General features: G+C 41.7%; 1 protein-coding gene across 1 annotated transcript; it reads right to left on the bottom strand.

Annotated features, from left to right (window-relative positions):
• Positions 1 to 17,374: 17,374 nt before the first annotated feature.
• On the bottom strand, positions 17,375 to 65,739 carry RNF144B (ring finger protein 144B). Its single transcript, XM_069853725.1, has 8 exons — positions 65,412 to 65,739; positions 48,035 to 48,223; positions 36,240 to 36,344; positions 28,304 to 28,364; positions 21,773 to 21,974; positions 20,589 to 20,733; positions 18,827 to 18,916; positions 17,375 to 18,627 (listed from the first exon to the last, which is right to left on the bottom strand). The coding sequence occupies exons 2-8, from the start codon at positions 48,197 to 48,199 to the stop codon at positions 18,487 to 18,489; spliced, it is 909 nt and encodes a 302-aa protein (XP_069709826.1). The 5' UTR covers positions 48,200 to 48,223; positions 65,412 to 65,739; the 3' UTR covers positions 17,375 to 18,486.
• Positions 65,740 to 72,089: the final 6,350 nt, after the last annotated feature.

The following is a 72,089-nucleotide window of genomic DNA, read 5'->3' as shown; positions in this document are numbered from 1 at the left end:
TGCTGCAGTGGCTGCTTCTCCAGTTACAGCACACTCCTGCGGATTTGTTTCTAAAATGATACTTGGCTGAAACCACTGGGTTAGTCCTGTGTTTTAATCCACAGGGAGGGCAGATGCCTGGCAGAGGGACAAGAACATCAGTGATCCATCTAACCCTACATTTTGTCATCGGCTTGAGTCATGTCTGCAGAAAGGGGATAGCAGCAAAAGAAGTTTCAGAGAGCCCCTAAGTACACAAGGGAGAGTTAGGTTATTTCCAAGCTCGTAAAGGCTCTGTTCCTTCAAGCAATAGTGAAAGTTCCCACATAGAGAAGTGTTTGAAGTATTTCAGAGACATTCTTAAACTTCAGTGAAAAAACAGTGAACTTGCTCCCATGGAGATCACACATCACAGCTGAAGTGCACAGCAGTCCCCGGTAAAACTCTTATCTCAGTAAATTGGAGGTTGCACCACCCCAGCAACTTAAGCCATGTTTGGATGTGTCAGATGTAATGGCATTTTGAGAATAATCTATTACCACCAGTTGAATTTGCTCCTATTTCCAGAGGATCACCCACTGCAGCAGCAAGGGAGGGGAGGGCAGGTTGCACTCAGCCATGCTGCAAATCAACATCTAACCTTCCCATCACTGCAAAGGGGAGATCGCTGCGACTGCATTCAGGTAGGGCCGAACTGAACTGGTTTATCCAATTTCTATTCCCACCCTTTAAAGATCAGGGAATAGAGAGCCGGACAGTATGAGGCAGTTTGCACGGCACCATCCCCTCCTGTGCCTCTCTTCCCAGCACTTGGTGAGGCAGAGGCCATTGGGTACCCCATTAACTAGGCAGCAAGGCCATAAACAGTCATGCTTCAAATCCCTTTGCAACCTATGTAAGAGTCTTGTGCTCACCGTGAACAGCCTGAAGCCATGACTAAGGTCATGACTGTGGTGGGACCACACCTCTGAAAAAGGGTGTCCTGCCTCTGTCCAGTGTCTCAGCTTCACCTTTCCTTGAGGCCATGTGTGAGGGGTTTTGGAGAAGCAGGGGAGGAGAACAGGGAGGGACAAAGGCAAAGTCATCTTCCCATGATCCTCCAAGGGTCCACAACAACCATGCTGAAGCCAAGTACCTCAAAAAAAAAAAATCTTTAAATTATAGGAATAAAACCTTCATTGAGGAAAAAAATAGATAAATTCATGTAGGAAGCATATGTTTTACTTAAGAGTTGTATTAAGAGATGAATCAAGCCTCAGACAAGAATGCACCCAATGCAATAGCATAAATAGCCAGATTTATGTAAATACTCAGAAAAAAACATAGCAGTACATGTTAGAAACCTAATGTTTTAACTGATAAGAGGTAAGTTTTAGTGATGATTTCAGTGTTTCTGTTCTGTGCCCTGCAGAAAGAACTTTTAGTAAGATATTAATTTGTAGGATTCTGGGCCGTCACCACAAGAAGGATGTTGAGGCTCTGGAGCGAGTCCAGAGAAGAGCAACAAAGCTGGTAAAGGGGCTGGAGAACAGGCCTTATGAGGAACGGCTGAGGGAGCTGGGGTTGTTTAGCCTTGATAAGAGGAGGCTGAGGGGAGACCTCATTGCTCTCTATAACTACCTGAAAGGAGGTTGTGGAGAGGAGGGAGCTGGGCTCTTCTCCCAAGTGACAGGACAAGAGGGAATGGCCTCAAGCTCCACCAGGGGAGGTTTAGGCAGGACATTAGGAAAAGATTCTTCACAGAAAGGGTCATTGGGCACTGGAACAGGCTGCCCAGAGAGGTGGTGGATTCATCTTCCCTGGAGGTGTTTAAGGCACGGGTGGACGAGGTGCTGAGGGGCATGGTTTAGTGTTTGATAGGAATGGTTGGACTCGATGATCCGGTGGGTCTCTTCCAACCTGGTTATTCTATTATTCTACCTACAAGTCTTCATTGGCAGAAGATGTTCAGTGGCCAGGAACCTCCTTGTGTAGATCAGCTCAAGGAAGCTGTACCCACCTGAAGCCTCAGTGCAGGCTCTAAATATTCCCCCGATGAGGCTGTAGAAGTGAGAAAAGATTAGACACTAATGCCCAGGGCACTGTCCCACCCCTGTGCTGGATCCACAGGACGAAAGGGACAGGCCCACCCAACATGGCCTCTGGAAACATCCTGTGACAGCAGGGCAGAAGGGGCACCACATGCCACCCCTCTGGGAGTAGCCATACACGTCTTGTGCCCTGTGGAGCTTGCACCAGCACCTAGCTCAGAAACACATCCAGTTCTCCGTGGGGCAATACATGCCATAGTGTCTACCATCTGCCAGTCCCTGAGCTACCACTTTGAAAGTCCCACCTCTCAGATACTCAACATCCACCTCCAAAGTCCAGAATCACCTCCAGTGCCTTCAGGAGTAGAAGACTGACTATTTCCCAGCAGAAACTGGGCAAATTTCAAGGAAAAACAGCTAAATCACTTTGTGAAATCAGCTTGCTAAAATCCTGCATTGATTTTTTGACTTTGAATCAGACTATTATAATCTTCTTTTTATTTTCTGGCCCCTATTTTGTTTGTTCACCCATGTAATCCCTCCTCTACAAGTTGTTTCCATGCTACGATGTAGGTAGGAGTCTTAGAGCACAGCCAGCAATCAATACATCTGACTCCACAGCATTTCTGGCAGTTCCATCACTTACCAAGAGTGGAGATGATGCAGCATGATCTGTGATAACACCACAGTAGTGGTATGATGGCGTAGGACACAGTTTAGCAGTACAAGACAAATCTCTTTGACACTCATCACTTTCTTACTCCTTCCTCCTTTCCTACACTTTCTCCTCTGCACAAAATCACTAGTGAGCTGTTGCTGATGCTACACTGCTTCTGCTCCTCTCTCACACATCAAACACACCATCCTCCTGAGAGATGCAAGCAAGGTGGTGGGTTGTGTTTCACCCCAGGGCTATCTGCATTTGACCTTCAGTATTACCAGCTGATACCAGAGATACATCAAATGGCACCCATGCAGAATCCTACATATGATGCATTATTTGCTTTTTCTTTCCTCTTTTGTTCCCAGCTTGGAGTTATTCATGTTTTCCTCCACTGATTCTGTGAAGTGCGCAATGTAAGTGAAACCAAAGAACACACCATGAAAAAAGGCAAATGGTTTCTAGTTAAGCCCTGTTTTAAAATCAATGGTATTTTTCCTCTTAATACATTAGCATCCATTTTTTAAAACAAATCTTGGAGAGGCAGCTATAATATAGGCGCTGCTTGATGCACTCCCCAGGATATAAAGGAGACCCTCCTGCCTGTCCTGCCAGGCTATGGGAATGTTGCAGCCTAGCAGCAACACCACATTAATGCCAGCTTTACAGGAACCTTTGAATGTTCAAAATCCAGTAACAAGCAGTAGAGGGTACAGCTTCAGCCAAAACCATTTGGTCATTTCAAACAACAAGGGGCAGGGCACAACGTTATTTACAAAAAGCAAAGCAACCCCTCTGCAAAGCAACATCCTTCACAGTGCTTCACTGACCCTGATCTTCTCCAGCCTTGGATGACTGCCATGTATTTTAGCCTCACATATGCTGAAGTGCGATCATTTCTGGGAACTCACCTCAGGTGTTCTGAGATCACCATGTGCATATAAATTAATAGCTAGATAATGACAATTATGTAAAACAATACTCCATGTGATTGTATAATGATAACTTGTGAATAACAGCATTTGTAATAACAACTCCATTGTTAAGGCCATAAGCAGTCCTGGCTACCACTGGTGCTAATCCTTCCCATGTGACCTAATGACAGCTAGACACAAACTGACAGAAAACCCTGATCTGAAATGGACTTGCCTTCCCAGAGAAGTAGAAGATGGGAAATAAACCAAAACCAACAACAAAACCAAACTCACAGGATATCTCACTGCTACCATGCAGACCAGTTTGGGGAGGGATGGGGAGGTAAGCCATGGACATACCCCCCTAGCAGGGGATGTGCTCCAGGGTCTATGCTGGGAGTGGAGATATACACACCTGCCTACTGGGCAGCATCACAGCCTATGCTGGGGAAGCCACACAGCTTGCCAGGTGCTGCAGGTGCTAGGGACACTTGCTGCCATGCCACCCCTAAGCCTGCACAGCCTCTAGGGTCTCCTGGAGTTACTCAGGAGTGAAGAAGAACAGTCCTTCCCTATTTATTGTCTACACAGCAAAGCCACCATTAATCTTCCCTTGATTTCATCTGGAAGGCTGCATCTGGCCACATGTCAGTAGGATCAAAAATGCATTAGCACAGGACCTGAAGGAGGCAAGGTACTTTGGAAGCAAGAGGGCCACCACCAGCACCCCCTCGGGTGGTATCTGTGGTGGACAAAGCTAGTGGAGGGAGGGAAGCATGCAACCCTGGCAGCCTCCGCAATGCTGCTGTACAGAGACCTTCTCCTGCAGAGTTGCTGTCCCACACTCGCACAAACTTGGCATAGACCAGTGACTGTAGCGGGACACATGAATACATAATGCTAAGCACAATTGCAGACACAGGCCCGAGGCCATCCAAACCCAAGATGCAGCTGGGAAGAGTGACCAAAATGTTCAGAAGCTTAGAATCAGGATTTTGCTTTTAATTAACTAAACATGCGCTCAATTCTTGCTGAGTTACCCTCTGTTGTTTACATGCTTGCTCTCTTCTCTGAATTATTTGTATTGATCCCATATGCTTCAGCTTTAGCAGATGAACTGAGCCATCTTATCAAAATTAATATAAAAATAATGTAGTCCTACACATTACTCCCATTAATTCTTCTCCTACAGATGCATTTGCCTTTCCCTACTTTGAAAGTCTGTCTGTCTTTCTCTCTCTGTAGTCATGTTTGTGTCTCCTCTTCACTTCTCTAGGGTTTCCAGGGGGCTTTAGAGGGGCTCAGAGAAAGGGCCTTGTGCCACCAGGAACTGCTGGGAAGCAGCTCTGAACAGAGCCCTGGAAGGCAGGAAAGATGCCAGGGCAGCAGTAGCCAGTCCTCCTTATCTACTCCCAGATCTCCCTCCTCTTTCAGCCCACATATGGACACACACCTGGTGAAGTATCTTCAGATCCCCAGTATGTTCAGGTCCCCAGGTAGAGCCCAGGACACTGGATAAAGCTGTCACAATCATGTTCATGTCCCTTGTTTTTAAGCATCTTCTCAAGTACCTCTGCAGCCTCAGATGCCTCCCTCTCTCTCTGCTTTCAGCGGGGTCACATCTCTCCCAGACATCTCCAGCCTGACATGCCCAGGAGAACAAGATGTGGCCCACGAACAGCATGGGTGGACCAACAGTGCAGTACTGAAAGAAGGCAGGTGCCAGGAGTAAGGATCTGGCTGCCCAGTAGTTGCTCCTTGCAGATGCTGAGGCATTTCAGAGGCTGAGCGCAGCTCCACATGAAAACATCAATGCAGGAGCCTCAGTATGTGTGTCCAATGTGAATATAAGGGGCTGGGTCACCTGCTCAGCCTCCACCTCAGTGCGTAGGGAGCCAGTCCCCAGAGATTCTCTCTAAAGTGGTCTCATTTTAAACACACTGACTATTTTACTGACTCATCTAGATGCTTCAGGTCTGTGCTGAAAGAAGTTGCTCTTGCATGGAGGGGAGAGGTGAAAGGAGCAAACTCATAACCAACTCTGATTTCATATTGCCTTCAGAAACTCCTATCTGAGCTCAGTCCAGTGATGAGCAGATCCCAGCCAAGCTCCTCGGCAGCAGGACAGCCTTGCTAAGGATAAGCAGGTACCACCACTCACAGAGCTCAGGCAGAGCCATCCTCTGGAGTAGCTGTACCAGGTGCCAAATTCAAATAATCTTGAAATACCACAAATGTGAATCTGTCCTCAGCTGGTATTTTGCCAGTCCCCACTGTGCCAGAGTTCAGCACTCCCCTGCCCTTGACTGGCCTTCCCACCATGTCACCTCACAGCCACACACGCACAGCTCAGGGACTGCCTGGGAGGCAGGCAGAAGGCCACTCTTCTCTTTCTACACAGGATTAATGTGCTGAACTGTAACTTCAAACTTCATTTTTGTGGTCAGCATAACTGTTCCAGATCTGCAAACTGAACAGGTTGTTCTTGGCAGGCACAAACAAGAGCAGGCCAACCATTCCTGCCAGGGGTGCACAAGAGAAAACCTGCTCCTAAAAGCAGAGATTAGGTTTTAAAGCTGACATGGAAGCACAGGAAAACAAACAAAAAAAAAGAGAGACAATATGTAACAGTTGGAGGTGAAAAAAAAAAAGCCAGACAAAGGCGTCGTGATCACCAGAGCCTGGATGCCAGTTAGACAACCTGTACTTGGAAGCATCTTGGACTGGGGTGCCTGGAACCTCAGCTGTCCCCACCAGCCCAGCTCAGCACTGCTGCTGCACACTTGTGCCCAAAGAGCCCAACCACAGAACGGACACTTTATCTATAACAAACTTCAAAGCCTGTATGAAGAGCCTGACATTACTGAAGTTATTGACCCCCTTCAGTCCAAAAAAAACCTTCTTTATGGGCTATAATTGATCTTTGTAGACAGAATCAGTAAGACTGTCCTGTTTATCAGGTGACCTTTAATCAGGACACCTTTACCTAACTACTGAGAAACTTTCCCTCTAAAAGCTATATGCAATACAGACTGAAGCTCCAGATTAGAGAAAACACACATATTGTTATAGGAAATGTTATGCAGTTGCTGAGAGAGAGGAGAAAGTTCTTCTACAGCCACAGCAAGCCTCCATTCTGCCCAGCAGAGTCCTACTACAGCCAAGCAGCCCAGACTGCATACCAGGTAAACATGGGGCGATGTAAAGACAACACAGCTCAGAGGTAGGTGCAGTTGGTGTAAAACTCAGCCAGCTCACCACTACCAGAAGCACTTTGCTGGTTTCTGGGTCACCACAACTATATTAGACTCTGCTGCACTTCCTCACCCAGCTTAGGGGGACTTTGGTCTAGCTGTGGCCCAGAGCATCCCTATCATCACTGTAAAAACACTGCCTCCGAGAAGCTACAGATTGCTGCCCTCCTGACTGTACCAAAACTTGAGAATGACACAGGCAGGAGGCCCCAAATTCTCTCATATTTTAGTTGCTTGTATTCATAGCCTAAGCAAAATGAGAAGTTTCCTTGCCCTTCTTATTATGTTTTTAAAATAGTGCCATCCCACTGAAGTGACATTAAAACACTATGTGCTTCAGCACACTTTGGTAGCAAACACACTGCAAGCCTTCTCCAGATGGAAGGACAACATCCCTTCCAGGCAACAGCTAAGCATATAAGATAAGTCCACTGCTTCAGATCCCCTTTTCTCTTTCCTTACTCCCTCAGCCCTGCTTGTCCTTGCAGCAGAGTTAGACCTCACGTTCTGCATTTCCAAATTTCACATTCTGCATTTCCAATTACCTCCTCAAGCATCTAGAGTATTGATTCTGGGCACCTACCCAGGACAGAGCACTTCTTTCAAGGGCTAACCCACATGTCCTTATCCCATGTCCAGCCAAGCAATGGGATGCTCAGACACACTCACACAGGTAAATCCAGCAGCTCCTGAAACAGCATTGCCACTAGCTGTGGTGTCCAGGATGAGCTGCTACAGAGGCAGCCACGAGAGCCAGCAGGAATCTCCTATCTGTCCCAACAGGCAGCAGCACAGACTGTCACAGTCATATGCACTCACCTGGGCTTAAATTCAATTAATTAGCCAAGACCCAGGAAAACTCAATTACTCACTAATTGGCCAGTCCTCCCGGCTTTCTCAAAGTGTGACATTTTGACACTGGCATAGATCTCAAGAAGGCAATGCTGCCAAATTACCAACTGTGCCTGCTAACGGATTGTGCTAATAAGAGGTCAGCATCAGGAAGGATTTTTCATGACTTTGCTACATGGTACTACTAAGAAAAGAGGCCAGGGGGTGTCTTGCTTGGAGGCTTCATTCTAAACCCACTGGGGAAACTTTATGTAGCCTCAGTTTGAAAAGAGTTCCAGTAGTTTTCTGGTTTTGTATAAAAGGCATATCTTTGCGCAGATGTGGACATTGGGCTGTTGCTCACAAGCTCTTTTACCAGGCAGCTATTTCAGTATCTCCTCTAAACTTTAAAGTGCTGCCATTCCGCTTGCTAGCCCTGCTAAACCTCAGCTTAGGGAAAGGGATGACAGGACACGTTTGTGGATTTTTTTGTGTCAAATATGGCAGTACAGATTTGCAGCCTTGAGTTGGACACCTGCATAAGCATTAAGCCAGGCTCTGGGCTGAGCAGCTCAGCATGAACAGCCTTATATGAGAAGTAACCCATGGTGCCAAATGGAAAGCGTTTGCTCTGAAAAATATGATTTTGTGCATCATTTGGGAGTTCTGGTTGTTCAGGCATTTGTGGTTGTTTTGGTTTGGTTTGGCTTTTTAACTCTGGGATATTCCTAAAAATCTCTATAGAAAGACAAGGTTTTCTGTTATAATTTTCAGTGATTTCTGTTTTCCAAAAGCTATCAAGGATTTCAGACTGGAAGAGCTGGAGAGCTTGAAAGAGAAAGGAGTCACCATGCAGGCTCAAAGGCCATAGGAAATGTACTTGCAAGAGCAATCCTTCTCAAAGGCTATCAACACCTACAGAGGAGGAAATATTCCCAGGAGGCACCTGGGAGAAGCTTGACACGATACGGTGGGTAGCATCACCTGCAGGGTTGTGTCAGAGGAAAAAAATGTTGACGCTCTCACTGAGAGACCAGAGGAGGTGTTTTACAATGGTGATGTGGGTGACGTTTGTCAAACTGGAAAGATAGATCAGGCTGAGGGTAATGTTTAAGGCAACACTCACGCCCATGCAGAAGGGCGTGTAGGTGTGGGTGGCAGATTGCTGTTCTACACACAGAGGTTAAGAAGGTAAACAACATCTTTTGTAATCACAAAACATGTAAGGAATTTAAAATCCAGGGATATGGTTATAAATAATCCTGAAATAGGAGGCTGTTGAAGAACTTATTGACAAGTACAGGAAATGGGTGGGGAAATTGCATGTTGAGGCTGGGATCAATCAACTTTGAAGCCATGGACTTTTTATTTCAAAGCTGGCCAGGAGATGTTTGAGTTGGTAGGAGTAACGGCAAGTGCCAGTTCCTCACACACATTAGGAGAGTGAGCTGAATGTGTCTGTAGAAGATTATGCAACCATACAGGAGTGATGGGGCCTCTGGACTTCCCATTTTGCCAAAAAAAGCCGCTCACATTTGTCTGATCTGTAATTTTAAATATCGGAGAGAAATTCAGAAATGTCAGTTTTTTCTTGGAAAAATTTGTCGGGCTTTTTTCAAAGCCGGCAGGTGAGAAGCTGGCAGTTCACTCATCTGCCAGGTCGGGAGTTGGGCAGTTTGCCCACCACTGGCAGCTGGTGGGCGGGCAGGGCACCAGGCACAGGTGCTGCCAGCAGATGGTGTCCATCACTAGTCTGACAGCTTTGACACATTCCTAGCACAAAACTGAGTCCTCGGTAGTCAGCAAGATCTTGGAAAGAAAAATACTGTGCTGGAAATACTTGGTTTGCTGCAGTGCATCCAGCTATGTTACCATGCGGACAGATGTGTTGCCACTGCTATGTTGCATTCACAGAACAAGACCAGAGCCTTGGCCACAAAAAAAGTAAATACATAAAATCACTGTATTTAAGTGCAACAGTATCAGCGCTGAATTTAATTTGATTGAACTAGTGGGGGGGAAAGAATAGTACAGCCATAACAGAAATGCCAGGGTGTAGGTGATGATCCGTGATGTTGTTGCAAAGGCAACATTGTGGTGAAAACAGCCTTCTCCAACTCTCATTCCAAAAATGTGTCATCAGAGGCAAAACTCTTGAGACATTCCTGATAAGCTATTGAGATGAAAAGCCCCATGGATGGCATGCTGGGTTTTCAAGGATGTACCACCCAGGTGGAAAATTCTATGTTCAGGTGCTGAGTAACTGTAGTGAAGCTGGAAATATTTAATAGTAAACATCACCTTAATATGTCATGCTCAAAAACACAGCTGTGATTGTCTCTGGTAAGCACTGCAGGATGTGGGTGTGTGAGAAAACTAAGGAACTCGTGTATCTGAAATTACACAGCAGGGTGTACTCTTTCATCATGTCCTTTGGAAATGCAGAACATGAGGCCTAATTTTGCTGCAAGAACAAGTAGGGTTTAGGGAGCAAGGGAAGAAAAAAGAGGCCCTGAAGCAGCAGAGCTTTCTTCATGCAGCCTTCCATGCATCCCCCACCCACAGCCCGTGGCAGCTCTGGCTCATCCAGGTTGCTCCTCAGACGCCTCAAGTCGTGGTCTCCACCAGATTTTCTGAGGGGGTAGATTTATGGTAACCCTGCACCCCATCTACAGAGAGAAAACACCACCATTGCTATGGTGTCTGCACACCACTGAGCACGCAGGAGTCAACTCAGAGCCCATACGACTCTCTTTAAAGGTATTTTAATGTCATTTATTTTGGAGAAGTAAATCAGTCAAGATTCTGGTTTCATCTCTTCCATCCTCTTTTATCTCCAAAATTCCAATTAAACACCCCAGATGCATTCAGATTCTTAACATAAATTTTCTTTTTAAAGGCAGTTAAGAATTACAACATAATAAGATAATGTCTTTACACTATTTTTTTAATGTTGCACATATTGCATTTTATAACATTAGAAGAAAAACAACCCCAAAGTAAACCTTAAAGACTGAAAATAAATATTTTTATGAATATATGCAGAGAGAGTGCAAAAAAATTGCATCTGTAAAACATTTAAATGCTGAATCATACAACAAAAAATTTACAAAAGCACTTATTTCTTTATATGTCAGCTTTCCCTTTATAAACACAAAAATGTTTTAACAAATCTTACAAAGATCAATCCCTTTTGTCCTTCACCAGGAGAAAAGTGGTGAAGGAAGTGTATTACCTGGAGGAAAAGAAAAAGAAAAAAAACAAAAACTAGATAAAACATAAGCCTAAATAGGTACCAGGGAAACAACATCAAGATGCTCAGGAGGAATTTACCCCTGCGCACTGCAGTACAGGAAGACAGGCTGTCCAAACAAGAAGGGCTGGCCCTGTGGAGAAGAGTGTGATTCGTCTTGCCAAGACAAAGCTTGCTCTTTGCCATGCCATTTGCCCCATGCAGCAATGAAGTACCCTCTCAAACCAAGGCTTTATTTCAAACAAATGCATCTGAAAGCAGCATCAGTCCAGTCAGGAGACCTTAAACTGAGAAGAGATGGGAGCACTGCAAATGGCCTGGCTCAACTCAGTTCCTCCATCCGCAGTGCACCTGCCTCAGACTGGGCAGGACAGGAGTTCACGACCGCTGCCGGTTTGCAGCAGTGCTCATGCACCGTGGTGTAAGACTTGGATCACACTTGTATTTAAAGCGCACACCTTTTTACAGAAATAAGCAATGCTGGGGCAGTTAAAAAGTTCTCATGAGGTGACCCTTAGCGCCTGTGATGCTAACATGTGGTACGTAACAGTTACACTTTCCTTCATTCACAAATCTTGCTCATTAGGCAAAGAGAATGCTTAGACCAGCCAAATTCCAAATAAATAAACTGAACTGAGGTTTCTTTGAAACTTAAACAGGCCAGCAGCGGACACTGTGGAACAAAAGAAGCAGAAATTGGCTGTGGAATTTGATGAGTTTGGGGGGGTAGGTGTGTAGATATGGAAAGGGCCAGCTTGAGACAGGCTCCCTGGCAAAACTCTGGGACATGCTCACACACAGTGAGACAGCACGGCATCACAGCTGCCACGCAGCACCAGCCCAGCACTACATGGGCCGTACAGCTGGCAGCACTCATGAAGCCATCTGGATGAGTCCCTTGTGCACCACATCCACCGCACAGGCCCCAGCAAGCTGTAAAGCTCAGGCACCTTCCTGAAACCCAAGCAAGTCACTGCACATATGCTGCGGTACCACACATTCAACTCGACCGGGATCTCCCAGCATGTGGCCACCAGAAACTGCTGTTTCTGTTTGGACATCCAGAAGGCACAAGCAAAACTCCTTAATTTTCAGCCAAGAAGAGAAAGTTTCTTGGGCAGAAGACAGAAGAATGAGGTCATGGCCTCTAGAAAGCTAGTGGAACTTGTCAACCAGTATCATCTTGTATAGCCCAAACTGTGATGATCAATAAAATTCACTGCTAGGAAACTACCTTTCCTAGTAAAATAAATTGCTTGATTCTAAGAACTAACTTGAGGGATCATAACAGTTTATGTTATGATCCCGATTAGAGCAATGAAGCTGGTGTAGGGGCTGGTGAACAAGTCTTATGAGGAACGGCTGAGAGAGCTGGGGTTGTTTAGCCTGGAGAAGAGGAGGCTGAGGGGAGACCTTATTGCTCTCTACAACTAAGTGAAAGGAGGTCGTGGAGAGGAGGGAGCTGGCCTCTTCTCCCAGGTGACAGGGGACAGCATAAATAGCCAGATTTATGTAAATACTCAGAAAAAAACATAGCAGTACATGTTAGAAACCTAATGTTTTAACTGATAAGAGGTAAGTTTTAGTGATGATTTCAGTGTTTCTGTTCTGTGCCCTGCAGAAAGAACTTTTAGTAAGATATTAATTTGTAGGATTCTGGGCCCCTCACCACAAGAAGGATGTTGAGGCTCTGGAGCGAGTCCAGAGAAGAGCAACAAAGCTGGTAAAGGGGCTGGAGAACAGGCCTTATGAGGAATGGCTGAGGGAGCTGGGGTTGTTTAGCCTTGATAAGAGGAGGCTGAGGGGAGACCTCATTGCTCTCTATACCTACCTGAAAGGAGGTTGTGGAGAGGAGGGAGCTGGGCTCTTCTCCCAAGTGACAGGACAAGAGGGAATGGCCTCAAGTTCCACCAGGGGAGGTTCAGGCTTGACATCATGAAAAAAATTTTCACAGAAAGGGTCATTGGGCACTGGAACAGGCTGCCCAGGGAGGTGGTTGAGTCACCTTCCCTGGAGGTGTTTAAAAGATAGGTGGATGAGAAGCTGAGGGGCATGGTTTAGTGATTGACAGGAATGGTTGGACTCGATGATCCAATGGGTCTTTTCCAACCTAGAGATTCTGTGATAACAAAACCTCTGATACAACTGAAAAACAGCAGTAAACATTTACTGTGGACTGCACCAAATCATAGGTATGTGCCTTGTCAGGAACACCGTGGCCAGGAACCAGAAGAGGAAAGAGAAAGAGGAAGACAGTAGGAATGCAACTAAAATAAATTTATCAAATGATAAAAGGCAATGATAATTCTGAATTGATATTTTATCAATTGTAATTATACATTATAAAAACACATTGATTCTCAGTAACTTGAGTGCAGAGACACAAACCAAACCTTTGGGCATCCTGTTCAGCAAAACCACTCAGTTCTCACTTTATTACTTTACTGACTACAGGACAAATACAATTTAGACTGAAGTTTTCCAGAATCTTAGCAGTAACTTCACCTTCAGCAAATTGCAAAAGAATCAACTCTTGTTATTCCAGGAGAGGGAAAACTTCACATGTTTATTACTAGCCACACAAGTTAGGGTCTGATCCTACACACTCGTGTGAGAGATGTCATACCACTGTTTTATAAACAGCACATTCTGTTCAACTTCTTTACTGTATTTTTAAAATTATCTTACTATGTAAGTATATCCTAGAAAACCTCCAGGGTGGTTGAATTCCTAAAATATTAAACCATACAAGAGAAGGTTTTTTGATTTATATCATAAAAATATGTAATAGGATGTAGAGTTTTCTTTTCCCAGCACATTTCAAAATAAGTCTGCTCTACAATAGAAGCCTCTCTCCTGTGAAGCTCAAAAGATGTAGAGCTCTTTTACCTATGAGCTCTAACAAAGCAGTTCTTAGTTAGGTCTTCCAAGACAACTTCTTAAGTCTGAATGAGTTCTTCTAAACAAGCCAAACCTGGAATTTTAATCTTTGGTCATTTATCTCAGCATCAAATTTCTTATTAAAACCTGGAAGAAAATTGTTGGAAGATTTTTATCCTCATACAAAGAAATCTACTAATTTCGCTCTAAGAATCCTTGGCCTGAGACAGAGGATGAAAAATACAATCATAAAAGGAATTAGTTTGAGAAAGATGAGAGTGACTGGGAGAAGAGGATTACAGTGCAAAACAGATTTAAATTTTTAAAGCAGCAGGCACTACAGCACAACCACTCACTGTGGTACCAGAGAACAGAGCAGCCAAAAGTCGATTTCATTGTCCCATTGTGGAGACACAGTTGATTTCTGTCCACTTGTATATCGTCAGGCAAATATGAAGGTAATGTCCAGTTTTTCTTAGTTCATTCAAGTAAAAAATATGTACATTTTAAATTTATCTTTGGACTTCACGTTATGTGGCTGGACAGACAACAGTAAGTACATAGCATTTAGCATCATTAAAGTACTGTAGAAACATTGATTATCGTTACTATTCATGCTATTTTGGGTTAAATAACCCCACGCACCATTAATAAATCTTCAGTTACTGAATTACAGCATTAACCATCTCCCATAGTTCTCGAATAAATACTGCTGAGAAGTAGTTATGCTATAGCATGACAAATATTTTCTTTTTATTAACAGGTGGGTTCGGGAGCAGGTATCATCATCCTCATTGTAACACAAGGACATGGGATGCTGAGTGGGATTCTCAGCTATATTTGACACAGGTCCAGTGACTGCTGGGAAATTACAATGAGATACTTGGCCATGGAGATTTGTGGCCAATTGCAGTAAAAATCCAGATTTCTAGCTCTGGTGCCTAATTTTAGATCTGGCATTTAAACATCTAAAGTACGATTTTCAAAAGGGCTGAATGCTCCTGGTTCACATGGAATAGAGTAGTTGCCACTCTTGCTCTCCAATAGAGATGTCTGTGGACACTACCAATGTAACATGACAGCCTAAAACTCCTAAGGTCTCTCTCAGTGGTTAAAGGCCCTAGGGTAAATTGTTGATGGAGCCAGGGTGGAAGGTATCTTGTAGACCCCAGCTCCTGCCCAGTATGCTGCCCTGCCACAGAGGAAAGAAGAGAGATGGTGAGAGCTGTGAAGCCAGGTAATAACGTGCACCACGTCACAGAGATATAGCTCCAGAGGGTGGATTTACAGGTACAGAGTCATGAGTAGTCAGAGTCCTGTTTTTGTTTCTTTCTTTTTCTGCTAGTTTGTATGGGGGTTTAGGGTTTGGGTTTGGGTTTTTTTGGTCATGGTTGCAATAAAGTGACTTTAATTTTCCTTATAAAGTTTAAAAAATCCAAAGCAACCCCAAAATCCAACACTATAAAGAGGTTCCCACTAAAATAGTTCTTTGGAAGATCTGTGAACATGACCACTTGGTGAAAAATAGCTACTTTCTAGAATACATGGCAACAGGGCCCTACTGCTCCCAGGACTTCAGCACAGGTACAGCTTTACTCAGCACGGTTACCACACCCTCATGTACTGGCCTTGTCACGGTCGACTTAACCCAGGATAGATGGTGCATTGGACACTTAAAGAAAATAAACTTTGTAAAACTTCTATTTTAAGCTCCAAGTATTTCTAGAGCTTCTTTCTTGTTCCGTTTGTTGCATCTACATATCCAAAGGAAGGTTTACCTGTAGCTTATGCTCTCCTTATGCAGTTTTTCTATAAAGATGTCCAGGTAAAGCCTGGGCTACTGCTACCAAGCTCCATACAGGCTCCTTGGATGCCTGGACTGGCACTCTGGCTATTAGGTTGTGCTAACACCTTCATACTGAATTTCTACTGCTTTTGGCAGCCCCATCAGGCACCTAAAATGGGATCAGCAATAAAATGTGCACATGGAAAAAGCACATCTTTCTTCTGCTCTGTAAGAATTAGTGTCTGAAAAGAGTTACCCTGCACTTAAACTGAAGAGTTAAAAATAAACTGAATAGTGTTGTTTCCCCAGACTTTACAGCTATGCATGTGTACAATGCTTTTATCCTTCAAATTATTTAAAAAAAATCCCACCCTATGGAGAGATCTGCATTAATGTTAGACAACATTTAAAAAACAAAAAAATGGTCAAATTTGTATTACAATTCAAATGGAGACCTTGTGTCCATTAGTGTGTTCTGAGCAAGACAACTGCCTTCAGTTGCATTTCTTTAACAGAAGGAAGAACTTGGCAGTTTCACTAATACAGCAGTATTAATGAAAAAAACATGACACGCCTTCATTCCATTAGGTAGGCTTTTCACAAAAAGAGGCCAAGGGAAAGAGGGAGAGGACATGGAATGAAACTGAACTAGCAGAGAGTGCATTGGGCATAGTTAAGACCACAAAACATGAAAAAACACAAATTCTAATATGCAAAGGATATTGGTACATTGCAATGCTGGTTATGGTTAAAGAGACCATACAGCTTTATCTTTGTCCTTGAGGCTTCATTAAAGTAAGACTCTCACTTCAAGTTCATAAATAAAACGGAAATTACCAGTAGTGCCTTATACACATACATAGAAAAATAGTGCAAAGCCAAGGGCTGGATACTTTAATCTGTCACAAGTACCCACAAGCACTACCATTAGGGCTTTTAAAGAAAACACATTCAGAAAACATTCTCTATTTATTATAAATGGCATTTGCCTGCATTGCACTCTGTATTTAGAATGTACTGACTACTTTTCTGCTTCCCTTCAAAGCTGTGGATGGAAAATAAATATAGCCTTTCACCCTGGCAAGTGCTGCCTGCCCTCCAGTCATGACTGGTAGCAAAGTGAGGCAGTATTTATAAAAGCAATCAATTAAAAAGTAAAACAGACTTTAAGGCCTTTGTCCCTGCTAGTCTGCTCAACAGACTAGACTTTCTTAAAATAAGAACATCTACCACTTCTGTTACAGTAACCAGAGAGTGAAGTTAAATGAAAACATCCATGGCTGCCAAGAAGGCAAAGTTCCTGAGGCTTGGCCAAATGAAATAGCAACAATGCTCTTCGCAGCACTCTTCAGGTGCCTCGCACTCTGTGCACAGAGGAAGGCAGAGCAGTGGCAGGCGCACCCAACACAACGGTCATACTGAGCATCCTGAGCATCTCATTTAAACCTTGCAGCTCTTACCAAAAGCAGTTTGGAATTAAAATGGATTATGTAGTGCAAACTCTTACCAATCCCACAGATATAAAATGCACAGACAAGAGTCCAGAACAAAAGCTGCCACTGGCCAGGGTTGTGAGAAGCACCAGCCATTAAGGAAATAAACTCCAGGGAGCAGAGTCTGATCTCAGCTACTCCTAAGCGAGCCTGGAGTAACTCCAGCTCTTCAGTGAGGTTTCAGTGAACTTATACAGGCGTAACTGATACTAGAGCCTGAATCAGTTTGGTGGTGAGGCACCAAATTAAGATGACAGGTTCATTAAATGACAGCTTTTCAGACTTAGAGTAATAGAGTTTCTTAACCTTAAGCAGGACAGAAGAAGAAATACCCACCAATGGATGGAACTCACATTTACAAAGCATTTCTCAAGTATTCACTTCAGCAGGTCTATAAGGTTTAAAGGAGGGTTTGGCTTAGCCTAGTTTGAGTCAGATTTTAACAGGGTTCTCCCTGCCACTCCATGTAAACTGTTGAAAAAGTATACCGACTGCCTAGAAAATAAAGTGTGCCCTATGTACTCAGTATAACTATGCACATGTGGCCACTCTGTCAATGCATAACCAAGATCCCAATGCTGTGCACAAAACAGGAGCTGTATCATGGCCTTTCTTAAATCATTTGCTTCATGGTGAGTTTACTACACTGATGTTACTGACAAAAGGCATGCCCAGTGGCAGGGAAATATGCATACTCCTAATATTTCAAAGTAAATATATCATGTCTGATCTGAAAAAATAACAGCTTTCTCAAGATAGTCTAAGTCTCTCAAAAGAGAGCCCTATTTTCATTTGAAATAGTTTTGTTGGTTTTTACTTCTGTAATTGACATCAATAGTATAAATCAAATTGATCTCAATGATGAAAGAAATGCCAGGGCAGCCAGTTGACAGGAAACTGTCAAATATATTTTCTTAGCAGTTTGTTACCTTCAATGTATACAAGCTAGCCGGCAGAACAATTTCACCAAGCTTTTCCCTCTCACCCTTTTATAAAATACACAAAACTTTCTGCAAAGTCTGAGTGTCACCAAGAGCCAACAAAAAGCATGACAGTAACGACTGGGTCTGCAAAAGCAGAGTAATATTGCAGGATCAAGTCATGTGCAGCTGACAGAAGATGGTAAAGTTCTAGCAGTCTCAAAAGGTGGCTCAGGTTTAAGGGTATTAACTATTGAGTGGTGTCCTGTTTTCCTTTTATAAAGGAAAAACTTACACCATATGTACTGCACAATTACCTAGACCTTTCCCTGTTGGTGATAACAGTAGCCTGTAAAGAATAGGCACTTATCCCAAGAATTGGCCAAAAAAGAGCATTATTTGGTAGGTATGGCACCCAAATACAACCATTGTGCTTTCTCACATACATATGCTGTATAGATGGAGGCTCAAACAGACACAGAGTTTTAGGTTGTTGGCAGGCTGTGTTTTTTCTTCTTGCTTCGACAAGATTTGCAAATGCAGCAGATGATGCATGGAGATGCCAGGAGCAGCAAGGGAGAGGTCACCAATGCTATGAGACCTAGTCCAACGAGGATCCCCACAACCTGAAAGATACGGTGGGGAAAATACGGAATTAGGTAATGTGGAAAATAAAATACATGTGAACATGTACAGGCACAGCACAGACCACAAAAGAAAAAAAATTTAAAACATGGAAATAATTATCTTGGTCCTTCACTAAAGGGTAAAATCTCTTTGCTTCACACATGTGTGAGAGCTCTGCTCAGCTGACTAGGAGCACACCTGCGTTCTGTTCCACATGACTGAAGCCCGTGAGTGGCCAAGCTTGTTCCTGCAAGGGCCTCTGTCGTAATGTCTTAAGAAGATATCGTTCTGAAAAGCAAAACAAGAAGTGGTAAGAGCAGGTTACAGTACTGCAGGGAGATTTTCAAGAATGCACTGGAAATACAACTTTCCTGACACTGCTTTATATTTATCAGCTGCTGGCAGAGAAGTTCACCTGTCTTCCAAATAATTATCTACAGAAAGTAGTTTCAAAACATGTGGTGTGTTTGTGACCTGAGCTATGGCACAGCATCTTTCTTCCCCCGTTTTTAAAAAGCATAAGCATATACATTGCACCTATTGCATAAGTACCTAATCCGTAATTTGATAACAATAAAGGGGCCTGTAAAGAACAGATACTTCTTAAAGCTATCAGTCCAAGGGATCATCTTCCTGAGGTGCTTCCACCTTCTGCTCTCCTGCTTTCCCTGCATTTCAGTAATTTTCTTCCTAGGCTTAAAAGGAAAATTTTAAAAGTAGGAAATTCCTATTTCTTTTCTCTTTTCCCAATAATACTTACTAAATTATCCATTTTATCTTCAGAATGTGACTAATGCCCTGCAGTACCCTCCCCTAGCCAGCTGCGCAGAAACCTGACGCTGCTTCCTTTTTCATTTTTCAGCTTTACTCTCTGGCTCTGCAAGTATTACCTCCTTCTACACCTGGAGCTCCTGTAACCCAGCACATTTAGAAAAATTGCATTTGAATCACACAACTAGTTTAATTTTTCTTTCGCCTTTGAACTGATGAAAATTCAGTAAGGGCACATCTGCAGAGTCTGTAAGAAATTTAGAGTCTTCCAGCTCAGCAGAGTGTTAAGCAATCATTGCGTATGCACGTACTCTGAGGCAAGCCAAAAGATTCATGTTGAAAAAGCACACACACACAGAGAAACAGGACATAGCTCTAAGCAAAACCTGTTTAGCATGCTGAGAAAAGGAATCATAAAGAATGAGGAAGCTGAATTTTTCTCTGGCTGTGGAGTACAAAAAAGAAGAAAAGCCACGCAGCACCTAGCATTCTATTTCAAGTTCTGGTGAAATTCTTTTCACACTCCCACAGCTGTTACTGATGACAGCGCCCAAACTGTCATATACACAAGCACATTACTTCTTGTACTCTTAGTCTTCTTAGGAAACCTGAAGTATACACGAGTTGAGACTAGTTGGTATCACTTGAGAAATAACTAGCAACCTGCATTTCATAATCCATGTTCATAACCCAACATTTTTATCCTCAAGCCTACTAACCAACCATTCTCTTCAATAAACATGGAACTAGAGATGGACCTGTGAAGTCCATATGAGCTCTTATTGCACGTGTCCATGAAACAACCCCCTTCACCCAGTAGAATGTCATTGTTTGGACAGACTGTGACCTTTGCAGTTGGAGCAGGAGGAAGACACTTACTTCCTGGCTCTCAACCAGACTGTTTTTATCTACTGCACTGAAAGAGGGAATCAGAGGAAGGTAGTACTGGAACAGACCTCCAGAAACCAACAAGTCTGCCTCATTTCCCTCAAAGAACTACCGTGAGACTCACAGACACAGCTATAATCCTTTATGGAAAAAAGAATGTTGATATAAGTAAAAGCACTGGATGAACAAGAAGAAAGAAATAAGGCTAAAAGCAGAATTGATGAAAATTTTGTACAGGGCCTCAGACAATCCCCAACATCATAACCCTTTATAAAGGTGGGTTTTTTTCTGCAGCACTTACATCTAAGTCCTGTAGACAGTACCAGCAAAATGTGTGCTTGCAGTTCTTGCACATCATCTGAGCACAGCCCTCGTTTCGCTCAATATAGATCCGACAAACTGGGCACTGCTTAACTGGTGCCTCCGTCTCTGTTCCAATAAGTGATCTAGAAGAGTAAGAAAACATTAGAGTGAAATGTGAATGCATTTACTGTTGATATTCAGCTCCACTGCCTAATGTGTACTGTGCTTATTTCCCAGAGCATCTAATATTGTTGTCTTAATGCACTTAATGTGTAAAATTTTGTTCTATTTAGTACAATATACTGAAGTATACTTATTGCTAGGTGTACAATTATTAATACCACGTAGAACTGAAACTGTTCCCTTGGTCCTTCATGATACATAAAAGCAACATTGACTATACACATGAATGTATCACATGTAGCACTAAAAATGAGCACTTTATAAAACAGCTTGCACCAATGACTTAATGGGACTAGATTATGCAACTCATAGCACTATCCCTGAACAAAATAGTCGTAACTCCAACAAAGCCAGAGATCAAACATGGAGAAGAAAAATTACAGTGAGAGTCCTTTGGTAACTCCTATTCAATGAAATCTCAAACAAGCAGAATTCTTAGATTTTAAGCAAGCCTTTCATTCTTGCAAAAAATGATAGAAAACTCCAAACAGATTGAACATAACCTAATTCTGAAAACAAAGATAGATGGCCACAAACATTAGCTAGTTGAAACACAGAAGTGTTCTCTTTCTGTAGATTAATACCTTACATAACTTCATCTGTAGGTTGTTTACATCTATCCAACATGAGCATAAATCAGATTTCTCACACCAAATGGGGTATTTTACATCCACTCTGCATAAGAGTTAAATTTTCTCTATGCAGTTATTCTATAAGTATTAAGCAAGGGTGATTTCTTAATCACAGTATCAGCAAGGTTTGGATCCCAGAATACTAGTGTGTTAGATTCTTTGTATGGGCACAAAGCACAATTCTAGCATGCAAACAGAACTGTTAGGCATATTCAAAGCCCTGGAAGGCTTCACCTTTCATAACTGTCAGTGACATCCCAAGTTTGATAAGTACCCAAATAATATTAACATTTGTGAGGCACAGAGGTAGCACCTCATGTCAAAAAGAACCAAAAGACCAAGGGGCCTCCATGGGTTCCCTTCTTACCCCTCGGCTAGTATTGGAGTAGTTAGGTTTTCCTGGCATAGGCGCTGCGGATGCCATGCTTCCTTGCAAGAAGAACAAAATTTCAGGTGGCAAACTGAGCACTCTACCAGCACTGGTGCTCCTGACTCACTCTGTGCAACATGGCACACTGTTTGGCAGTCAGCTGCAGGGCACCATGTTCTTCGAGGGTCCAAGTGGACTTCTGAAACATTACAGAGAGAGAAAAATAACGTTTATACGGTTCCCTTCTTATTCCAGCAACACGTAGACCCAAACCTCCATGCCCATGCCCATGGGTGTTCTAGCCTACTCCTCTTCTTCAGGCAGGCCTGCAATTACACTCTGCAAAGGCAGCTGCACTGGAAGCATTACAAGACTGGCAAAACACGACACGGGACCTATTTTTTGCCTTTACAGAGAGGTACAAAAGACAAATATAACTGCTGGTTGCTGAGATGCATGTGTCTTGTGACATTAGGCCCTTCCATGTTCTTCATGTGTGCAAGTCATGCAGAATCTTTCATGTAAATAGCAGAGGAACTGTCATTAAATTAACATCAAGATACTTTCCGTGCTTTATTTCCTCCTCTCTATCTACAAAATCTAATTAATAGTCACTTTACTATATGATAATTATTTATCAGGTATGAGATTACAACAATAGTCAAGGCAAGATTCAATGTGGAGACAGTGAGTTATAGACATCACTGTATGACAGTGACAGGTGAGATAAGTGTTAAGGTCTTGCACCTGGGAATACATAACCCTGGCGTGCAGCTTAGACTGGGTTCCACCTAGCTGGAAAGCAGCACTGTGGAGAAGGACCTTGGTGGACAACAATTTCAACACGAGTGAACGGTGTACTGCAGCAGCAAAGAAGGCCAACAGGATCCTGGGGTGCATCAAGAAGAGCATCACCACCAGAGATGAAGAAGTCATTATCCCACTCTATTCAGTGCTTGTCAGGCTGCACCTGGAGTACTGCATCCAGTTTTGGTCCCTACTATATAAAAAAGATGCAGACATGCAGCTGCGTTTGTTCAGCCTTGAGAAGAAAAGGCTTAGAGGAGACCTTATTACTATGTACCAGTACATAATGGAGACTCCCTTTTTATGAGGAGTCACATGGAAAAGACAAGGGATAATGGGTATAAGTTGCTTCTGGGGAGAGTCCCACTGGATTCCAGAAGAAAATTTTTCACCATGAGAACAGTTAAACATTGGAACCATCTCCCCAGGGAAGAGGTGGATTTCTTTACACTATGTATTACCTGAAAGATTGGGCCAGATGCTCCCTGAGGTCCCTTCCAACCTGGTGTTCTGTGATTCTGTGAATCTGTGATAAATGTCGATTCCTTCTCTTGCCCCACAACTTTCATTAGAGGAATCTGGGCTTGCAACAGAAACCCAGCTAAAACATGTTTGCTGTTAGGTGTGCTAACTGTGTGTGCACTTTACACTGATTCAAGACCATGAGATGCAGCCAAACACTCCCACCCTGCAGAACCTTTCTAGAAAAGGACTGTCACACCTGCGGGAGCTATCTAAATTTCCTCCTTCCCTTGAAGGTATCTTGTACCACCACTGAAAATAAATAGAGGAACAGGTGGAAATCCCTGACCGTAAGATGTCAAAAGCCATTACAATGTTTTTCTGCACCTCCAGCAGAAAAAATATCGTCCCACCTGAAACAAAAGGCTGCACAAGAGCCCTTGACATATGTTCTCTGGCAAATTTTGCTGAAACAGTTGAAGGCACTTCTTCCTATGCAAATCCCACTGCCTGCACTTCTCTGCAGGAGGTTGCTGGTAGCCCACAGTGAATCAGGCTGGTGGATGGATATTTGGCAGATGCTCCAGTCAGCATGAAAAACAGTGATATCCACTCAGTGTCCAGAAACAAGAAACTGTACAACTAGAAATGCATTCAAATAAAACTTTCCCCCAAGTTCTCAAGCTCCTAGATACACACGAATGAACACCTGGGGAGGACATCCCGCAAACTTCATAACCTAACATGTACTAGAAACCCATTTCTTTTCCAGTGTGCCAGATCTCTCTATTCACCTTGAAAATTTCCAAGTTTCTTTAAAGACATCCCTCCCTCTTCTTTGTTCTTGACACTTACAGTGAGGAGCCACCTAAGGATGACTGTGCTCTCCATTGGCTGCAGGACACCCAGGTAAACAATGTCCTGACTACAGGTAATTTTTAAGTCTGTGTCAGAGTGCTCTGACAAATGTGAAGAATTCCTACACTGATGGAAAAGGCTGTCATCTGTAATTTATGCAGTGCCAGCAACACACCTGGATCATCTACCTCCAGCCACTTAATGAATCTAGTTGCCTAGTTGCCTTCTTTCCTCTTATTCTATTACGTGTTACTTCCTTTGCCCCCTAGAACAAACATTTTGCTTTCTACTGAATGAAAGCCATAACAAAACAGTGTGCAGCTTCATTTGTGGGGAGATGAGAGAGACATGGATGGGCAGTACAAGCCATTTTACATTTTTATATGCTTTTAAAAGTTGTCCTGACTGAGAAATCATTATTTCTGTAGCTTCCCTCGGTGTCTCTTAAAATAAACTCTGAACTGGGTAAGACCATGCCCTAGTACTGGCCACTGTAGTGGCCACTTCACACAGTAGGTTCTGTATGCCTTCTGTTGATAAACAGCAGTTAAAATGAGACAAAGTGCAGTTCCTGCAAATATCTGCTTAACACACAGGATATCTGGTTTTGACATCCCTGGAAGGTAGGGATTTGGGCTGTAAATCTTACTGATTTTTATAGATTAGTTGCAGCAAGACGTAATGTATAAGATTCCCTCCCTTCCCACTTCCTCCTTTTTACAGAGAACCTACAGATGGTGTGCAATCAATGCCATCTCATACTGTTTGGTTCACCATGGAGTCCAAATGAAACCAGAAAAAGAAAGAGGCTATTATATTGTTCTGACAAGCTGCTCCATCTTTTGGTCAGGGACATTTCTCTCCTGAGCCCTTTACCTGCTTCTTCACAGGCAGTTCAGCCACACTGGCTCCACTCTTAGAACCACAGAATCATAGAATAGTTTAGGTTGGAAGGGACCTTAAAGATCATCCAGTTCCAACCCCCCTGCCATGGGCAGGCACACCTCCCACTAGACTAGGCTGCCCAAGGCCCCATCCAACCTGGCCTTGAAAGACTCGTTGAAGGAAAGCCTTCCCAAACTGTTCTAGTACCCAGCAGGGATCTGGCCATTTTTCATAAACAGTGGCATGTGAGAGACAGGGAAAACGCAGCACCCTGAAGAAAGGAGAATTTCTGGCTCAGGAGAGGTACTCACAGAAAGTACCTCTTTTGCAGAATATTAGGAACACCTTGTAAAATGAACTACTTTTCAGTCAGGCATAAAATGGAGATACTCATTATTTACCACTCAGACTACTAGGCAATTGTCACAGAAAGAGAAACATAATGCATATAGCCTAACCACATAGTATTCCTCTATTTTGTTACTTTTTATGACCACATCAACCCTGTCCTAAAGAGACAGAGCAATTCCTGTTTCTTCTGTTAAAATATGCTGCATGTGAGCCCTGCAGCTCAGTCCTGACTGGATGCAGAGATGTTACACATATGTAAAAAGCTGCAGTTTTAAGCCTGAAAATATTTGCATTCTAAGAACACAAGGTCACAAAATTTCATTGATTTCCTTATTAAACTAAGTGTTTATAGATACACAATTGTATGCCAATTATTTCTTATTACCTTTCCCCCCAATATTATTTGTCCATTTTTTAAAAAAACAAGGAAATAGAGAGGAAATCTATTTTAGTAACATAGTTAGCACAGATAGGGGGTGGGGAAAGTAGCTTTGGATGCATATATCCCCTCCTTGGGTTTTCAAAATTTTCCTCAAAATTCATCTTACGATGGACAATATCTGAAAGGGTGAGAAGCATTAGGTATATCAGTCATTTGAAGACTGTTAAGCAAAGGCTACAGAGCAAAAGCAAGTCTTTTGACTCACCCAAGAAGCCGGTTATTTATTTCTAGTAAAGAGCCCATATCTCAAGAGAATAAAGCTGAGAGAAAAAGAGTCTAAAAATAGGAATCTGAAAGATTTGAATAAAGGGCTTTGTTGACCAGAGTAAGAGTCATGAAGGACAGTGCCTGCCTATTTTAGGAATCAGAATTTGGTCTATTGCATTTGCAAGCACAGAAAAGAAGATGGTACAGCAAGGTTCGAAAAACTCATTGTTCTCTCTTCCCCTTACCATGCTGAGTCCTCCTCCCCACCAACAAAAAATCCCAGCAAGCCCAAGTCAGCTTTTCCCCAGCACCTGGTCTGAAGAAAAAACCTTGACATTAAGAAGAAAGAGGCACTCAAAATATTTCAAGTACAAAGGTTTTCTTCCTTCTTAAATGAACCCTGAAAGGCTGACAAAAGCAATGCTTCTATTATGCTGCATTTCAGTTCTTCAAAATGTTCTCTGTAATTAAGTAAATCAAACAAATTCACAGGCCACAGAAGGTGCACTTGGCTCAGCTTCTCCTGATATCAGCCCTGCCCACCCAGCTGCATCCTGACTGGAGCTCATAATTTTTCAGGGAAAGGCCCATGGTTCAACACAAACATTGATGAACTGCTTGCAAGCTAGGTCAGGGAGCAATGGCTGAGTTTGGCTTAGGGGTGGTATGAGAATGGATCACGAGGCACGCAGCATTTGTGGCTGGCGAAAGTCATAGGAGAGAGCAGAGTTAAGCAGTGGCAGCCTGGGGTTTGCGTAGCACTAGGTTTGAACAGGGCTAAGTCAGAGCTTGAGCTACCAGGAAGTGTTGTTTCCCAGGCATTAGTAAGCTGGACGTATTACTGAGGTGATTAGGCACGGCACATAGGCTAGGGTTTAAGCCTGCAGCTGGGATGGCAGTTTTACTCATCATAAAGGAGAAAGGACAGATCTTGGAAACATCACGAAGAGAGGTAGCAGAGGTGGAGGAGGATTTTTCAGACAAGAAAGCAAAGGGAAGGAGGATTTAAAAAATAGACAAGTTTCAGGCTTCTGTACGTGGGAGGCAGTATAAAAAGAAAAGATATAACAAGGAGCTGGACAAAAGATCATGAGTTCAGCTTTGGCTAGTTATAGAGGAGGAGATACAGGAAATCATTACTTTCACAGTCTTCAGTTAAAAAAGGGTTTTATATAAAACAGATTAATATACTGTGAGATTGTTTCCCTTTCTTAAGCCTTTGATATGTTAATTTAACAAGCTCTGATTTCTACTGTCTACGGCTGTAGACGAGCCATTGCTTGGCTTATGATCTGGAGGGACTTCCTATGGGTAAACGAGAAGAAGGTAAAAAAGGAAAGAGAAATAAAAAATGAAAGCAGAATTTGGGATTCTTTTTTTCTATCTTTTTTTAGCCTGAGTGTTTGCAAATCATAGTTACAATCTGTATCTGCCCATGAACTCTGGGACATGCTTGAGTAAATTCAGTTTGCAGTTTTTGTACTTCTTGGTCATTCACCATGGCTCATGCCAGATGAGATTCTGTAAAAACCCATACATTCTTTAATGTGACCACCTTTTCAAGCGCATTACCATGCCTACATTTTATGAACCTCTGCATTTTTATATACATTCCAAATCCATTTGCAAAGCAAAGTAAGAACACAAATACAGTCTTTCAAAGCAAATTTGAAAACAGGTGGAGTCAAAGCAGATCAGTCCCAGATACACTACCCTACAAGCGACCATGGAGTGAGTTCTTTGAAAAATACCGGAACTTCCACTGAGACTTTCAAGTTGGTGTCAATCTTTAAAACCAGTGTGGGACCTCATTTTTCTGACTAGCAAGCTGCTTCTTCAGTCTTGGCAAGGAATTACCTCCTGAAGCAGAAGGCTGACCTCTGGCACAGGAAAGCTTGGCCCTAGTAAGACCTTCAGTTACAAACTTCTTTACTAATGTGCCTTACTCAGTAACAAGGGGTTCAATTATCCCTCAGGAAAAAATCAAACATACTAGAAGAACACACATAAGGCCTCTACATATCGGAAGCTCTCTGGCAGGGATGTTTGCAAAAGTTCCCACTAGACTGCAGGGTCTGTCTCCCCCAGAAGTTTTGAAGATCTCTATGGATGTATGGATGTATGGAAGGACCATGTGTGCCTCGCACCACTCTCTAGCACTTGTCTTAATTCTACCAATATAACCACTACCTCAAGGACCCAGGATGAGCATGCTGTGGGAAGGACAAGAGAGCCTCAGACACACAAGCTGAGAGTGTTACCCACAAGCTTGAGTAACAGTGTATTATTTCAGTAAGAATCAACCACTCTGTTGATTCTGCTCCACTGAAATAATTTCAAATTTGTTCTTGGAGCAAAGTCAAACCTAGTGATTGCTCTTGAACTCCTTGAAAACAAAGACATCTTCTCCACCTCTCCCTTTACTCACTCAACAGGCTTTGTCTTTGCAATATGTAACACTGCTGCCTCCATTGACACTTTAAAAATGAAGGTAATAAAAACTAAAAGGTTCGCACCTCGTTCAAACTTTAGCCTCTTGTATAACTGAAACTGGTCAACAGGCACCAAACAGGCAATCTGAAACAAGAAACAAACAGAGAAAAAAAGCATCAGAAACACAGAGACTTGAAAACAAATTCTCAGATACCCTGTTCTATGTGCCTGCTCTTCTGAGCTGGCTTTCAAACCCACCTTCTTTTCCTGCTTGTTTTTCACCACCACATTTCTCCATACCTTGACTTTCTTCTCCAAAACATAAAGCATTTCTTGACCTTTCCTATTTCAGCCACAGAGCCCAATAGTTCAGCCCAAATCCTTCCTATCATGTATAGGAAATCCTTCTTTGTGGATTCAGTATTCACTTCAAGCTTCTCAGTTCTATTTCATGTTGTTTTAATGTAGCGAAGGGTGACAGCTTGCCAGCCTTCAAGAGACTGCAAGAGACTGCAAGACTTCAAGAGACTGCAGCCTGTTGTTCATGCGCAAGAATATAGCTCAAACAAATGGCTCCACACTCTTAGAAACTTATAACTAGGGAGGTGTTCAAAAGAGAATTCAGGAGCCACATGTTTGCTGGACTCAAAATCAGAGATGATTCTCGTTATGTGATCCATTCTTAATATTATACCAGTATGGAAAATGTCTTTCTCCTTTTTACAGAAAATAAACCTAGACTACCTATGAGACAGTGTAGAACTAACAGCTTCAAAGTGAACGGCTCTCAACCCTCACATCCAGTATCCAACCACAGTCCTTTAGATTACTGTAAAGGCAATATTTTGCCCTCAGTGAAGTGGACACTGGTCCTTACTATCCTTCTGGGCTCTGTGACACGTCACTCATGTGAGAAGAAACACAAAGACAAAAAAAGTTAAATATATATTCAATATCATGCTGTGAATATATTCAATAGCATGCTTTCATAGATGGAAAAAATAAAAGAATATAACCATTTGTATATTATAAAATATAAAATTGCTTTATTAAGATCTCAGATCAATTAGAACTAAAATTGCATTTTGAAGCAGATATTTGGATCATGTATTTGACCTAAATCAATGTCATGCAAAAAATAATCTAACTGATGTCAAGATTTAAGCGTTCAAAGATGCTTAAAAAACTTACAGCTGATGAAATCAAAAGATTTAATATCAAAATGGGGAACACCAACAAATCTTGAGAAAATGTATCCTTAGTCTAGTAAGTCAGTCCTGGGATCAAAATACTGTCCTTGTTCAGTCTCTGAATTCAGGGTGTAAACTATTTTGAATATGAAAGAATTGAACGTATGAAGATAAACAATACTACATTAATATGACTGTATGACACAGTGAGCTTCCTGGGAAATTCTTCACCTGTTCATCAGAAGTCAGCTGAAGCACTCTTGGAAAACAAATAATCAAACAAGGACAACAGAGTAAAGTTCAGCAGCTTCAGCAGAAGCCAACCAACAAAGTTATGCAAAACCTACAAGAAATATCGTTTCAGTATAGTAGTCTCCTTCCCAGGGCAGCTTCAATTCTAAATAGTTTGGAAAGCAAGAGAGCAATCTGCTTTTCTCTAGATGGGTGAGCACTGGCAAATACTTTAAATTTTTCTTCATTACAACTACACTAAAACAGCGAGCCTCAGTGCTGTAAGAGCTACTTGAGTGAACTGTTTGTCTGGGGTCTTTTTGTGCTTGCTCTTGCTTTTAACAAACAGTATTCCAAGAGCAGTTCTATTGAGCCCAGAATTTCCCACGCACTAAAAATTTGGCCTTTTTGATTACGGTGGGAGCACAGTTAGCAGTTTTATTGCAGATTTCAACAGGAAGCAGAGTCAGTGTTGAAAGCTCCCCTTTCTCCTATTGAAAACTTGACCCTACCCGTGCCAACCTTCCCCACTGGTTTCACCCAGTTCCACTCTTCTTCCTACATACATTAAGAGCTCAGCTTTCCCGTCCCTGTACAAAGCTCCGGGCACTGAAACACTGGGCTCGTCACCTCTACCTCTGCGGGGCTTTGAAAGACCAGCTCCCGGTAGCACCCACAGGAAGGTCAACCTGAGAGATGCTGAGCTGAAGCCCCTCACAGATTTAGTATCTTCAGGCATGAGGAAAGGCATAATCTGCTGCTGTGTGAATTCAGTGCCACATGAAACCTGTACATGCAAACTCAGTTGAAAAAAAAGTGAAACATGAGTATCAGGTCCCCTGAAAAAAACAGCAAAGCCTTTCCTGAGTGAACTTTTAATCTCATTTATACCTAATTATGGACAACTGTAAGCACAGTAAAGGGATTAAGTGTTTTATGTCCTCCTGCTTGCCATCACAGCCTAAATTTTCATCTTCATATAACTTCTCCAGAGTCCATCTCCAGACCTAAGAGACCATCCCAAACACCTCCTTCTCCTGCACAACCACACATGCCTCTGGGCTGGACAGAGGATGGAGATTCAGGGAGGATGCAAACCAGAAACATGGCACGTGGCAAAGGGCCAAAAGAGAAAGACCATGAGCACATCAGAAAGAAGAAGATTTTATTCTAGGCTATGAAATTATTCTATGTGGCAAGGAGTGCTACGGGACAAGTTTGGGGGCATATTTTTTTTTAATACTGGGTTGAGGTTATACTAAAAACCAATGCAGAAAATAAGAGGCGAGGATCCTCCTCTCCTGAATGAAAAGATGTGGATTTGAGACTTATCAGATTGTTGGGAGTTGAAATAAGTTTTATGATTTTCTATACACTGTAAGCAGTGTCTGCAGTTGAAGTACTGTTGTCATAGACCACACGAACATCTAAGAGCTCTCACTCTTACATGCGGCTTTCCTCTGAAGTAAAAATATCCATGGGAAAAAGCAAAATTCTGAAGGTTCGCTACCACAAAAGGCTCCAGCCAAACTCTTGTCAAGTGTCCAAAAAGATTGCCCAACGTGGTACAATAACCAGAGGTACAGTTACTGTGCAAGACAAAAGAGCAAAGGAAGGAAAATGAAAGGGTATGAAATAATTGGCTTCAGTTTACACTCAGGTGGACTGTTCCTTGTAACCTGGGCAGTGCGGTAACCAGGAACCAAGAAAGAACAACTCCCCTGCTTTTAAACACTGGCTACCACAATGGAAAGTGAGAATCACTACTCCACCTATTCTCAGGCTTTCAAGGAAGATGCAAGGAGGCAATCAAGAAAACTGAATCGACCTTACTTCTTTTCATACCCTTATGAATCAAACCTCGATAATGCCAAGGGAGGCAAGTTCACCAGCTCAAGTGCTTCTCCTTTTCTTTTATTAGTGGACATGCAGCAAGGGCAGATCCTGCACTTGCAAAGGATTGCATTGTCCATCTCTGTGAAGTTCCATTCACACAGGCACTGTAGAGTTTTGCAGAGTGCAGAATAGTTTTAACTTGGGTTGTGGCTTGCTTTTGAATGGGGTATGGGAATTCGATCTCTTAATTGTTAGCAAGTACACCCACTCCCTTCTTCATCAGGTACCATGCTCACTAGTGTCATCATGAAACATTAATTTATTCATTTTCTCCTTTAAGGAGCTCTTCTCCCATTTAGTGACAAAATAAAAACAAAATTAAGACTGTCTCATTTGCTACCCTTGGATTTATTTAAAAACAACTAAATCAGAAGAACCAAAATGTTAATTTTAACCCTGAAAAACATAGGTCGGCCTGCAACTTCTTTTCACCTTCTCTTCATTTTACCATCCCCTTTAGCAAAATGTAAACCAATTTTCAAATGAAAAATAAAATTGGTATTTTAAACTGACTCCCCATGGGATTTTTGTTCAGCTATGTGTGGAATATAGCACAATTAAGAATTCTAATATCCAGGTCACTGTCCCATTTGAGCATTGCATCAGAAAGCGCTGACAACCCTCGACCGCACTACCACTGGTGTAGATCATGCACTTACAGAGACAGAGTAAGCAGAATGTGAACTGCATGCAAAGGGGTAATTCTCCTTGTCGAACTTAAGAGGCATCAGAGGAGCCCAAATCAGTGCCTCCTTTACTGCCTGCTGCACGGTTTTAATACAAATCAGATTATGAAAACATGGATCATTGGCATCAATGTTACAAGCTTCAATACAATATAGGAATCAGAAACAGCAAAGCACAATCCACTAGACATTATCCAAGTGAGTATTGTATTAGAAATCCCTGTATACAGTTGAGGCTTACTCTGATTCAAAGCTTACACTGGTGACTGGATTTGCACCAAGTAAAAACATTTCAAATCATGATAAATTACCCCTTATTTAGACCAGGGATACTCACTGGTCCAATTAAATCAACAGAGCAAATTCCCAAGAGAGATGGGAATATTCTAGACAGAAGAAGCCTGCATGGTTACAAAGAACTGCATTAACGTAAGATGTTCATTCTACCTTCTCCTTCCAGGAAGAAATCCAAACCATCTTTGTCTATTGTACATTTGTGTATTATCTTAGAATTGAAAGGACAAATACTTTGCTTTTAAACTTTCCTTTCTTTTTTTGTGTAACCAGCTATTTGAAACAAGAGTCTGCAGCCAAAACCATTGCCTTCCCACCACAAACACCCATTTATTTCTACTTAAAATCAGCAATAGTACAAGCAGCTGCTATCTTGATGTAACAGGTCAAGATATGACCTAGGATTGTATGTCATTCCATGCACTCCAGTGGAATAATTCCTTCTGTTTGAATGCATTATTTGTCAAAACAAAAAGCTGCTGGGAAACATACCGTTTTCAACTAGGTTTTGTTAAAGTAAAAATACAAACCAAACAAACACGGAGGTATCGGGAACATATTTTCGAAGTACTGATAAGTAAAATTTTCTAGTTCAAATGAGTTTTCTTTTTAAGTTTTTCAAGAATAAAAACACTTTCTTCTGAGGTCCAGTGAGACACAATCCTCTAGCTCACCGAAAGCAAAGCCTTAACTCCCAACATCTCCTATATTCAGTGAATAAGCAGTTTACTCCCAAACACTGCTGAAATATTCATCTGTTTGAGAGAGACACAATCCTGCAATTTACACTTGTTCACTTCTTCATGGGACATACGAGAAGAAATTCTATTCTCTGTTTAAAATGTTAACCAGAGTTTCTGTCCCTGTCCACTCCCCAAAAGCAACACAAGCAGCACGTGTCTCAGAATCAAGGTATTAACTGTGAAAAGGCTCTCATCATCTAATACTGAACAAGATAAACACTGAAGAACTTTACAGAGAAGATAAAACAGACTTCATTCACAATGAAGACAAATAAGCACAGAAGAAATGTTACACATCTTGAATAAGAACCTTGTGGGAAGGAAGTAGAGGAATTTTCATAGTTATAAAGTGTTACAAATTGCTTGTAAGCTTTCTTATTAATTGTTCAGTTTCCTAATCATAGAGTGCTCAATCAAAAATGCAAGTCAATTTCCTTCACTTCAAATTATGCTTAAGTTCCTCTTGTCTCCCTTGTGCAGGCTAGGGCAAAAGGCATTTAAGAAGCAAACAAAAAACCATATTGGCTAAAATAATCAGACACAATTTAGCCCAAAATATAGGAACCAGTTTATCACTATCTCCATGACAAAGACACTTTGAACTGCTATTCTGTCTCCAAACTGTAATGGTACCTGGTAAACATCAGCCATACCACAGTCTCAAATGGACATGACATAAAAAATACACTTTTTCAAAACCCTGATGCTAACACAGTGGAGAGTAAAAGACCTTTCCCCGCCCTCCGGTACAGGCAACATATCATTCCTCATATCACTGTCCTGGTGAGGAATCTTCTCCTGCCAGAAGCCAGAGAACAAACATCCAGACCCTCCAGAGATGAGAAAGCTCATACCTTTACACCAGGAGTTTCAGTGTGTGCAATGAATAAACTGTAATTCTAAATAATACTTCCATGCTATCATATTTAAGCACATTCTCTACTATCTGAATAAGGTTCTGGGGTTTTTTAAAATAACAGCTATTAAAGGCCACATTTTCACACAGAACAGCCTTTATAGAGAAGAAAATAGAACACAGTGTGCTCATACATATTATGCGGCTTACATACTAATGTTTCAGATTATTAACAGAGACAACCTATTCTCCCTACTGCACCTGGGTTTTGGGAGAGTCTTCTTCCTTAAAGAAATAGGTATTTGGTAAAATACATCAGCAGTTCATTTTAACAAGCTTCAGCCTGTTTGCTTTTCAAGTGGAAGGCCTGTGTCTTAAGCTCATTACCAAAAGGAAGCATCAGAACATTAATTCACCCACAGGGCACTAATGTACATTTGGTTGTTCAGTCACTCTGCCTTCAGCCCAAAAAGCACCCATGGATTAAGCTTATGATCCATTAATACATGCCCTGGAGTGTCCTCCTGCATTACTAACGGGAAATATATCTCTGTAATTCCTCTAGCATCATAACCCTTGCTTCAGAGTGTAGAATTTGTTAATTTTCTTTAAAAAAACAGATTTGCAATAAAGACCAGTTGCCTCCAATCTGGTGCAAAGGGTGGGAGATTGTTGTCTGTATCCACACAGATGAAAAGAGGAAGGGAAAACAGCTGGCTACTTTCTGCAATAGCTGGATTCAAAGAAATGCTCCACCGTATGCCTGCTTGCGGAGTCCCAGGCCTTATTACAGCTAAGCACAACATTCAAATACATGTTGGAGAAGAGATCCTGATTTTTTTCTGGATAAAAAAGCTTTTTTTGGTATTGGGAATTGCATTGCTACCGATTGCATTTGAACAGAATTATCTACTTCTACCACAGCTATGTCAGCTGTATACACAGGGCTCAAGGGAACCCAGAAGATAATAAGCTGCTTTTCTTCAGCTCAGGGATGGAGATTTCATTCTCTTTGATTTTGTCCCTGCAAACAAATGCAGAGAGAATGCACAAAACTAGCCAGGATCCCTTAGGCACCTTTGTCCCTCATTTGTTCTTTTTGCTGCTTGTGTTTTCAGGGCCAGCAGGAGCCCACCTCACTCACCAAGCAAGAAAGAATAGCTGCAGGGCAACATCAGATTTGCCCAGAGACTTCCATGGCCTTCTACGGACACAGGACAGCTGGCACACATAAGAGTTCCAGCTACACTGCCAACAGCTCCTCCCCATGCCACAGGTTTGTCGCTAAACCCAATTCAGAAACTTTACACCAGCTGCATGTCTGGCAGGAGGCTGCTTGAGCATTGCTAGGAGGCCATCAGGCAGTCCAGTAGGGACCATCTGCAGCCCCCTTGAGCCCTGCCATCCCGAGCAGTGGAAGAAGGTCTCAGGAGCACATCTTCCCTCTGGTTTCTCCACCTCCAGATTTCAAACTGACACTCCCAGTTCCTCCGGGAGATTGTGCACATGCTAGATGTGCAAATGGCCCTGCCTGAACCTCATTTAGCTCCTGAGCTCTCAACCTCACCCATCTCTGCCCTGGAAATTAAGACAATTCTCATATCTCTTAAGACTTCCACCCAGCACCCTTCTTTCCCTATTACTATAGGGAATGAGTAATTACTATAGGGAATGAAAGACTTGAGTGTTTAAAAATATAAAACTACACAAAGAAATTCTGGCCTTGTGTACCAATTTGAGTTCTTGCTCTTAAATTAAGAGAGGTGTAAGAATTTCAGTGCTTGCAGTCAAATCAAGTCCGATTTAACTGACAGTGCTAAAGGAGGCTCAGCAGTTCTGGGATACAGGATATTCTGGTCAAGTCACCTGCATGGGTAACTCAGAGGTTGTCCAAATGCCAAGTAAGCCTTTCCTCAAGGCACACAGGGAGGAGAAAATTGATCAAAATCCTTGACAAACATCTGTTTGTTTCTAGTTCCTCTTGTCAGGCAGGCTTCTTGCCAAAAGCTCATTAATGGTAATTAAAGGGAGGAAAAAAATGTATGATGGCATTTATTATGTAGATAAAGAGGTTTGGGGGGGTTATGTTAAAAAAAAAAAAGAGAAAGAAAAAGCATTGATACCTCTGCTTCTTGTAGGGTCCCATGGTTCAAACACACCACGTCTGGACATGTGATAGGAGAACCACAGCCTTCTTGAATTGCCAGCTGTATGTATTGTTTTAGGCACTAGAAACAAGTAAAGGAAAGAAAAAAAGAGTTATAGCCCACATGCTGGTAGCACACAGATGCTTGAGCTGCTGTACAGCTACCACCTCCACCACTTTAATTTGCTGTCTTGAAGCTCCTGCACACAGAAAACATCAATTATTATAAGCATGAATGCTACAAGTCATTACATTGGAAAGAATGCAACAAAGAACAATTAGTTACGCATGACTTCATCTGCCACGCATTGCATTTACCCAAGTCAGCAAGTCAGACCTTTCAGTATTAACAATCTCTATGCTCTGCTAAACTCGGTTTGGAGGATTTAGGGCAGGGTGTATACTTCATTCTAATCAAATAGGCTTCACTCTTTTGTCTTTCCTCCTGTGCTCTTAATTCAGACTCTCAGCCAGCAGTCTCAGTTGTAGATCTCATTTACAAGAAATGGATCACTCTTCTCTGCCACATAAAAAGGTGAAGAGGGTGTATAACCTGGTTAGGAGGTTATAACCTGTCGTAGAAGTATAGCCACCAGTTCCTTCTCTCCTCTCCAAACTCCCCACAGAGATCAGGTAATTTCCATGCTTTACTATGATTTCATCCTATGCCTCCAGTCTATTGAGCAGGAGTTCAAAGCCCATTTCCAGTACCAGGCTTTCTTATGAATATTTCTAAATTGTTTCGTTACACAAAAATGTCAGGCCTCCCCTCCCCAAGAAAAAAAAAGCCCTCTGTTTTCCCCAAATTTTATTTGGCATGCTGGTTTCAAATACTTAGCTTGTCTTTTTCACACATATTATACAGTCCTTAATAAAATCATGGCATAAAACTGGTGCAATGGACCTAAGAATAGTGCTCAAATTGTATCTCCAAACTGCACGGGTAAGTGAGCTCACTTCTAAGTCAAACAAACAGCAAGTCTCCTCAAAGTAAGAACAAAGCATACAATAAATAGCAAATCACTGTTAACATAATAACAAAATATGGGTTCTGGCAGACTATGGTATCAGCTTGCATAGTTCAATGTAAATGAAAACCACCATACTTCACAAGCAGCAGGACTAATGCAGCTTTGTTCCCTACAGATTTGTAGAGATTTGTTCCATCAGTTTTCAAGAAATCTATAAAAGCGTAAGGTCTTTGAGACCTCTACCTTTCTGCCAACTTTCAGAACTGGCACCGAGTTCAAAAGCTACTAGGTAGGTTGTAGGAAAATCACAGAGCATCAGCTCTGGAAAACATCCGTGACTCTTTACAAACTGTTTTTCTAGTATGTAAAGGCATTTAACATTCAATTCTGCATTAGTCTGGACTGTTCTGAGCAGGCCTTGCATATTGTGTTCTGATTAAAGAAATTTCCTCATTTGTATTTTTATTGGAAAGCTGGTACTCTCTTAAATGTCAGGATAAATAGGACTTTTATAAATGGAAATGAGGTTTCTTTATTAGTCTGTCTGTTTCTATTTAAACATCTACACCCACCATTTTTGGTTAATTCTGATGGAGATATTAGTTCAAGCAAGTAGAATCAGCCTAAGCTGCATTTCAAATAAGCTCACTTTTGTTTTGTAAATATTTGAAGTTTGTTCCTTTAGAACTAAATGTATTGTCTAGAAGGATGTAAGGGTATAACCTAAATGGTAAGCTTTAAATATATAGCGCATTAAGCACTAGTGGATTCAGAACCTGCACACACCCTTATAAGAAAGCAGCACAGGCTGTAAGGAACTGCTGGTGCGAGTTGTATGTGGGAGGTGAGGGAGATACTCACAGGTGAAGAGCAAAAAAGAAACTGTGTGAGTAACTGAAGGCAGTGTTGGCTCCCTGAGGAATACTAGCTCATATTTAACCGCAAGCTATTCTTTTATTTTTCAAGCAGTCTCAGTTCCTTGTCCCACCTACTTGCCCACCTTTCCCAAAGGCACCCAGGCACAGTGGTTACAAAAACTGTTTCACCAATAGCTCAAATCCCCCCACTGGCACATGCAGCTCCTCCACAAAGCAGTAAGCAGAAGCAGGTACATAACCACAGTGGTGCCTAGGAGCAGGAACCCTAGAGACACCAGAGCTACCAGGACCCTGCCCATAACCATTGCCACCACAGTCTGGGTGTAGGCTGTGGGTGGCACGGGGAAAGCCAAAAAGTGTCCCAAGAGCCCAGGGTGCCTCCCAGCCCCATCATCAATGCAGATGGGTGACCTGCCTCTGCAGCCCTACATTCATTAAACAGCTGGCTTCAGATGGTATCACAGGGATAAGAGAGTATCAAGCACTCCCTGCGTGCACAGCTTTCCTCCCTAGCTTGTGCCTGTACCCGGCCTCCACCATGAACTATGTGAACAGAAAATTCTGCCTTCCAAGTCCCTTTCCCAAAGCCTGCGTGCACTGCAGTGCGTTGGGTGCACTTCCTTAATAGGTGGATGATGCTCCAGCAGAGCCTCTTTACATCTCACTCCCTCTCCTCATGAGAAATGTGATTACTTTCTGGATCAAGTCTCAGGGCAGCAAATGGGAAAGGGGGAATGCTTCCCTCCCACCAAAGCATTTAGTTTTGCCTTAACTCCTCAGCAAGCATGGGAGAGCAACCTTTTACTTCTGCTAAGAACCTGGCCTCTGTCTCCTCTGTGGTGCTGCCTGATAGTTAGTAATTTGTTTTGACAGCATGGTACAGTGGATTTGTATTCTGGGGGCAGCTCAGGTCAGCCCATTACAGAGGGAGGACAAAGCCTAAGAAGTTACTGCAGGCCTAGCAGCAGCCCAGAGGCTTGTTCTTAATTTAGACTTCCAGGACAGAAGCTCGGCACACTGACAATTACCCTTCCGTGCAAGGATGGCCATGAAGCTTTTAAGGAGCTTCAATGCACAGTATGGATTTTGCAATCAGTTTCAATACACATTATCTAAATCACTAGGGGTACCAAGCCAGGAGAACAGAGGTTTCTGAGTAGCACTAATACATCTGGATTCTCCTTCTCTTCTAGCTCTCTACGTAGTTGTAGGTGAGGCTAGGTAAGCAACCAGAGCCTTCTGCAATACTTTTGGAGGGTGCTGTGCTTTCAGAGGGTGTCTTGGAGAGATTTTATAATAGGTCTGTGCAGTGCCAGGGGTCTTACTATGTTCCACAGGAAATTTCCCTGATTAATAGTTTTTATAGATATTAAATCTTCTGACTCGATTTTCTGTGCTTGGAGACGTGTTGTGGGTGCAATCCAAGAAGTTGATGGGAGGACTTCAAGGCACAGGGAAACTCAAAGGAAGCATTTAATATTTACCAGTGAAGGCTGAGGCTTTTTCTCTAAGCCTGTAGATGACTGATAATATAAACTTCTTGTTAGCAGCAAAGAAGAGACAGTGTAAAATCACTAAAATTTTAGCATATGCCTTCATTTTTTAATAGTAAGACTGTTTTTAGAGAGTTTTTACTATTATTTACAGCTCAGGCAATAATTTGGCTACTTTCTTGAATCTTGGCTACAAATTTGAAAAGATGTACGAATTGCAATTGTGATGAAAAAAGGATTCAATTTCAGTCATAATGAATCATGACTGACCTTCTCAGCAGTATATCCTCCCACACTTCGGAGAATATGTTATACAGTCATACAATGGTAAGACCTTTTGTGCATTTTGTAGAAAAATCAGCAGTATCTCAGTTAGGAAAACTGCACACACTGCATATGCTACAAAGTGAAAGTAAGATTAAGATACTCAGCCTTCTGTGGTATTAAGAGTTCCTTAAAAGGATCTTAATCTTGACATCTAAGAAATTGCCAGGTCTCAACACCCTTGGACTACAGTCCCCTGCCACTTTCCCGCAGTACGGTGCCTTACAAGCACAGAGAGCCGTCAGTGGCTGAAGAGTCCACACCACAGGATTTGTGGCTTACTCTTACATCTTACTCTCCATGGCCAGAGCAAGTCATCAGCAGGGACCTTCCTTACCAGCACAGCGAGGTTTGCACCAATGCATCACACAGTCAAGGCAGAATGGTTGAGGCAATAGACTAAAAATCTGCTGAGGTCTTCCTGAACAGGTTTGAATCCTGCTGAGTGCAGATGACATTGGAGGCTTGACTCCATTACATTCACCTCCTCAAAGAAACAGTGGACACCAACCCACGGAATTTTAACTTCCATACCTGCAACTAAACCCTAACCAGTTACATTCACTTTACTCAGATTCTCCCCACTGAGCAATTAAACCATATACAATATCTGTGTTCTGGGATACATAACAAAATCCTGATGCAATCAAGCAAGAGGGAGCAATTCAAATGTGACAAGTATACACTTAACAGAAGGTTTTGGTGCTGATCTACCTTTGCCAAGCACGCTTTGCTCCTGCTGGACTTCTGTCAGCTTCAGTGGAAAGAGTACTACAAGTAATTGTTTCACTTTCTGAGATTCATAATGTAGAATTAAACCTTTTTAAAATAATTTGCTGTCTAAGCATTTAGGGACAAGAATTTCTTTTTTTCTTATGCCGTTTTTGTCGTTCAGGCCATCACTTTCCTCTGTTTAACAAATTATAGTCAATATCCACTTATCTACCTCACAAAATGCTACTCTTGAGTATCTAGTAAATTAAGGCCTGCAAAGTACCTGGGTCAAATTATCATAGTACGTGTAACAACTATTAATTTATTTTCTTTTCCTTGCAGCACTTGTAAGAAAGATTACAATTTACGTAAATATTTATGTCCCAAGTACATATTCCTCTCCTGGAGCTGAGGTTTTGCTGAAAGTGCATGTTGTAACACAAGGGAAGTATCTTTAAAAAGCACTGACAAGTTCAATATAGCAATGCACACACTAATAACATTAAAAAAAATCCTTCTTTGGTGGTAAACACTTCTTCTAATCTTCAAAAATGTCCTCATGGTCAGCAGCAAGCCCCAGGAATATAAAATTCTGTTCAGGCTACTCATGGGTTCTTCATTTCAACCCTTCTACATGCTACTCTAACTTCAATCTAAATTTGACTTTTTTTTTTTTTCCAAAAGCATATTGCATAGAGGGGATTTTTAATGCACTGATTAAAAAAAAAAAAGTCTGCTTGGCAATATATTTGACCTGCAAAGGAACCATAACAGTTCTGCATTTCAACATAAGAATGAGTTCAAAGTATAATTTCAGTATTATGTTGCTAGGTAATGATGTGACAAAGGCACTATAACCCTCTCACTATGAAATCTTATGTTTCTATTCAAAGCCATTTTCAGATAAACTCTGTACCAGAGACAAAAGATGAATCTCAACCACTCCTACATATTGGTTTTTCAAGTACATTGACACATTCCATCACAATAATTATCTTCCATCTGCATGCAGCTATCAGCTCCCTAAATGCACCGATTTGGAAACAAAAGCATAAAAAGAAACCATATATGTGATGTGACAAAATTCAACAGGTAGTTTATTAAGAAAGGTGGAGGAATGGCTAGGAAGAAGAAAAAACAGAAAGGTCTGGCCTGTTTTCCTGTCAAATGCTACAGGTATTTGACTTTAATAGAATTGCGGAAAGGGGGGAAAAAAACAAAGCTACAGTATTTCTTAGCCACAATTAGGGCATGATCTACATTAAATATAAAAATGCAAGAAATGATTGAAGGCATCCTGCCAAGAGAAGAAGGTCCTTCCTACTAATGTATAACTTGAAAATAATTTCAATTGCACAAAAATTAAGAAAAGCTCAGGTCTCCATCTCAAAATCCATAAGACATATAAAATGTTAAATCTCTCTTCCAGATTAGTTCTCAAAACTGTATTGGTTTAGGTTTGGAGCCTTTATAGCTCCAGCCTTTTTACTATCCCAAAATTGGGGGAGGGAGTTAAAAAAAAAAACCTCAAAATTCTAAATGGAAGGGAAACATAACTTTTCAGATGCCTTTCCATAGGATCTTATGATTGAAAACAGATCAATAGATAGGCATTCAGATTTTGTTTCTATTCTGCACAATGTTTGTGCACTTTTTATTTAATAAGAAATAGTTTTCATTTCTTTCTTATCATTTACCTGCTACCTGTTCTTCAGTGCATACACAGGAGAAAACAGTCTTGTAGTGATGTAATTTTATGTGGAATATGTAGGATTATTGACTTTGGTGAGAGAGTTCAAGTCAGAACTCTATATTTAACCACCCAATCCACTCAGCATTTCATTAGTTGTTACTTTTAACAGTAACAGTTGTTACTGTTACTTACATGTTACTTCCCCTTTCCTTTCCTGTCTTCCCTTAGCCACCACCCAGGTGCTGCCACCTCTATACCGACTTCAGAAACATGTAGCCCTTCTTCCTAAACAGTAGCATCCATCAAATGACAATGGGTATATTTGTGCTCTTTTGGTACCCCTAACTAACTCAGCCTTTGGTGTGATTCTGCAGAAATGCACACTCTTGTGTGCATTAGGAACTTCATCAGGACTTCTTAGTTCCTGAATCATCTAAACGACTATAGAAGTGTGTTTAGTGCCAGGTATGAATTTTCTTTTTTATAATTTTAAGAGAGAACTATTCCAAAACATTTCAAATGTCAAGAATCCAAAATGTCAAAACTTGATAGCTGTAGGTGGAAGCAGAAAACAACTTGAGGTGAGCTTTATATAAAGTAAGTGGGGCACTGCAGGACAAGGTCTGTTTAGAAAGAGGACAAGGTAGTGTTCTGGTGCAGCCATGAGCACATGCCAGTGTCTCCTAGTATGGAGAAGAGAAAAGGAAGAAGAGGGGACCAAACATTCTTGAAAATTAGCAGTAAGAAACAGAAGAGATACTAAAACCCAGAGTTGGCCAGATGAAGGCAAATCGAAATTTTTGCTTACTCAGAAGTTTTACTTAATATTCTTTCACTGAACTATTTGTGTACATTTGCTCCATACAGCAGGCATCTCACACTCTTTGTCATCTGCCGTCTCCTTGTCTTTGATCTACTCAGTTGTTTCTGCTCTCAGGCTTTCCTGCCCATGTATTTTTGCTGATCCTTCATGTCAGTTTGCCTCCAGCTCTCCAGTGCTCACCTCCACAAACATCTGAGACTTCGCAGCATTAAAGACAAAATGAGTATTTAGCAACCCAAAGGAGGCAGAGCAATGCACAACTTCTCTTAAAAAGACTAAGGAAAGCAGAGGAGCCTTAGAGTGTCTTGCTGGTGAAATACAACAGAGAAATTCCTATTTCTGGAAGGGTTTCCCCTTCCCCTCTAGCAAAAGTAACTGGCAGCAGCATGCAAGCCCCTTCCTCAGAAGCCGCAGCATCCCAAAGCTCTCGCTCACCCAGCAGGCACATCTAGCCCTGGCCTTGCTGTAATACATAGCTACAGCAGAAAATCTTGTTCTCCCAGACACCTTCAAATCACCTTCTACTTACAGAATAGCCAGAAGCTACCTGTGCTTCTATTCATTGCACATAATGCCTCCTTTTAAGGTTGTGCGAAGTTTAATCTCATTTAGACTGCATTGTGTGCACCAAAATAACAGACAGGTGGATCGTTGTGATATCTGGTTTGCAGGGTTTGTAACTCAAGTTACCTCACACACTTCTCAGAAGTACAAGACCAAACAAAATTTCTTTGGAAAAAAAAAGAAGCATGAATCATGCTAGTTCTGCATAAACATGTGCTGACAACATAGAAGGAAATGCATGAAAGTGTCTTCTGTTTTCTGAGTTTGTTGTCTTAGGCATCTAGAACCCTCTCTCAGTAACAGACAAAATGGATATAAGATGCTGCTTGATGTAAATAGCAATGTCATTTATCGCTCACCTAATTCTCGTCAGGTCTCTGAAATGCTTCAGAGGGGGGTTGGGGAGACAAAACCAAACGGAATCGGTGTGCAGAGAAGAAGACCTTTTTTAATGATGTCCTAAACCACATATTCCTTAAAAGCACTGCAGTGGCTCCCTTCTGCCACCACTGCCACCAGGGCCATCTTAACCACATCTGGTAAAACCTCACCTCCATGACTGCTTACAGGCTACAGACTTACACTGAGTCTTCCACAAGACCCTTAGGATTTCCTTTACTACCACCAGTCCTCCACTCCTCACTACTGCTTCAAAAGGGTAACTTATGTTGTGGTGGCTACCAGGGCATTTCTAGCAAGAGGAAGCAAGGTGCATGTGATGACACCACTCATCATCTCTCCCAGCTGTTTTCCCAGTTTCAGCCAAGTTTTGAAATTAGTAGTCTCTAAAATGTATACTTCCCAGCCAGCACCAAAGCCTGGGCAACACCCAGGGCCCCCTCCAAAGGCAAAGCAGGGAGGTTAGCCTCTCCATTTCTGGCACCACCGTACCCAAGAACTCTTGAGTCTTGCCTGAGTGAAGCACTGCTAGAGCTATCTAGGGGAGGAAGAAGAGTGAAGGATAAAAATATGTAGGAAAACTGACTAGAAGTGTAATATTCAAAATATAATTTTGTAAGTGCATCAGCCAGGATGTAGTTAATATTAGTTTGCTTTGGACCTAGATATAAGTGCAATAAACCACTGCATTTTATAACACTGTGATGGTTATAATTTTTTATTATATACAGCGTATAATTTTTTAAGTATGTATGTGAGCAATGCAACAACCAAAGGGGCAAAAACCTTTGCACTTGCAGATGGGTGCCTCCAAGGAAGGAAAAATTGCAAGACACGCTAAGCACAAGGGACTGCAGACAGGAAGGACATTCCACCAAAAGCACTAGCAGGAAGATTGGCAGAACAAAAAACAAGAAAAGCATTGTCATGGAAAGATGAGACCCCATCCCTTTTGGGAATGGGGCAAGTAGCATAAACCCATGCACCTTAAGCAATACATATATATTGAAAAATGTATATACATAAGAGTGTGCACCACAGCACGGCACTTCACAAAGGTTTTACAGGCACAGGAAACGACCCAAGTAATATTAAGTGCAGTCCTCTAAAGCTTTTGAAGATGAAATATACCTCAAAGCCCTGCTTCAATCCTCTTCAGATATGAGTCTTTCATCTGAAACCAATACAGTCCAAACACAATTAAACCAAGCCATCAGGTACACTATAGTTTCCAAATTCTTGGAATGTATTAATGTGTGCTTTAACTTATATTTTAGTGGAGTCTTGCCCCAAGTGCAACAAATGTTGAGAAATAAAAGGCAGATACGAGGCTATTCAGACCCGCCTGGGCTACCAAGTAAGATGGCAAGTGTGTTCTGCAAGCCATCTGCTTTTTTTCCTCTGAACACAGGGAGTAAAGATGTTTACAGCTACTTTAAAAACTCCTGTCTTAATAGCAACATTCCAGAAAATGCAAACATATTCCTTCTTAAACACAGTTTACTTACTTTGGCTAGAATACAGCTTTTATGAGGTATTGTGTTTATTACAAGCTGAAAAAAATAGGTGTGCACAATTATAACTCATTTAAATTCCTTAGGTTTACAGGCTACTAGTGGAAAGGAGATACATGTTTGCCACCATAGTGTCTAAATAGTAACAATTTCCAATTATTTCCACACCAAAAATGATGTAGTGAAAAACAGTCACAGATGCAGAATCATCATTACGATTAGCTAAAACAACCCAACCTCACATGTGTAATAAAACAAAAAAAATAACAAAATTAACAGTTTCATCATAGTTGAGCAGAACCCATATCGAGCCCTTTTCTACTTCAAATTTAATATTACTCTTGGATCTATATAATAACCTTAATGACAGAAAATAAGAATAAGCTATACAAGCTGAAAGCATTGCTAGCTGAAAAACTGATATGGGCTTCATCTCATAGTTGACATTCTTATCCCAATATCTGTCTTAAGGGAAGTGTGATGGTATCTAGAAGCCCTGGCTCAGGCGGGAGGAAATTCAGGGCACTGTACACCAGTGCAAGTACTGCTGACTGTGCCCCAAGCACCGAGACACTCTGTGGCAAGGTGCTTCTGACACAACTCTTTGGAAGCTGCCCAAAGGTGCAACTCATATGCCACCCAGAAGCTGCTCGGAATTCAAGACAGAAAACCACATAAGCATTTTAGAAGTTTCCAGAGCCCCCCTTGTTAAAGGACACAAGATCTACATGTCTCTGTTGCATCAGCCCGGACATGTCCATTGGGAGGATGTTCAGACACAGGCAAAAACAGTCAGACAAAGGATAGACATGGAGCATAAGCTCAATCGAGACATATTACACCCACTGAAATAAATAGAGCGTGTCTAAAGGCTTCCCCCAGCTGCATTTGCCGCTCACCCATGGTTGGCTCTTGTTTTAGACAAACTCAGCACAGTCTGCACAGATGCCAAACAACTGTGACTGTACTTTCCACTTCATTGTCATGGCACTGGAAACATGTACAAACGTTCTTCCCGTTACTGGCCAAGTACGTATGGGGTGGCAGCTGAGGCACCAGCAGGGGACAATCAACAAAGTTGGGACAGCAACATCCTCAGCCATCACTGACCACTCCCTTTAGCCAGTGCCTTGGAGAAGTGGAGAGCCCAGGTCTGCCTGGCACAGTCCTCATCAGTCCTCCCTTCCCCAGAAACACAAGGGTTATTCTGCCTAGCTTACACTGAAGTTAATGTGCAATTAATGATACTAAATCGCAGTCACAGAATTCTTGGAGAAGAGTCAACTTCTCCAATTTTTTCTAATTTAGGCAATATTTTCATACCTACCTGCCAGGCATTTTGTCTTAAAACTTTTGTTACAAACTAAAATACGGAAGGTTTTCTGGAAGTCAGGATAGAAAACAAATTTCATGAAGCTCAGGTTGAAAATGCCTGTTAATCAACCTTATCCTAGTTTCTTCAAACACACAGCTAGATTCTTATCCTATTTAAGCTACTCTGAATTCAGACTAAGTGAAGATACTCTCACTCAAGGACTTCACAAATTTTGTATTTACTCCATGAGTAAATGAAACAGTCAAGGGCAAAACTTGAGTCTACTTGCTTGAGGTTTATCCACAATTCATTGTTAAAAAATAAAAACAAGTGCATTTATTGAGTTAAAAACAACAACATCCTCCAGTGGCTTCTGACCTATTTCCAAAATCCATTAGTCAGGTACCTCAAAGTCACTATGGCCAGGGAAACTGGGTCCATTTCCCATGCTGACAAAGAGACCAGAAGAGTACTAATATCTGTAGGGCTTTTATCAGCTCACTCAACCTCCATCTTTATCACTTCCACCAGCCTTATTTGATCTGACTTTGCAGGACAGAAAGACCTCACTGACAAATATAAGCAATGCATGACCTGGGCAACATCTCTGCAGCACAGACTGCAAATGCAAAGGTTCAGAAAGCCAAGGTTCATTTTTATTTAGATTTTCTGGTTGCCCTTAAAAACTACATAGAAGCTTTGAAAGGTCTCCGAGTACTCAAAAAATGATAACAAGGAAACAAATCCTGGTTATCCTGTGATGTTTTAAGATCTTTGCTTCAGAAAAAATAAACACTGAGACTGCACATAGGCTGTGTATGTTCTCAGAGAGTCTTAAAATGCATCTCTTTTCCCATTTACTACTATGATTTATTGCTGCTTGTTAACTTGTTAAAGTTAAGAATTACCAAAAGCAAAATGACAAAGAAGTCATTTAAATAAGGCAAGACAGACTAACACCAAATGCTCTTTAGGAAAGTATCCTCTGTCAGCATGGGTAACACATACTTCTTATATGGGACAAACAATCCCATCTCACAGTTCTGTTTTCTACTACCCTGCTCCTACAAGGCCTAGGTCTTACCGAGGTACAAAAGATGCAGTTGCATTCCTGAAGAGCGGTCATCTTATCCAGGGAATATTCACAGAGACACATCTTGCAAGTGAGCAGGGGCTCCAGAGCTAACTCTCCAACTTTTGACTTGTCAGCTGTCATGGTGCGAGGACAAGCCTTCCCAGGGGAGCCCATTCACTCATTGATGGTCCACTCAGCCTGAAAGGGAAATCAACAGCTGAAACATCCCACAAGCCATTCAGTTATTTCTCACTGACCTGAGAATTTACAGTTCAGATCCACTCAACCACCATCATCTCAAATGTATTACTTTAGCATCTTGGTGCCCATCTCACACTTCAGTCTGTTCAAAATGTAAAAGAAGGTGCTTGAGAGTACACCTCCCCAAAAGGCCTGAATTGGTTTGAGTTCTCAGAGAACATTCACCTTGCTGGCACAAAGCACCTCGGTCAGGCCACTTATTACTGTATTAAAAAAAAACCTAGCCAAAACTCACACAAATGAGACATTATCTATGTTATACGCAACAGCATAATGGTCAGACTCCTCAGCAAAGTCCCTGGGGCCAGGATCTGACTTAAAGCAACAAATTCTTAATTAAAAGAGTAAACTGGGTTCATATGTACATACAGATATCACTGTGCCCTCTCCAATGAGTTTCAGAGTCATACTGCTCCCAGTCCTATGAATCCTTCAGTCTTCATTGCACTCACAGTGTTTCAACAGGTATCTCCACTCCTACTTCCCATTATAGCTGGTGGCTCAGGAGCTCTCCTGGGCCATGCAAGGCAACAACAAGCACAGATTCCCACTCCCTAGGCATGCAGTTCAACCTTCTAGCCCATAACATGAGTGCTGTGTCCATGAACTCCACTTTCTCTGTGAGTTATCACTGAGACAGCGAGCTGGCAGTCCATCACAAGATGGGTGGTGAAAGCATCTAAACTCATAACAGGGTTTCAGATTGCATGTCCTACCTCATACAGGGCTAGAGCTTAAATCCAAGTAAGAGTAGTTCATGTGCAGTCCTCTTTTCTGCGTTGCCTTGACCATGCTAGAATGCTGCCTGCTCAGGTTCATAGCTTTAGTGCATCCCATCCACTGGCATCCAGCTCTTCCATGTATTTTATAGGGCTCTTGGGCATCTAGCTGAGGTTTGTGAACCACAAATAAAGTGCACTAGCACTTTGACAGGGAGATGCTCAGAATAGCTGTGTCTCCACCAGACATCAAGTCACAGCAGTGCTCAGGAAAGAGCTTCTATTCTTTGAGAAGCAACAAATAGAAATATCATGCTTACCTGTGATGTTCTCTGACCTAAGCATTTGAAAAAACTAAACCATAACCATAAAAAAATGTCAAGACCATCATCCTTATACAGTAACAATGAAAAAGAAATTAAAGAGAATATCCTCATATTTAACCTGAAATAAGAGAAAGAAAATTCGCAGATTTTATTCACCTCAAAATGGACAGTAGGGTTTGGTGCAGCATTTAGGGCACAGAAAATTCTATTCTCATCTCTGATAAACTTGGCCCAACTGCCATAGACTTGATTCCGAATATACTTGGCTGACGGCAAGACGACCTTCACACATGTTTCTTACAAGGCGACCTGGTGGGCAGCTGCACGCAGCTGCTTGTAGCAACACCAAGGGAGAGTGCAGCTTTACTAAATCAAAAAAGCTGTATAATGAATGGAAGCCGCACAAATACGAAAACAACAGAGGACCAAGACCCATCTGTGTGCCTGTCAGATCTGACATCTCTTGAGATGAACAGGAGACTCGAGCCCTTTCGTCCACGTCTGCTTGCTTCCCCTGCAGTCCCGATGGTCCTCGTGGCAGGGCTGTCAGGTCACATTTGGCAGCACACCACTGCTTCTGCTCTGCAGCTCCTGGAGAGACGGCAGCCAGGCAGTGTTTACGCGACATGCCAGCTTACAGTACCTGCTGAATTTCTCCCTCAAGGGAGAAACGATGGTGCTCACAGAGCTACAGGGAACAGTAAATGTGAAACCTCACCCCAAAGTTCTGAACTCACAACCTTATGTACAGCCAAGCCCTGTCCCCAGCCCTGCCTTGTGAGCCTCATGCCTGTGCTCCTATGGATCTGCAGGAAGACACTCTTCAAAAGCCATGAAACCACAACAAATCCGGGTGAGACCACACCTACCCATTTTTATTTTTACACTCTGCAGTTTCCTAGCCTAGCCTGTCAAAGAAGCCATCAGATGTGTCCCTTGACATGTCTTTCCTGTATGCACCTAGTTTTGAGAGACACAAGTCATAGTCAAGATTCTGGCAACCAAATTCCTGGCCACGAATCCAAAGCCAACTCTCTTTTTAATGGCTTTTCATCACTAGTTCAAAACACATGCCGTGCCCACATTATCTTGGAGCAGACCCCACCTGCTACCATGATGCACCCCACAGTTTATTCCACACAGCTGCCAAGCTGGAGCTCCAGCATGGCCAGAAGCCCTGGAAGGAAGCCTCGCTCTGAGTCAGGGACTGCAATACTCTTCTGTAATTATTGCAACAGGGAGGAGCGGGAAAACAGTGAGTCATTGGAAACAGTACAGCAGATCAAGAACTACCTGTTATTTAAAACTGCACGCTAGACGTTCTCTCAGTATTTAGGAGAACTGTAACGCATTTACTCGGGTATGCTTTTCAACAGCAGCTACAGGTAAGCCACTCACCCTCATGCTGCACTGATCTGACATTTCTTGATTTATATCATAAAAGGTAACAATGGTAAAAGGATGGTTGTACAGAAGATCATGAATGAATATTTCAGGATGTTGGAACGGATATAAAAGTGATATAGCTGTTTCCAAAGTCAGTGTTCTTTTTATAACAAAAGGGGTTATGACTCTGCATGCTTTTATTAAGGCAGCAGTAGAAAGATTCAGGTGTTTGACTGAGGTTTAGGGCTAGGGGTTAATATTAGATGGCCTAAATCTGGTACCTGGTGTGACAGCAAAAGAGTTTGCTAGTGAAGAGTGGGCTCCTGCTACACTGCTCTGCCCTAATAGCAACCAGGTGCCACAGTGTGATAGCTGTGGGGGTATGTTATGATATCCCATGCACCTTTGTCCCTGAAGACTGTTTACAGGTTAAATTCAGTTTTGGTCCCTATTGCTCCCACTCTTCTCCTTCCCTTGCAACAGTATGCCAGAGCAGGGCTGAAGTTCTCTACAAAACAAGCAGAGCACCCTGTGGAATTCACCATCAGACAATACCATGCCAACCTGGTGGACCAGAGGATCCAGCCCACATGCAGCCCAGGCTGGCTCTCCTCACCGCAGCCTTAATAACCCTGGTGGGGTTCAGCAAACAAAGCAAACAGGATTGGAGCCACGGAGACAACTGTACAGCCTGCCTGCACAGCCCCTGGAGGAGGCACCACAGGTACAAGCAGCAGCACCCCTTCCACGTTCCCTAGGGGGTCAGCTTGCTCATAAGTGGTCATCAAGGTCAGCCCATCACAGGCAAAGCCATCCCTGTTAGTACCTGAAATCCTGCTTATCTAAAAGAGAGTGAATGCGTGGCCTTCACGCCCTGCTCCTTTTCCCAGAGCAACCCAACCAGATGGTCTCTGCTTCTGCCCACCAGAACTGTGATTTCTGCTACTGCTGCCAAGGGAAGCATGCAGGGGGAAGAGTTAATGGTTACCAAAAAGGGTTGCTTCATCCAGTGGCAACTGCATTCTGATGAGAAATCAGGCCCACGGGGGAGGTTCATTCCCATGATCAGATCAGATGGTGAAAACAACAGGGAAAGAAAGAAACGCATCTTCCTCCTGTTCTCATTCTCTACTCCTCCTATTCTTTCCCAGCACTCCAAGACTCACTGTCCCCCTCACAAGCCCTCAAACCATCTCCCCCACTTTAATACACTTAGTTTTCCAGAACTGACTTTTCCATATACTGCAGAGAAGCCACAAAGTTCCACTTCAGTTGCTCCAAATTTTTATGGTTTTCACTTTGCTAGACTTAGTCCCACAGACTATCATTAGTTAATTACGTACCAATCAGCTCTCTCTACGGTGGATTAAAATTCCTACTGTAACTACAAGTCAGTTGCAATAATTTAGGTTGCAAGTAAAACTCTGCAGATATATGTGTCATGCAGGGGAAGACAGAATCACCAAAGAATGAGTTGGAGACAAAGAGGAAAAGACCATTCCACATTTGGTTATATTAATAAAAGTGACTTGAAATAGAAGTAAATGGAAAGTCCCTGAAAAAAAGAAAAATGCACCTTCATGTAGGTAAAATACATTTCTGAGCACTTCAATCTTCCCTTTCATGCTTACAAACACAATGACCTATTTAGGGTAGAATCCCAACTGAAGCAAGAAATGTATCACTGAAACCTGAATGCAGCACAGAACTCCTCACAAAAACCTCCACACAACATTAACACAGGCTCCATGATATGTTGTGGAGTAAGGATAAGCACATCTCGGGGTCAATCTAACTTGCAGAAACATAATCCTACACCAGTGTAAATTGGTGGCAAGGAAGGGTGAAACTGCCCTCTGTTTGTATACACAGCCATGAACTGTAAGGAATTATGTAAAAAAACTTGCACTTATCAGCCACACACATACACACACACAGAGAGATCATAATTTCTTTACAGTGCAAAGAATTTCCAGGAAACGGGACATAGTTCCTCGAACAGTATGTTACCCGGCTTATAAGGAAGAAGAATTGTTGGGAAGTCTTATCCTTCCTTAGCTCTGACCCTAATGGTGCTGATGCCATAGGATAAGGCAGGACCTGAAGGCCTGACTGAATGCAAACAAGCTGTATGGGGTCAGTCCTAGGAAGGCGTCACTAGGACCACAGTTTGCTGGCGGCTCAGACCTGTCAATGTTTCTATGTCCTTCAACCGCCTGTGGATGCTTCTGCTTTGTCTTTGGGAGGTGACAAAGCTTTGTGCTTTCACTCAGAACTGAAATGTCTGAACACCATGCATAAGAAAGAAAACATTAGAGCTTGCTCAAAGCAGAAAGAGAAAGGGCTCAGGGGGGTGGGAAGGATATGTACAAGCAGAAACACTAACACAAAAGCAGTGGAGACTTTGATCAAATAGGAAAAATACAACAAAAGCACTGGAGGAAGGAGTAGAGAAGTTGTCTGCCTTTAGGGCCTCCTGACAACAGACTGTTGAAAACAACTTCCTAACAGGCTGATAACAGGCTTTGAAAACATCTTCCTAACAGCAAATATCTGCTGTGCCTGCCTTTAGACAGGTACTCAGTTCAAATCTTGATATTAGTGTCCCGAAGAGGAAACTATTAACTCCGTGAAGTAGGAGTGAGAGAGCAGCTGGGCGGGTGTCTGGCAGCCAAAGTCAAGCCACCACAGTTCCACAGAGGTATTAAAAATGGATGCAAGATAGGGTTGAAACTTTCCCTGTGAGCATGCATTGTAAGGTAACATCCTTGTTACAATCATAAAAAGGCTCATTTGAGCCTGTCCAGGTGCCTCAAACCAAGATTAAGAGGATTGAAGAACAAAAGTTACTTTGTGTACATGATGGAGGAAACAAGCCAAGCAGTCTCCTGAGCTACAACATTAGAAGGACATCGTTTGTGTGCCTGCAATCAAGTCACTGTACTTAGCTAAAAAAATGTGTCCGAATGTGACTTTCACCACTTAGAAACATCACATAAAATCATGAAAGCCTTCTGCACTGCCACTGGAGAAGAATGAATGGATTATATTCAGCACCATAAGTCATCCTTTCATTTTTCACATGCTGCATCCAATAGCAACAACAGAGTTCCTGCAGAAACTACTTCAAGCCTTGCATTTACAAACAATTCTGCTGAAGTTAGTAGAGTTGTGTGCTTTTAGCTCAATTCGGGGTTTAAAGGAAATCAAGAAATGCACAAATATGAGACATATTGCTCTGGAAAATGTTCGTGGAATAAAAAGGGTCCTTTATGTGTTTTTTTCCTGTGGGCTGATGCGTGCCTGAGCCCACCCTGTGGTGCAGGGTAAACCCTTACAGTCCCCTCTGCTCCAATAACCCCTAGGCTCGTAGTAAACCAGCACCAGGGCACAGACTTGTACGCATGGTGAGATCATAAAGAGGTTGGGGTTAGGTTTAAGGTCACATGTTCTTACACATACCATGGCACTTCCCCATTTTATAATATACTGATATATACATAATATACTTTAGTATCAAAACAACAGCACTCACAGCAACTATGCTAAGTTCCTATTTAGTGTATCAGGTCTTCACTGAACTTTCTTGAAGAAACATTCGCAAGCACTGTAATTGTGTCTCGTGCCCTAGAGATTTTTAAGTAACAATTACAAAATTACTTCAATGCCATATAAAAACCTGTTTTGACATAGTTCAGCTCAGGATTCTGTTGTGGCCTGTAACTAAGGTTCCCCCCTTGAAAAACAAAACAGAAAAAGAAACCTACATGAAAGGCACAAGTGTTCAAAACCAATGCTAAAAATGAGGCCCTTGGTGAAAAAGACTAATTATAGAAAGATTTAAAAAATATAACAGACTGGTATTAAGGTAACAGAGTATGATCATAGAAGATATAAACTGAGCTATGAAATTAGAACATGTAAAGACAGCTGTCAGAAACCCACATTTCTATCAGCTTCAGCAGAACTCCATCATTACCATTTTTGATTACAAGTCCTTAGCTGTCCCAACACTCTTAAAACAACATTATTGAAAACTTATTTCTAAGGCAGCTTTTTAAAACTCAACAGCTCTGCATAAAGACTTGGTCTAAATCAAGTGTACTAGTACTTCTGTGGTCTAATAATATGACCACTAAAACACAGTGCATTAATACCACTTTCTTTTGACAGACACTGCCTTCTACCTATCTAGTCCATACAGTATTACTTATCAAGCAGTGATTCAGTAAGGCTGTTAAACACATGATTAAAGCTCCAATTCAGGAAACCCTAAATATTCAAGAGCAACATTTAATTGTATGTTTATGTGCTCCCGTGTATCAAAGCCTGAATATTCTGAGTTATTACAATGAGATTATTTAAAAGTTTAACAAGTATTTAAATTTTCTGAAACTGTGCTGTCAAAACAAGAAAAAAGCAACCAGATCCACGAATATAATGTCTAATTTTAAATAAATTTTTAATATATTCAGATTTACTGTATTACAACTATGCCTTAATACAGCAAGCACTTGATTACATGCATGGACAAGGAAAACCCAGTTCTGGATTACCATAATATGGTACCAAGCCAAAGTATTACAGAGAATAAAAGCATTTCAATATCTGTTCTGCTTGAGAAGGGCTTAAAAAAAGTCAGATCTATAATACTGCATGACAGCTTTCTACGCTGTACAACTTTTATTTTAAGAAAACTTGTTTTAAGAACAAGCAGCCTAAGTAAATGTATTGTCTGTACATGAGACTACACTGAAGGCAGCTTCTCTCACTTGTTTTCATTGGAATGCCTAGGGGAAAAAAAGAGCCCTTGAGCTGCTGTTCAAGAAGCACTGGGTGTAAAGAATATTTTCATACCATGCTAGCTACCACAAAATAAATATATCAAATACTTTGAAAGGAACGTAGTGAGCAGGAAACCTCTTGCACAAAAAAAATGTAACAGACAGATTGCACTTAGTAAGAATATTATCCAGCTTCCTGACAGGCCTTCTTACATGAGCACTTTAGGATGCCTGAAACACACATTGAGCTTCCCAAACCTCACAAGTACTCAATAATTCCATGTCATTCTAATAAACCAGAACATCATAAGGGCACATGTAAATCAGTCTCCACAAGTCTTTGAGAGTATACTTGTCAGGTAACATCTCTACTGTACTACTTATTATATTGTGAGGTATGAATAACATTGAGATTTTAGAACTCCAGTTCTTCATGGTAACTTCTAGCAAACCTCCATCAGTATGTCCACAGGGAGTTTTCTGGAAGAAAATCGTGGATATTAACATAAAATATCAAACCATTTTTTTTTCCAAACAGAGGTGACTCTTTGCAATTGTGGGAAACCTTTACATGTTTCCTTGCAATATTCCTTTAAAGTAAGCAAAAGGGGAGGAGGGGGTTGGGGGGGAAGTGGGCTTTCCCGCTTCAATTCCTAAAAAGCTATGGAGTCCAAGAAAAGGGAATCTAATAGCTAATGGTGAAATAAACACTATTCCCATCTGACAGGCAGCTAGGAAAAGCACCTTCTGGTAACTTAAAGACTTAAAAAGAAATAATGCAGCCTGTTAATAAACCAAACTGCATAAGCAAAGTATGGTCTTCATTTCTTTCAAAACTGACAGGAGCCACAATGACAATATTCATTGAATCCATGAGGATGAGAGTAAGGTGGGATGACGTCAGATCATTGTATCACAGAAGCTGGCACTGTGCTTGAGCTAGTACACATCAAAGTTCAGGATACAGCTCCGTCAACATCGGCAGGCTGGAAAGCCTTAGCTCCATGCACCAGACCTACTGGGAGTCCTGGGCAGGACTGATAGCATTAAGTTTGGAGATGACCCAGATGTACCAAACTTATGATACCTAGGCAACACAGTGGTGCTGGCCACAAGCGGCAGGTTATGGTGATAGTTCTGGTCCCGCAGGGAGTCAGTAGAAGGATTCTCCCAGTTTTGTGTTAACCCTGGTAGTCACGGTGCTAAAAAAAGCTGATGAGCACAAAATGCAGTGAAACAGGCAAAGTGAAGCTAGACAACAGAAGCTGTGTATTTTGGCATCAAACATTTCCAAATATTTCCAAAAGAGATTGAAACAATAAAATTATACCAAATGTGATTCCAAGAGTTGATTACCAGGGTAAGATTAGACCCTAAAGCTTATCTAAATAACACCCCATATTCTTCATGACACTATGTGACAACTATTAATGCTAAGCTACAAGGAATTTCCACTGAAATAAGCGTGGTACACTTTACTTTTAACTTCCTGTTGACAAGAGCTAATATACCACTAACAAATAAATACACACCCTTTGTGACATTAATTACAAAAGCAGAGGATAGGTCCTCCTTTCTGCCCATGTGAGGCCTTTCGGTAACTGTAGCATTTACTAAGTAAAAAGGAATCCAACTGTTGGGAGGTCAAATGGGTTGATAATTTGGCTAGGTGTTTCAGCTGAAACAGGAATAGCAAGTCAGATGCAACAATTTGCCTTTTACACAGAAAAAAATACGATTATTTTTGTTAATCTGATAACAAAACCTTGGGATATGTTAACTCTTTGAGCTGAAATGCTATGGTTCAGACAGGGCATGTTCTGAAGACATATGTGACATCACTCTGTTCTAACATCAAGGATTTTTAGGAGATATTTCTAAACATGCATTTTTAAAGTGAAAACAATGGAACTTTATTTGATAATGAGACTAACTATACGTTTGCTTATAGTATGCACTCTTCTTTTAAGAAGAAACTATCTGGGCTGTTGAGCTCCTCTGGCTGGACACGGCTCCTTTTTCAGAGCAGCCAATGTTATGTTTGGAGCAAGCAGCGTTCTGACCACAGGGCAAGCAGGTCAAGGCGAGTGGAGATGTGACACAAAGCCAGGCCTCGAATGACAGCACAAAACTTCTTAGGGCTAAGGGAAGCATGCGGAGTATGCCAGAAGCCAAAGAACAACTCAGCTGACTGAAACAACAAAACTGATCCTCCAGTGAAGAAATATCACATATTAAAAAAATTTACTGAACACGATCTATTGAAAAAATAACACATATTTGAGTATTTACTTTTAGAAGGCATGACCTGATAAATGTTTTTTCAGTGCTTGCAATAAGATGATACCTTCAACATCTCTGCCATTGCATTTTGTCAACCCATTAAAACAGCAAACTTGCAAGATTATGGTCCTATAGTCTCCGCTCATTACAAGCATCAAAAAGCACTTTCATACAACTTTAGATTTACATCAACAGAAATCAAAGAATAAGGTCATTTCCCATTTATAGCAATTTTTTGTGTGACTGCTCAGTGAACTAAACTATCATGTATAATGTTTTAATTTTTTCCCTATCTAATCTTGCACTCAAAAGTGCTGCCCATTATTACAGAAGTAACACGCTGTTCAAGGTAACAAAGATAAAACAGATAAAATATTGAAAATTGCCCTCAATACAAATACATCTCAATGATGAAGAAAGCTAGGGGGACACACTACCTAGTGGTGACTTTCAAGTCTTAGCTACAATGACATTCAATCAATCAGAACACTGTGAGTCAAACCTGAAGATTAGACCTTTGGGAAATCACTGCCACCAACATAAGCATTTCCCATTAAGAAAACAACATGAATAGCTACTGACTATACTGGAGTTTGATTTGAAACAGTATAGCCTTTAAGAAGCAATGGCAGAACTTTGGACCCAGACAAAAGCAGATTGTTTTGAAACCAAACACATGCACTTACTGAAGTAACTACTACTGCTTCTTACAACTGGTTATTAAACCATTTGGAGTGTACCCCTAAGCCACTCCTCTTCCAGTTCCTCAATAAGCCGTACCTAAGCCAGTCATAATCAGAGATGAGGAAAGGACAGAGCACTGAACAAGTCCCAGCCCTGGCCAGATCTGCAAAGGCAAAACAGAGAAGTACACTCCAGTAACAACTCTCTGACTGAGCTCCTCTCTGATTGTCTTCTCAATATCCACATTTACTTTTCTTCTTTTCCAGACCACTCATGGCAAGAGCAATAAGCCACACAGCATACTGAGAGACAGCTTCTGAGAGGAGTTCTGCTGCAGGCAATTCCTTCCACGCTGCCAGCTGCCCCAGCACCAAGGAGCCCCATGACACCCACCCCATCAATCAGGATGTGAATATGGGGCATCTCTGACCTCTGGTAGGTTTCAGGTACATGCTACTGAACAGAAGTTGCAAACTATGCTGGAATAACAATAATAGCTTCAGCTACAATTAGTCATGCTCCCACCTAACTTTAACAGCCACATATTTTTAAATCACCTATATATTCCCACTTTCATAAATAAACATTTTTAACAGAGCTTATTAACTATATAAGACAAATATGAAATCTTCTTAAACTTGAGTAAAAAAGCTTTGCAGCAGCTCAGCTGATCATATTGTCCATCATGTGACACAATATCATCTCACTGCTGCTCTGTCCTGTCCCGCTTGACTTTATGTATCCACTTTCTGTCTCTGTTTTTCAGGCTCTAGGCACTCACAAGAAGGTTTTTGCCTGCACGGTGTCAACCACAACACAGGGGCTCTACACAAGCATTTAGAAATCCAGATGGTACTACAAGGCGTAATAAAGGAGAAATGTACATCAAATGCAGTAGAGGTTTGCATTCATCATTCCTTCATTCCAATTCCACATTTCAACCTTCATTACCGAAATAATTTCAAAAGAGAACAGCAACCTGTAAACACAGAATCATAGAACGCTTTGGGTTGGAAAGGACCTTAAAGATCACTTAGTTCCACCTCCCCTGCCATGGGCAGGGAGACTTCTCATTGGGCCATGCTGCTCAGGGCCCCGTCCAACCTGGCCTTGAACATTTCCAGGGTTGGGATATCCTCAACTTCCCTGGTAAACCTGTGCCAGTGCTTCACCACCCTCATCATGAAGAATTTCTTCCTAATGTCTAGTCTAAATCTGCCCCTCTCCAATTTAAAGCCATTCCTCCTCATCCTGTCACTACGTGCCCTTGTAAAAAGTCCCTCCACAGCTTTCTTGTAGATGCCCTTCAGGGCCTGGAAGGCCACTATACGGTGTCCCCAGAGCCAGTAATTCAGCCTCAAGAATCTTAATATCTGCTGGCAGATGGCTAGTCTGTACATGATCTTAGCCATGAAGTCAAAGTCCTGCCGACTGGAGTGCTTCCAATGGCTTCAATGGACCCGTTTATGTGTGCAAAGGTAAGCAACCAGGAGCAGTGGAAAGGCACTGCTCCACCATCCAAAAACTCAGAAAAATTAGTATCTAGAACACAAGTACTGAAGGAACTCATAGACTTACTATACTCTAGGGCAACAATCTTACAGTAACCTTTATAAAGATATCTTTACATTCTGGCTGTTATTTTATTTATGGCCATGACAACTAATGCCCCTCAAATCAGCAGTTTGTCCTCATGGTTAAGGATCAGCAAAGAAGTTACGGCAAGAATTCCGGACTTCTCTACTCCCCTCTCTGCAATTGCATGTTTCCTTCATTTGTTAACCTACCCTTCCAAAATGTGGGAAGCTAGGTCAACAACAGAGTTGAAACTGGTCAAGCCATGTACGCTGCTTGGGTATTTGCAATAAAAACACCGACCAATCAAAAAAATATGTCCTTAAAACAGTACTGGATAAACTATATATACATATATGTGGCTTTTACTCCACTCCAGGCAAAGGGCATGATTGCCTTTCCCACAAATCCTCCCCAGAGACTGTGATGGAGATTCCCCAACACTAAACCCATCACTGCAACTGCGAAGAGGTCAGGAGGGTGCAAGATTGCATCCTCTCCATTGCGCAAAACTTCAGCAAGCAAGTTATGGCTGGCCCCATGGATGTTATCTTAGCTCTATAATGGGGAAAACCCATTGGGAGGGGTTCAAGGACCAGCAGTTAGCTGAGGGTCCACTGCTGTGCAAAAGCTTCATGTGAGTGTAATGGTAAACAGCCCATAGGATTAGCTAGTTCTTCCCACTGTAACCTCCTGTTTTTGAAGGGGGGAAGTCCAGTTTATCTTTGTTCATCATCTCCCCACCTCTACTCATCAGAATGGCTCCAAAATCAGTACAGGCAGAACAGATGAACTTTCCCATCTACTGCTCAGACATAACCAGTGTCAGACTGCACATCACTGCTACTACTTAATCCTGGAATTTTCTTTGCATGCAAATAATTAGCCTACATAGTAGCTGGCATGAAATGTGTTTTTCCTTCTATGTACACAGGGGACTATAGCATGCAATTTTTAATGATTTGCAGCTATATATTCACAAGCAAAGAATTCATTCCTAAGCCACAGCAGCATGTAGTACACACAACTGTAAGTAGAGATACCCTTGAAGGACACATTTCAGTCCCTGGACACAGAGACACAGCTCTTCCGTTGCAATGGGTTTTCCTTTTTGCAAACACATAGAGCATATAAAGGTTTTCAGTTCTGTACATTTAGCCCCTAGCAGCCTGAAGATGCTATTTACAATAGCTTGTATGACCAAACATTAATATAAAAGGTTCTGTCAGACATTCAGATGGTGTCCACCCTTTGAGTAATGACTAACATCTTATGCTTTCTCTCCTTACTATTAGAGCAAAGTAAAAGGCAGAAAAGCTTGCATCAGACAGAAATACTGACATTCTCAATTAAAAGGGAGAAACATGAACATGACAGTAAAATGGTATTTTTTCCCTCCTAGTAAAAAGTAATTTTGTCCTCTCCTTGTCTTCTAATCAGCGCCACTCATCTTTCCTTCAGACAAAAAGGAGGTAGAACAACTTCCTGTGACAGTTGTGTCTACAAGCTCTAGCATACAAGAAGAAACCCCACACAGCTGTATGTACACATACCCACAGAAATAAGCTGGACTTCTTCATAGCAATATGTTGGCTATATTTTTCATGAACAGTACATCTTGACCTCACCATCTTCACTGCAGACAACTTCAGACCAACACCAAAAATACACCTTATCAAGTCCCTATTCTGGAGCCACACAATAGTCCCACTCCAACTCACCCAACTGCCTTTATTTACAGTCTTTGAAGTCTGTCAGACAGGTGGAGAATTTCTCATTAGGTTTTACACAAATTTATACACACAGTCCCTTGACTAGAGCACGTCTAAGACTGCCTTACTTCAAGGAAGTTAGCTGTGCTGTAGCAGAAGCCAGATTCACACGGCCTCAATCACAGTGCCTGGTGCTAGCTGGCTTTGGGACTTAAGAGATACTGACCCACTTGGGAAAGCAAGGCACAAGGATGCTTGTAGGCCCTGTAGCCAAGTAGCTCAAACTCTATTAAAGTCAAAACTGTACTTGCAGGGACCAAGGACATTCAAAGAGTCAGATAAGTTGATGGCATTTCTATTTACAGATTACGGGTTTTCCCTTGGAGGCTGAGCAGATTCCCCTAGAAATACAGTAAAAAAACACCCAGGTCTTGGACAACCTACAATATTGTTTCTTTATTAAAACAGAGTAAGAAACAGGGAACACATGTCATTGTGCACAAGTATCAACACATACAAAGAGATCTAGAAAACTGCATCAACAAAATGTGTTTTATAGAACTACGTTTTTTTATTTGAAAGTGTGTTTGGAAGGCAGTTAACCTAGTCATGCTCTCAAGCCTAGAAATTTCAACTCAGCACCTCTACTCCTCCCTGGAAGACTAGGAGTCGGAAAAGTCCCACTTAAGCAGGAAGTGAAGGATGAAGTTCTTTGTAATTTGAGATAGTATCTTTTTTTATGAGTGTTTTAGTTTCTGCTAGCAATATACTTTATGAATGTAATTCCCATTCAGTTCCCACTGGGCTGAAACCATTTACAAGGAACACAGACAAAGATTACTGAACACTAGTTTCTTACTGATCAGCACAAAGTTATTTGGCACAAGCATCTCTGTAAATATTTGTTCAAGACTGAGTAAATTTGCAGTGTACAATGGCCCTCAGACCTGTACTACTCTGTCAAGAGAGAAAGCTCATAGTCTAGCACTGGAGCTCAGCTGTGCTTTAGCAGAAATGTAAAATGCTAGAGGCTGATTTCAGTATCTTTGCTATCTCTCTCTTTAGATCTGTTCTTTTTTTTTGTTTTGTTCAATGTTTCCCTTCACAAACAAAAAGAAGATTAATTCTACTGAGATGGAATGAATGTAAGGTTATTCCTGACTGTTGGATAATGAGGAAAATTTGTGAACTGCATTTCACAGGGCTAGACTTTGGCATGGGGAAGCCAGAGGGAGAGAAGGGAACTGCACCGACTTCCCAGTGAGCATACAGAGGAATAAGACAAATCTAGAACCACTTTCAGCCCCATGAAGCTGAAGACAACATCTGCTTTACTATGTGCAAGGAGGTCCAACGGATTCAGTTCACAGCAACACTGGCAGCCTGCCACAGTATTTTGTTCACATGTGCTTGTGACATCCATGGGCCTAGAGCTGTAATTACGGTCTCAGATATCGCAGCACTACTAGCCCAGGAGATATTTATGGATCTGATACATACAACACATGGGCATTGTGTAGTTTCAGAGACATTCAAGAAAACTCCCCACTCAAGAAGAGAGATAGCAAGTCCGTAGCAGCTTTTTTAACTACACATCAAAGCAATATACTCCACTGAGTCTCACCACTAAAAGTCACTGAAAGGTCTGAACAGGGTGGACTGCAGGCACAGGGCTCACACTCATACTGTAGATATTATCAGAGGCATAGTAATGAACTTGGAAACGAGTTAGCACTGTTCATTTTCCTGTGAAGTGATTTGCTGCTTTTCACAGTCACAACTAAAACTTAAGATGATAATAAGGACAAGTAAATACTTCATTCCTTCATGAGAAGGAAAAGGTCAGATAACCACTTCCATTCTGTTTATTTACTTGTACAAAGCTCATAGAGCACTTAGAGAATATACAGTAATCGAAGAACCTACTGGAGCAAAACAACTCCATGCTGTTTGCTATTTATATTATTAACTTTTACTCCAGAGTACACTACAATGCAAACAAAATCACCAAAATGTCACCATCTATGGGAAATAAGACCGCGACTATTAGTGAGGAGTACACAGGATGGGGAACAGAAACTATACCAAGCTGCTACTCCTACATGACTGTAGGGAGGTGTTTGTGTCCTTGTATGAGCAGACAGCACTGTGTCAAATAATCCACTGGACAGCAAGACCTGTGCAAGAAAAGGAGCTTGATTCTCATTGTATTGGCTTGTCTCCAGAATAGTTCCAGTTCCTTTTGAAGGAACACCTCCCCCTTTACCATAGCTTTAGATACTCTGCAAACACACTCTTCTCCATCCATAATTTGAAGTGTTACTTTCAGAAGTGTAACTGCAGTCAGCCTCTTATCAATGTGCTGTATTTTTTCCAGTGTAGCTTATGTTCACTGAAGGGTTTCAGCCACTTTGATGCTATGACAACAACCCATACATCCACTCATATTCAGGCATAGACAAGTTCTAAACAGCACAAGAATCAAGTCAATATGCTTTTTGGGAAAATATTCCATAAATATTACTATCCCAAACCCCATGCTTGCCCTTAACCAAGACGACTTGTCCTTCAGGCTCAGCGTAGGCAAACGCATCATGTTGCCATGCCTGCTCATAGTCAGCTGGAAAGTTGCACAGGGGTATTTCAGTCATAGCCTGTATCTCTGCTAAAATTTACTTCTTAAAAGCACTCAGTATTTATTTGCCAAGAGAACGGGAAGTCATCCTGCAATGCTTCCTGAGCTATAGTAATCCTAAATATTTTACTACTCACAGTGCTCTCTGAAGGATGATATTTGATGTTGTCGCATACAGTTAGGAAGCAGAGTGCCTCTGTATTACAGAAAATATAGAGCTTTATAACAAACCAGAATGAAACATCTTCATTACTGAAGCAGCTTTGTACTGAGAAAGTCTTATGCTGTAAAAGCAGTGCAATCAAACTGGTAAAACCAATTTTCTGTTCTTAGTGTAAAAAAATAAAAATTGCAAACAAGAAAACAAATGAATTTTATATTTAGTATGTGCTTACATAAACCACATAACCCTAATCCCTAAACAGATTAGAAGTGTACATTAACACTAATAATACAGATCAGTTTATTTTTCCTTACTGATACCAGCTGTATGAGACTGTGGCAGAAGAAACACCTTTAAACCAGGAGGAAATCTCTGCATTTTAAACTCGGGCTCCCTCCAGCTTAATCAGCTGTGTCTTCAGTATGAACCGAGTTCTTGTATATAAACTAAAACAGACATATGACTGACAGTATGCCATCTTAGCAACTGCCTTCCACACAGATATGTCCTAGTACTGCAGCATTTTCAAACACTTCACACAGACATTTCTTTAAAAGTTACACTGACAAAAGTAATTTCACCCTTTTGGGAAGTACTTGATGTCTATTTAATATTCTGTGCCTTTAATAATCAGGACTCCAAGATTTCCTTTTGCCCCAGCCTTAAGCATCACACAGTTCAATTTCAGCCAAACCACAAACAACATTTGTTTTAGCTCTTTAATCATTCTAGTTCTTACCTTTTTTCTAACTAAGCCTTTTCTACTTTCTTCCATTAGAAGCAAACGCCAGTTTTTTTCAGGGATTCCTTTGCTTTTAAGGAAAAAAAAAAAAGACAAAAAGCTGTATTCCAACATACCTTGAAAGGAGAGTTAGCATTCACTGCCAGCTGTGTGACTTTTCAGTAGCTGCACTCAGACTCCAGCTTTGCCCAGAAGTACAATGTCACAAACCCCTGAAGCTCGCAACCAGGAGCAGAGGCAGATTGCTCTGCACGCCCTTCCTCTTCTCTGGGTATCTGACAGCTGTACACTTTAGGACTGCAGCAGGACTTGTCTCCCAGCCCCTTTGCCACTCTGATAAATCATCCCCTCCCTGCTATTAAGAGCATGCTGCCATTATATCTTAAAAGCACGTCACAGCTTGTATGCCGTAGCTGTGGGAAAGCTGCATTTATTTATACAGGAAGCTTGAGTACAGCACTTCCTACTTCCCATCCGAGTCTCAATTCAACTGCAGGTGATTACTTAAACCCTGTCAGCTTCCAGCCAAGGCATACTCTATGATCTTATTTGGATGTCTGTGCTGCTTTCAACCATAGCTCCCACCTAAGCTCCGACTAGATAAAACTGTAAGAGACAAGGCACTAGATGAGTGCTCATAAAAACCCTCCCAACTGCCATTTAACCTGTATTAGGATAGCTGTTTGTATAGCAGCTACCGTACTGGCAGATGATGTCTGAAGCACTGTTGGCTTCTGCTTAACCCCACATGTGAAAAATGTCATCTAAAAGAAAAGTGATTTCTTCACATTGGAGGGGAAGGAAGCAAAAAATCTAAATTCATGACTAAAGTGTCACTGTAATTCAGATCTGAATGCTTAATGATGATAGGGCTCAGCTTATTCCACCAATACTAAATTTTTCCTTGTTAAGCTGAGCTTGTGTGCAAGAGGGTCTGGTAATCCTGCAGTTCTGTACTCCAAACCTACAAGTGTGATTCACACCAGTCAAGCAGCAGGAGAAGGTATTATTGTGCCACATGACATCAAACCCTCCAGAACTTTTCCTGCTGTAAGAAATGTACCACACCCACAAATAAGTACAGACTCCTCGGAGTACAGGGGGTGCAGAAAAACAAAGAGAAACAAATATGGGTGCTAATCGGTAGTTTTCTCTTCATGATGAAAAAAGTTTCCTTTGTACTTCACGCAAATGTTGCTGGCATTTTGCCTCCAGTACTTTTCTGTGAAGACTGATGTATAAACATTTCTTCCAGGGTGTACGGAAGCTCACAGCTGAGCTTTTGGTTATTTTCAGACAATTATACTGTATCAGATTAATTTAAGGAAAAGTCAGAAAGCTCATGCAACTTAAATTTAAGCTCCTTGTCTTTCAGCTTTGCTTGAACTGTACTCTTTTCTCCTCAGAATAAGTTGAATGTTACGTGTAGCTTTATATCTGTGGAGGCAGGGAATAATCACCACAAAAAATACAGCCATTCCAACATGTGGAATCATGTTGATCCTTGTAGTATTCATCAACAGGATTACAACAAGATTAAGCAACCCAGAGCCACACCACAGATTTTGCCACTTGAGCTAGTAAAGCATTTCCCAGCAGGAGAGGACTTTTATCCTCAGCAGTGACCAAACCCAGACAGTACTCAAGAAGCACCTGGGGCTCAGTGCTATTTTTTATGCTGCAGAGCAGTAAAGAAAGCATGGACTTCTGTGTCAAACTTCACAATTAGAAAAGTAGTCTCTTTCAGTGGCTAGATTTTTATACTCCATCTTCGGTTCTACTATGAGATAGCTTAATCCTCTATCACTGTCTTTTCACTACCTCCCCTCTCCTCTCTCTCCCTCCACCCCAACTCCAACCTCTTCCTGTAGCTGCTGCCTTTGCTACTCTGTCTCCATCACACAGTTACTTGTTAGGCCAGGGATGAAGCACAGCCAGAAAAATCCTCCAGCTCTTATCTCCTGTGCTCAGCATCACAGCACTTGAACAGCAAAAGGACAATTATCTCAAGGAGGAGAGTGGTGAGAGAGGGAGGATGAAAAAAACCAAGTAATTCGTGCAGGTGTAGGAAAAATGGCAGGGCAGGAGGTCCAGAATTAGAGCGGGGCAGCTGCCAGTAGCAAAGCAGCGAAAGTAGCCTCTGGTCTAGTATTTACTCCTTGCTGGCACAAAGAAACAAAACCAAGCTGTACTGCAGTAGCCTCTACCAGTCAAGAGAGCAACTGCAAGTAAAGACTAGTAATCATCCCTTCAGACAAATGACGAGGCCAGCTTGTATCTAGGGGGGGCTGTGTTCTTTTGAATTAAGAAAACAAGATTAATCCATTAAAATTCAGATAAACTCTGTAAACTTCAGCTGCAGACATCATGTGACACTTAGATCTGGTTTCCTACTATCACCTAAAGTTATAACATGACTGTACAAATGTGCAAAACTTCTTACAGCAAAATTAATGTCCCTTAAATATCACAAAAGTGGTGCAAAACATCATGAATATTTCTCATGTTGTTTAATTTTCTGGAAAACATTAAGATGTGCACATTCCAAGCACTCCACTTCTACAGCATCAAATTCTAAACTGTGGTCCCTGGATTTACATGCAGGACAATCACTTACTGATGCTCTGTGGACAGCTGGCTATTCCCCTGCTTCAGTCTTCATTTCTGTATTTGCCTCTGCTTCTGTGATTACCAAGGATCTCTGCAGCCAAGAGGAGCTGAAGGTGACGTGGCACTGTGCAAGAGCTCAGGCTATAAGGACCTGAGATGATCAATACTGACTGATGGTTCTTTCCATTGCCATTACCAAAAGGTGTGAGCTGGACTCTTACGAGCTCTTCTGTCAAAATGATTTCTCTCCCAGCTATACCTTGAGCCCAGGTTCTTCATAGCTTCCCAGAAGCACATCTTCTAGGCAAGCTAATTTTGTGAATTATTATGAGTCATGCTAAAATTGCTACCCTGCTCAAATCCCTGAATCCCTTAACACAGATTGATTGATTTCCTTTTTAAGCCAACAAATAAAAAATAAAAGTTCAGAATGTCACACATGCCAGTCAAGGCACAAGCTAAACCCTCCCTATTTGCTTCCTTCTTCAATAACAGTGATACAAAGCACAGAACTGAGAGGGTCCAATTAATTTCTTGGACACTCTGAACTCACGCTTTTATAACTCCAGGGCTGGGAAATGGCCGAGCCTCTGAGATGATACATGACACAATGCAACATCACCATGAATTTTTAGTTATTAGCCAGAATAAGAATGAAGGTTGGCATAGTTAATTACTAACATTGCTATGTCATCCTGGCAGCTACTCGAAATACTTGCAAAATTACGCCACTCTGCATTAAGTAAAATTACTAATTAATTTATGACATAGGTGAGTAAAAATGTAATAGCATGACCACTGAAAAGATCGCTCACATCCCACAAAGAGAATACTATTAACAGCAAGGGAAAACACTGAGTTAGTGTATAACCAACAGTTTCATTGTAATGTTACATAAAGTACTAGGATTAGCCTATGAGAAATTTTCACTACCCCGATTAACAGGTTTTAACTAATAAAAAACAAATATCCAGAAAAATAATTGCTATACACAAGTGTAAAATAAAAACAGGTTTTGTAACAAGCCTAAGAAAAATGTGGGTTTATTCACTTTACTGTACATGGAAATTATCCATTTTCCGGTGCAAAAAAACCCAATACCAAATGGTATATGCAAAAGAGGCAGTTTCACAAGAAAAATAGATACTGATATGTATCATAACTAATGCTGAAAACAAAACAGGAAGGGTATCTTGCACAGTGAGTCTACAAGTATTATTTGAAGTTGCAAGTATGACACCCCTGATGTCATGGGCTAAGAATAGTTTCCTTCAAGAGGAACTATATTAAAGGGGGATTACACCATCAAAAGTCATTTGTGGTACCTTCAAAGATCTAATGTTTTCAAAAAGGAATCTCTATTCAATATATATATTTATATAATCACAGAACAGTAGAAATCAGATATCAGTGCAAAAAAATACAGAGCTGCGTAATATTTTGCATGCAGACAAGCTTTACTCAGAATAGCTACAAGAAAACCAAGATCACATTTTTCCTGTTTAAATAACCCTATTGTTCTACAGTTCTGACTTGGCATGCAAGTCACTCACTGACAAATGAGGCCTGAAATCTTCATTACTCCCTTTAGCTAAAACAGTAAAACTTTATTATAAGGTGGTTTATATTGGAGTGAAATAAATCAAGTTAAATTATTTTGAAAGAAATATAGGTACAAATCCAAAGAGCTTTTAACTTTGCAGGGGAAAAAAGTGAGTGGGATGTCACACTGTCGACGGCACATTTATAATCATTATGATCTCAAAATGCATGGATTTGTCTCAGACACAAAGAAAATTGTTAGGTAACTTACACTCATCCTGCCCTATGAACAATGGAAAATGTAGTAGTCATTAAAATATGTTGGCATAACAGACTATTTCCAAACAAAACATGATCATATGGCTTCCATAAACCTATGTATGTCTTCTCTATAGGTATTTTTTTCCTGTGTTTATACTTTGAAGTACCTCCTGACATACTGGACACTAGCTTTTGGTATTTTATTCATACATAACACTGCTAGAGGGAAAAGCATACAATCTTACTAGAAAACAGTGAAAAGAGAGCCTGTTACCCCAGTGGGGTAGCTTGGTTTGGGGTGCTTAGAAATCTCAGCTCAAAGATCAAGGCCAATGGCTTTGACAGTATGTTACTGGGCTTCCTGTGCAACTTGTCTTCTTTGGACCTGGAAGCATTGAGAGAAGGTATGTTTGCCCCCATAGGAAACCACGCTGGTGGCAGAGCTCTGTTGGCAATGCCTCCAGGAGCAGGCAGCTCTACATAAATTTTTAATCCTAACTCCTGCCTGTTGACTAAGTGTGCACAGAACCAGCCTGCAAAATGAAAACAAGACAAGTTGATATGAGTCTGCCATAAATATGCTCATGAACTCCCACTGAACGGCAGACATCCAGCCCAGGGGCAGCCAGGGCAACACCCTCAGCCCAGGACCCATCCTCAGCCACCTCTTTGCAGTCAGATGCAGGGAAGAGGCAGGTTACTGTCACCCCTCCCTTTGACCCTCTACTGTGACATGAGATGTGCCAGTCATCAGTTTGCAAAGCAGTCACATCACAGTATCATAGAATCATTTAGGTTGGAAAAGACCCTTAAGATCATTAAGTCCAACGTTTAACCTAAAACTGCCAAGTCCACCACTAAACCATGTCCCTAAGCACCCCATCTACACATCTTTTAAATACCTCCAGAGATGGTAACTAAACCACTCACTTGGGCAACGTGTTCCAGTGCTTTACAATCCTTTTGGTGAACAATTTTTTCCTAATACAAAGTCTAAACCTCCCCTGGCACAAATTGAGGCCATTTCTTCTTGACCTACCACTTGTTACCTGGGAGGAGAGACTGACATCCAACATTTACCTTGCCACAACCTCCTTGCAGGTAGTTGTAGGGAGGAATAAGGTCTCCCCTCAGCCTCCTTTTCTCCAGACTAAACAGCCCCAGTTCCTCCCCATATGCACACTGAGCACGCAAACAAACTCTTCAAATGGGAAGAGATAGCATGTCAGTGATGAGATGGCACTACTTCTCAGCAGCACAATAATGCAGGAAGCCTCCTGGGTTCAGAGGCCACCCTGTGCAAGTGGGTCCTGTTCCCCAGCTAGACAGCATACATAGCTTCCCCCAAACCAGCACTAACTCATGAACTGCTGGAAAAAATAATAAAATAAAACCAAACAGCATGCCTTGTTGTCATGTTCATGTGTAACATGCAGATGTGGAGCTCCTCCATTCTTCTGAGGATCAGGTGAGAATTTCTAGCTGTGAAAAGAGTACTTTATAAAGTAGCATCAAGAGGACCATATTACATACATACAAAAGAGGAAGCACCGAAGTCGTCCTCTTCTCCTGCTCTCCCTTAAAGTAAGCAGATATTTTAACAAAAGTATATAAAGACAGTATAGGAAAAACTTAGGACTTGGTTAGATTAATTAATTTTCTATTAACTATGCTCACAGCTAGCTTGAGAGCATGACACAGACATTCAATTATGCACAGGTTTTTTTTTCCTTTTGACTGTGTGCCCAAAGTGACACAATACGTTGACTTTTAACCAAGTGTTTTGGTAACGTACCTAGAACTGCAGTCATTCCAGACATCAGAACCATCACCAATTTAAAAACTGAGGGGGTAAAACCATCCTGGCAGCCAGCACAGGAAGTTTCCTTTGTAACAGAGGTCATCAACCTGTCATTGTCATGATAGAAGAATCTGCATGCTGTTTTCACTTCTCCATTTCTACTGCTTCTTCTGTCCCGCCTCTAGCTCTTAATATCCCTTTTTTTTGGAAATACTAAGAGAGCTTTACTCCTTCCAACCTAAGCCACTCTTCTAGGTGATGGCTTTGCTTTAACCTGGTGAGGTTCTATTTACAGGCTTAAAAGATGGATAGAATAGGGGGTTCAATAATACATTTCAGCCTAGACCTTGTTGCTTTAACTATACCTTCTGGAGGCAGTGACACAGGTCGGAGATTAGATAGACCTGAAGCACCTACTTCCATGGCTACTAAAGCCAGGAACAGGGTTTCTGCAGACATTTAACAGGACCAAGGTGTGAAGCTAAAGCATATATTTGATTCATACCATTTCTCTGGTATTTAGGTATGACACAGACTTAGCTTTTGATGATTTAGGGTGAGAAATGGTTTCCAGGTTGAA

The sequence above is a fragment of the Phaenicophaeus curvirostris genome, chromosome 3, assembly GCF_032191515.1.
Source record: "Phaenicophaeus curvirostris isolate KB17595 chromosome 3, BPBGC_Pcur_1.0, whole genome shotgun sequence".
Lineage (NCBI taxonomy): Eukaryota > Metazoa > Chordata > Aves > Cuculiformes > Cuculidae > Phaenicophaeus > Phaenicophaeus curvirostris.
Note: the sequence above shows the minus strand (reverse complement) of the source record. Positions and strands in the feature narration are given on the sequence as shown.

Coding starts and splice junctions, on each gene's coding strand:
- RNF144B (XM_069853725.1), bottom strand. CDS start 48,199: ATGGGCTCCCCTGGGAAGGCTTGTCCTCGCACCATGACAGCTGACAAG. Junction 21,975..28,303: donor GAGGCTAAAGTTTGAACGAG/GTGCGAACCTTT, acceptor GTAATGTTTCAG/AAGTCCACTTGGACCCTCGA. Junction 20,734..21,772: donor ACTCCAATACTAGCCGAGGG/GTAAGAAGGGAA, acceptor TTACTCTTCTAG/ATCACTTATTGGAACAGAGA.